Below are 69,749 nucleotides of genomic sequence, written 5' to 3' on the forward strand. Positions count from 1 at the left end.
TAGCTTTATCATAAAATCATGGGACCACGTTGCAATGAGGCCGGGGAGGGAGCGAGGGGCTCCCCAGTAAGGTCCACTGTGTTGCATTCCTTACCCCTCCAGGCAGGCAGGTTCCATAGGGTTCTGCGTCTGCAGGGACCTTCCTTTAGCAGTCCAATCTCCCACCCCCTATCCTACCCCACTAGGGAGCGGCCAGACCTTTGCCCGGATTCCACTCTCAACAGGCATGCAGGCAGCCCAGGAGCCGAACCACTTCCCACCCAGGGTGCGAAGGCAGCAGCTTCCCCAGCCGGCCGCTGTCCCCTTGGTGGCCCGGACACTGCCCGCCGAGAGCTCCTTGCCAGGAGACTTCCTGGTAAAGACGGTGTGCGATGGGCAGGACACCGCTCACACAGCGCTGGTCCCGGAAGCGGCTCCCGTGGCCTCTTACCTGCTGCGGTCCAGTGCTCGCCTACATACGCGCCACTGCCATGGCCTCTCTGCTCTCCTGGACACGGCCTTCCTTGTGTCAGTGTTTGCCTGACATCACGCAGCCCGATCCAGCAGTAAATCAAGTGTGTTGTTGCTGTCTCCCCGGTCGGCTGCGGCTCCACTTTTTTCCTCTCCAAAATTCCACCAATCGCCACCGGGAGGCGCTCCTGAGCTTCTGCCAGATGTGCCCCTCTGTGTCAGAGAGGAGCTGGCAGCATGCTGAGGTTTGGGGTGCACAGGCTGAAGAATCCCCCGAAATCACAGCCATTCTTGGCCTTCTGGCTTGTTCCAGGGTTGGAGGAGCGGGTTTGCTGCTGATCTTTCTCGTTGCGTGTGGAAAATCCCAGGAGTAGGTCACAGCTGGGGGGACTGACAGGCTCCTGACCTGGAGCTCAGCGGTCCACGTGGTGATGCAGCAAATAAAGCATCCACCTATAGCGCCCGGATCCCATCTGTGCTCTGGTTCATGTCCTAGCTGCTCCATTTCCCATCCAGCTCCCTACCTACGGCCTGGGAAAGCAGTAGAGGATGGCCCACGTCCTTGTGACCCTGCCTCTCGAGACCCAGAGCAAGGTTCTGGTTCCTGGCTTCAAATCGGCTCAAATCAGCTGAGCGGCCATTGGGGAGTGAGAGTAAATGGGAGACCTTTATCTATCATTCTTCCTCACTTAGTAAAATCTGCCTTTCCAATAAAAATAAAATAAATCTTTTTTTTAAAAGTTTAAAATAAAGAAAGAAAGAATGGGCCAAGCTGGCATGTAGCCTAACGACTAAAGTCCTCACCTTCCATGTGCCAGGATCCTAAATGGGCACCGGTTCTAATCTTAGCAGCCCCACTTCCCATCCAGCTCCTTGCCTGTGGCCCGGGAAAACAGTCGAGGACGGCCAAAAGCTTTGGGACTCTGCACCCCTGTGGGAGACCCAGAAGAAGCTCCTGGCTCCTGGCTTCTGAATTGGCGCAGCTCCAGCTGTTGCAGTTGCTTGGAGAGTTAATCAGCAGACAGGTAATCTTCCTCTCTATATATCTGATTTTACAATAAAAATAAACAAATCTTAAAAAAAGAGAAGAATGGGGGGGGCTGCCTGCTCGATAGATGCCAAGATGCGTGGTGATTTGGGAGAAGTGTAAAGCCAGCTGACAGCCAGACAGAACCCAAGAGACAAAGGGCAAGGTGTAAATGATAATAACCATTGTGAAGTCGTGTCAGTCATCACTGACCTAGCAAAAAGCAAGGAGGGTGGGACAAGGCAGCTTCCCATTTCAACTTGGCTTCAGAAGACCCTGGGAGCAGGACCTGGGGGGGAGGGGGAAGGAGGGGCTGGAAAAGGAGGGTCAGAAGTGAGGGCCAGGCGGGTGCCAGTTCTAATCCCACTGCTCCACTTCCCTTCCAGCCTCCTGCCTGTGGCCTGAGAAAGCAGTTGAGGATGGCCCAAAGCCTTGGGACCCTGCACCTGCATGGGAGACCCAGAAGAGCTCCTGGCACCTGGCTTCGGATTGGCTCAGCTTCAGCCATTGTGGCTGTTTGGGGAGTGAATCATCAGACAGAAGATCTTCCTCTCTTTAAAAAAAAAAAAATGAAAGCATGTGAAGGCAAGAGCTGCAAGAACATTGAGGCCAGGGCCGCCAGTCAGACCCCCACGCCTTCCTGCTGCTTGGGGCAGGTGTTGTCTGCTACCCATGATCCTCAGCCAGGGAGAACACACAGTGAGAAGCCAGATATACAGAGAAGACAAAGATCCCGTCTGTTGATTCACTCCCCAAATGACTGCAATGGCCGGTGCCACGCCAATCCGAAGCCAGGAACTTCCTCTGGGTCTCCCAAGGGGGTGCAGGGCCCAAGGCTTTGGGCCGTCCTCGACTGCTTACCCAGGCCACAAGCAGGGAGCTGGAAGGGAAGCGGGGCTGCCAGGATACGAACCGGCGCCCGTATGGGATCTTGGTGTGCGCAAGGTAAGGATTTTACCACGCTGAGTCCAATGCCGGGATACTTATTAGAATCAAGAGCTCAGCCAAAATGCTCCAAGCAAGGCTGGGAATGCTAAAGGACACCCCAAGTCCAACAGAAAAGATGAGGCAACAGTTAAATCATAAAGCCATGAGGAGGGCCCCTGAGATGCCTACCAGGTGCTGGGAGTGACCCTCAACCTTTAACCTTAGGCAGGCAGGCGTCCTCACAGTAAGTGGCTCCAGGCCTCGGCCTCTGCAGCCTGGCTTGACACTCCTGCCTGGCACCACCTGCAGGGGATGTGGAGGACCCTGCCCGAGGGTTCCTGCTTCCTGCTGGTGCCCCAGACGGCTTCCTAGGCCCTCAGGCCCTGCTCTGCCTTCCCTGGGGACAGCTGTGTCCCTGGACACATGGCTCTGTCCTCACAACCTGGCTGGGCCTCCTTCCAGACCCCAGGGCCGCCACACAACCCTCTGCTCGGCCTCCCTAGAAATGGGTGTCTTACCTATCAAGGAAGAGTAATGGCCGAACTTGCTGTCCCAGTTACTGACCTCTCTTGCAAGAACTGGCCACCATCTCTACTGTCCCACCACCAGGCGCTCCCTGCAGTCTGCTGCATCCCCATTAGCCTAGTGCCCCAGGACAATGGGAGTCTTGCATCTTCTTGCAGGTGGGGGGTCTCTCCAGCTGGGGACCACTGCATCTCATGATCTCAGCAGGTGTTCAAGGGGCAACCAGATACCTTCAGAGAGCCACTTCCACACGCATCCACAAGGGGGAACCAAAGGGTCGGCATTGCGATTGTGGCACCTGCAAAGGACAAGGGTCTGGTCCAGGTGGTCTGGGTGTCCAGATAACGCAGCTTCCTCAGGACCAGCAATGGAGTTGTGCGTGTGTGCACACCCTGAGGGGCTGGCATCTTTCAGCCTGGCATGGGACCTGCGACCTTCCCTCAGCATTTCCCCTTCCAGCTCCTAGGCTGATGATGGTGGGCCCACTCACAGCAGAATGCACATCAGAACTGGGGGTGCACAGAGGCAGAAATCAGGAGCTGAGACCTCTCCTGGAGACATCTGGCCTTGGCCTTTGCCCCAGGGTGGGCTGGACCAAGCCTGGGTTCAATCCCATGGATAATGGGATTTGTCCACCTTGTCCAACATTAGGACACAGCTGTACAAACTACAAGGCTGGGTATCCTCCTTACCCAGTGGCACTCGGGGACTAAGGCCTTCAGGAGCCCCATGGCATTTCCCCCCCAATTCTATGTGAGTGTATATAACTGTGGGTTTTGCCAAGGGGCACACTTGGACCCCCCACCTGGAACCCTCAGGCCCACAGGCAGGTGCCAAGAAGCTATGGGAAGGAATGAGGCCATTCAGGGACCCTCTGTGGCAGGAATTGGACCTCTGACAGTCCAAAGATGGTGCTCCTCTCAGTCCGTATCCAGCCAACCTGGACTCTGCGTTGTCCCTGTGCATAACACTGCCCAGGGTGAGCCAGTGTGAACAGCCTCAGGACAGCCTGGGAATGCCCAGCAACCTGACCAGGGCAGGGCGTTGCCTGCCCATCACAGGGAGCTCTTAGAGGTTCTGCCCCTGGCAAACCCTCTATGGTGCCAACAGCCAGCCAGTTTTCTACATGGGTCATGCTGGCTCCATTGGGGTGGCGACTGTTGCCAACCACCACTTGAGAGCTTCAGACTATCTGTGGCTTCCCTAGCTACCTCCAGCCCACACTGCCACCATGGCAGAGGGAGGGCCGTCTTCTGCAGGCCCTCTGCTAGTCTTCAGGTGAGGCCTTTTTCTTGTTTTGATCTTCCATCTGCTGGTTCACTCTCCAGATGGCCATAACAGCCAGAGCTGAGCTGATAAGCAGCTTGCAGTTTCTTCTTGGTTTTCCATGCAACTGTAGGGTCCCAAGGACTTGGGCCATCCTGTCCCAGGGAGGGAGCTGGATCAGCCAGGACTTGAAGTGGGGCCCTGGTGCTGCATGCCACAGACCCTTTTATGGAGATCTTGAGCCAGGGTACCTTGAAGCCCAAAGGCATCCAGAGAACATCCTGTGGTGTGTGGTCTGTAAACTTGGGTGGGAAGAAACCTACATCTTTATTTTCATTGGCTGCAGACTCAGCAGAATGTCCCTTGCCCACCAGGGATCTGCCGGCACCAGCGGCCACAGGCAGCACTCCCAGGTGACCCTCTGGGATGTCTGTTGTAGGAGATATGATCCCACAAGCATCTGCCGATGCACAGGCAGTCCAGTCTTACACGATTCACTAAACCCACAAAACCTGTGCGTTCATCCACCTCTGCGCCCAGCACAACGGCCCATGCATGTCTCATGCCTGAAAGCATGTCATTGCCCTCTTATTCCAGGAACACCAGAAAGCCCCTTGGTACTGTGCCCAGAGGCCGTGTTACACAAAAGGAGCCAACGATGTGGGGCAAAGCAGTAGAGGATGGTCAAATCTTTTGGACCCTGCATCCATATGGCAGACCCAGGGCAGGTTGCTGGTTCCTGGCTTTGGACTGGCTCAGTTCTGGCCATTGTGGCCTTTTGGGCAGTGAACCAATAAATTGAATATGTGTCTCTCTTCTCTAAACACCACCCCCCCCACCCAAAAAAGTGGTAGTAGTGCAAAAACGTGGCATGAGGTAGACTGCAAAAGGAACTTTTCCATAAAGAGAAGAGCGAGCTGGGAGACGGGACAGGAGCCACTCTGGGAACTGCAGTTGGCCTAAGCTGGGCTGCACCATCATAGGATCAACCTCTCTGCTGTTCTTTGTGCCCACAAGTCAACACAAAAGTACTAGAGTATCCACTTTAAATTCACTCTTAAAAGACAAACTTGCAACTATAAGCTCCATGAATAGAACTGACACAAGACAGGCCTTGTGGTATAGCAAACTAAGCCACTGCCTGCAGAGTTGCCATCCCATGGAGCCAGTTTGAGTCCCAGCTGCTTCATTTCCCATCCTGCTGCCTGCTTATAGCCTAGGAAGACAGGAAAACATATTAAGTCTTTGGGCGTTGCACCCATCTGGGAGACCCAGAGGTTCCTGGCCTTGGCCTGGCTCAGTCTCAGATACAAGTCATTTGGGGAGCGAAATAGAAAGTGGAAAGATCTCAGAAAAAAGGAAACAAAGGGGCCCAATGGCATGGCCTAGTGGCTAAAGTCCTTACCTTGAACACTCCAGGATCCCATATGGGCACCAGTTGTAATCCCACCGCTCCACTAAAGCAGTCAAGGACAGCCCAAAGCCTTGGGACCCTGCACCTGTGTGGGAGACCAGGAGGAAGTTCCTGGATCCTGGCTTTGGACTGGCAGCATTGGCCATTGTGGTCACTTGGGGAGTGAATCATCAGATGGAAGATCTTCCTCTCTGTATCTGACTTTCCAATAAAATGAATAAATCTTTAAAAAAAATAAATAAAAGATACCCCTCACCTCCTTTACCTTCATCTAACTAAATAAATTAAATCTAGGGCCTGGTGCAATGGTCTAGCAGTCCTCACCTTGCATGTGCCAGGATCCCACATGGGTGGGTATGGGTTCTAATCCCTGTGGCCCTGCTTCCCATCCAGCTCCCTGCTTGTGGCCTGGGAAAGCAGTTGAGGACGGCCCAAAGCCTTGGGGCCCTAGACCTGCGTGGAAGCAGCTCCTGGCTTGACTGGCTCAGCTCCAACTGTTGTGGCCAATTGGGGGATGAATCATCGGACACAAGACCTTCCTCTCTGTATACCTGACTTTGCAATAAAAAAACTAATCGGATGCATAAGACTATCAAATCCAGATGTGAAGATATAATATAGCATTAATTTCTATTTCCAGATCAAAGATGGACTCCCAATGAATCCAATGACTGTTAATTGTATCTTGACAATAAAATGCTGGGCTGTCATTGTTCATGCCCACAATGATGGACACGACTATTTATGAAGTGTGCTATAATAATATAGGGGAACTCGGTAGGGGCCAAGGGAAATTCTAAGGCTTATGCAACTGTATTATAAAAACTTGCATTAAGCCAGGAACAGTACTCTAGTGCCTAAGTCCTCACCTTGAATGTGCTGGGATGCCATATGGGTGAGGATTCATGTCCAGTTGGTTCACTTCCCATCTAGCTTGGGGCCCAGATTTAGACAAGGAAAGCCAGAGGTATCTTCCATCCAGTGGCTCACTCTCCAAGAACTGAAGCCAGAAGCTTCTTCCCACGGCTTTGAGCCATCCTCAACTTGCTCTCCCAGGCTGCAAGTGGGTTACAAGATGGAATTAAAGCAGCCAGAACACAAACCAGCATCCAGAAAGGCTCCTGGCACTTCTAACATTGAGGACTTAACCAACCACTGAGCCATCATCCAGGGCCTGGCAGCCTGGCACATTGCCTAGCAGGCAGCAGCTAAACCCAGAGGCGAGGCTCTTGGCCTGAGCCTAGTTGCGTCCTCCGTGGCTGTTGTGGCAATCTTTGGGAAGACTCACAAGGATCTCACTGAGGTTGGTTCTGGGGAGCCCCACACAGGACTCCCTGCTTCTTGCAGGTCCAGTCTGCTGGGATCCCAAGTCTCCAGTCACTTGGGCTCAATCACACGTTACTGCAGGTGCTTTGGGCTGGTACGTTAGCCACTGGGTCACATGAATGCACCTTGGCCAGAGTTCCTCTCTATTGACTGGTAAGGTCTTCACCATCACCCCGCTTATGCAGCCATCCATGAAGTCTGCAGAGGCAGCAGGCTGAGAAATCAAGCCAGCAGGGGTGACTGAGCAGGAGAACAAACAGGACAGGGACACCTCTCCAGGTGGCTGTCACTATTTCCCACGCGCAGGAGTCAGATTCAAAGTGCTCGCTTGTCTGCAGTCAGAAGCCTTGCGCTGCCCTCCAAGCCCTGTTCAGATCTCTCTCTTTCTGGGTTTACTGCTGCCACCTGCTGGGACAATGTTGAAAGTGGGCACCACCATTTGCCAGAAGTGAAATCACTCCTAAAATGGCTGCACAGCCCCTGCCTAAGCTACCACACCAGCAACAGGGCAGGAGAATGAGCCTAGGAATTACCATTCTCCCACCCACAGGAGATAGCACACTTGGGCAGCAGGCACAGCTGGGCCACCACTTCCTTCCTCTCAGGGAAGGCAACCAGGCAGCTCGGAGCCTTCCTTTAGAGAACCAGTGTATGCTGGGAAGCCATTATCCCACTAACCAACCAGTGCAGTGACTGAAAGCATTTCCAGGAGCCGCATAGCACCCCAGCTTTCAGGCCTGATGGTTACAACTAGCAGTTTATACATGAAAGTGCCTTATCCCCATAGCTGAACACACACAACCAAAAAGGAAAATAAAACAGCTCTTGTGTTCTTTTAGCTGCCAAGATTCCTTTGGGCAGTTGCAGGAGTCCAACTGCAAGCCGACGCCTTGACCAGGTGTGCTGTGGCTGTGGCTGAGCTGAGGAAAGGCAGACTGCTTTATCGAGCCAACAGCACTGTGCCCAGGGCAAACAGAGCCGTCAGCCCACAGGGTTACCGCCACAAGCAGACGATGCCAGAGGGGCCTTCCAACAAGTCCCCATGGCACCTCCCTGGCCACACCTCACCCCAGCCGTGCCACCTGACCACAGCCCTGGACTCTGCAGTCATCAGGTGGAGCAGAGTGACACGGCTGGCTCTGCTGGGTCTTCAGTGCTACTTGATGAGGGACGCTCTTCTGAAGTGCAAACCTGCGGCCAGAGTTTAGGACTTTTAATCGGTCCTAAAGTCACTGAAGCAAAAATCATAAAACATTTTGTTTTCCTTTACAAGCCCCCAACAGAAAACAAAACTATTTGTAGGAAAAAAAAGTTTTGTACATGGGATGAAACAATATAAATTCAAAACTTACAGATACAGGTTAGCACTATCACTCAGCTCTTTTAAAAAGTTGATATGAACATCCAGTCAGAACCGACAGGGTATTGCCCTTGAAATGTTATCTATGTGCATTTGCAAGTAGACCATAGGCCTGCACAGGATCTCGGAATGTCCGCAGAAGGCTCTGCCACAGATCGGGTCAGAGTACAAACCCAGAGTCCTTTCTTTCAGATGCACGAGGGAGACGGGGAATGGACTACTCAAACTTTGTCTTCTTCCCTTGTGGCTTGTGGTCCCCACCGCCTCCTCTGCCGCCTCGGAAGCCTCCTCGCCCTGCAGAAGAAAGCAGGATATTCCAATGAACCCAGGGGGTCCAGTACCCTCAGAGCCCAAGTCACCCATTGCAGCACAAGGCAGCACCTCAGCCTTACCTCCAAAGCCGCCCCTGCCTCGGCCTCCAAATCCGCCGCGGCCGCCTCTGCCTCCACCTCGGCCTCCAAAGCCGCCTCTGCCGCCCCCGCGACCCCCGAAGCCGCCTTCGCCCTTAGGCTTGGCCCAGTCCAAGATCACTTTGTTCCCATCAATCTCCCCATCTTCCATCGCCTCCTTGGCGGCTTTAGCATCTTCCTCACTGTTGAAGTCTACAAAGCCAAACCTGAAATCCCAAAGAAAATAGCATAGTAAGTGCCACGTTAGCCTCCACAGCCGTGACGCCCCTGCCAGCAGCCTCAGGTATCAGCCAAGCCCCAAGCCACAGCTCCCTACCCAAGTGCTGAGGACGCCCAAGTGTCTCACAAAACAGCAAACATGTCTCTGCACGAAGACAGAGGTAAAATAATGCTAGTTCTGTGAATTTTCTGTCCTTCCCTTGCGAATCCATAAGCTGCCACGAATTGACAGACAGGAGCTCAACGAGAAGGTTCCTGGCAGCCCAGCCCTGCCCTCTACACTTACCCTTTCGAGGACCCGGTCTCCCGGTCAGTTACTATCCTCGCTCGAATAGAGCCATCGAACGATTCCTTTAGCGTCTCCTCTGTGGTCTCCTCAGACAGACCTTTGACAAACAAGGTCTTGGTTGGCTCTGTGGAAGAGAAAGTCAGCTTGTGACACACAGCACCTCACCCAAGGGGAAGTGCTGTTTAGTGGCCTCAACTCCACTTGTGCCCAGGAGCTATCCTCAGCCCCGCCGCACGGCCCAGATGCTGCCGCCTTCAAGGAGCCCAATGTGCTGCCCTGCATAACACAGCTGGATCAGAACTTGACTATCTAGAGGAATTTTCTTGAGATTTCCTCATCTTTTCTCAGAGCATCAGTCATCACATCCAGCTGTCATGCTCAGGAGCAGAGGCAGAACAGCTCCCAGCACACCTGCTTTGGCACTTACGGTTTCTGGCGTTGGTCGATCCCCGAGGTGCTTGTAACTCCAGCCTGATGGCCCGGCCCTCAATCTCCCTTTTATTACAGGAATTTAAAGCTTCTTTAGCATCTTCAAATGAAGCAAATTCTATAAAAGCATACCTGGGAATGAACAGCAGAGAATGAATCACCATGTGGACCAGGCCACAGGCGCAGGAAAGGCCCCTTCTTACAGCAAAACAATCGTACCTTTCAGAACTGTTGACAATTGTCCAGCCCACAGCTGACCCCACAAAGATACTCACCCTTTAGGTTTGCCATTTTGGTTCTGTGGCACCTTGATGAACGTGGCCTTCTCGAAGACCTCCTGCAAAGTCTCTTCTGTGGCACTGTAGGAGAGATTGCTCAACACCAGAGTTTTTGATTCACCTGGAAACAGAGATGCCACACAAACACTGAGGCACTAGCTCCTGCCCGGTCACCGTGTACTCACACACACCTATTAATAGCACCACTCTGATCATTTATGTCTAAGTAACTAATTTACATACAAAATTTGAGCATGGGCCCGGCGGCATAGCCTAGTGCCTAAAGTCCTCGCCTTGAACACGCCGGGATCCCATATGTGCTCCGGTTCTAATCCTGGCAGCTCTACTTCCCATCCACTCTCTGCTTGTGACCTGGGAAAGCAGTCAAGGATGGCCCAAAGCCTTGGGACCCTGCACCCATGTGGGATACCCGGAAGAAGTTCCTGGATCCTGGCTTCGGATCGATGTAGCATTGGCCATTGCACTCATTTGGGGAGTGAATCATCGAATGGAAGATCTTCCTCTCTATCTCTCCTCCCGTCTGTATATCTGACTTCGTAATAAAAATAAATAAATCTTAAAAAAAAACTAAGCATGCAAAAAGCTTCCCCTATCCTAGACCCCCTTCAACCAGCCCATACACCCTTACCACTCCAAGTGCTGTTCTTGCCCCCTCTGTGGTCCTGATTTTGACCTTTCTCTCCAGTGTAGCACAGGGAAACAGATCGCCCGTCAATCTCTGTGCCCTGCTTTTCTTCAAAGGTTTTCTCTGCATCTGCTTCTGTTTTAAATTCAATATAAGCAATCCTGCCACAAAGAGGAAAAAGCTTACACTCTGAACATTCCATCAGTGTACAGCCACAGTACCCGAGCATGCCAGCTCTTGGCAAGCACTGCTTTTGTTCATTTGAATGTATAAGTTCATCCTCTAAACATTACCTTGCGAATTAACAATGTCATTCCACGTACAAATTGGGAAATACAATCACAGGCTTAAGTTAAGCTACCAGGGATCACACATGTACAGAGTAAAGCATGAATGTTGACCAAAACACTCCTTATAAACTTACCCTTTGCTCTTCCCATCTTTGCTGACTAATCTGATTTCCACAGCATCTTCAAACACTTCCTTTAATTCTTCCTGAGTGACTTTGTAAGGGAGGTTTTTGGCTAGAAGTGTTCTTGCGTCTCGATCTAAATATAAAAACCAATAACCTTATAATCTTAAGAAGCAACAAGGAAAACCTGGCCACATGTGCACACCCACACCCAGTTCCTGCCAACAAAGTGAATCCTATGGTTCTTCAGACTGTCCAAGTAAATGCTGGATATTTACAGAAAAGCCCCATCTGTTAAACACGCACACAGTATCCAAATAAACAGTTCAAAGCAGAACAACTATACGGGCTGAATTCTGTTTTGGAATACCCAGGTGCAAGCTGGCTCCAGCCTCCTGGTATAGTATCCAGCAAGCAATGGGGCAGTGGTTAGGTCCCTGCTACCTAACACCAGACCTGAGGCTACAGCCATCACTGGCAGACATCCGATCTAGGGAAATGGGCAATATGGACAGATGAGCTGGGCCTTATCCCCAACTCCGACAACGAAACCCTGCAGGTCAGGGGGCACTTCTGATCCAAAGCATTCTTGGTGGAAAGTGCTAGCTCTTCCCTAGTGAAAGTTTTAGCCTGCGGTAGTAAGCAACATCAGGTCAATACATTTACACGAGCTAATTCTTTAAATCAGGAACCACGAGGTGGTCCACAATCATCCTGGCAGTCGACACAGCCATCATCGCCTCACTGCCATACCTACCCTTCTTGCTGTCTTTTCCTTTTGGTTTCTCCAGTTTAATTTCATTCCCAAAGACTTTCAAACCAGTGAGTTCCAAGGCTCTTTCTAGGTCTTCAGCAGATTCAAAATCCACATAGCCAAACTTCCTTTACGGGAAGGAGGAAAATTCATAGGTGGGAAAAGGGCCATAGAACATCCTCTAGGGACAAGCAGTGATTAAACACTCCACAAAGAATTACAGGACAAGATTTAATCACCAAGACGCAACATGCAAATTCGTAGCCAACATGCAGACAGGCTAAATTCTTAACACTTCAGAGTTGCACACCTGTGTGTAAGAACCATGACAAGAGTACCCAGTCTAGAGCCCGGCAGCACGGCCTAGCGGCTAAAGTCCTCTCCTTGAACACGCCGGGATCCCATATGGGCGCCGGTTCTAAACCCAGCACCTCTAATTCCCATCCAGCTCCCTGCTTGTGGCCTGGGAAAGCAGTCGAGGACAGCCCAAAGCTTTGGATCCCTGCACCAGCGTGGGAGACCTAGAAGAGGTTCCTGGTTCCTGGCTCTGGATCGGAACAGCATCGGCCGTTGCGCTCACATGGGGAGTGAATCATCGGACGGAAGATCTTCCTCTCTGTCTCTCCTCCTCTCTGTATATCTGACTTTCCAATAAATAAATGAATTTTAAAAAAAGACAAAAGAGTACCAGTCTAGCAAAAAGTACCTGCACAGGTGACAGAAACAGTACTTCTGGCCTGGCATGAAGGCCCAAGAGCACATTAATCTCACATACATAATGCATGCCATCCCCCACTGCAGTGCCAATCACAGCCCTGTCTGCTCCATTTAGAATCCAGCTCCCTGCTAACTAGCCTGGAAGCCTATGTACCCACAGATGAAATGCCAGGCTCTTGGCTTCTGTCTGCCCAGTCCCATGTGATCCGTGAAGAGAACCATGTCCCACTGACACTGTAAAATAAACCTGCAGAGCCTGGCACGATGGTCCAGTGGCTAAATCCTCATGTTGCAAGCCCAGGATTCCACAGGGATGTCAGTTTGTATCCCGGATGCTTCGCTTCCCATCCAGCTCCCTGTTGGCCTGGGGAAGCGGTAGATAAATGGCCAAGGCTTCGGAAACCCTGCACCTACATGGGAGACCCACAAGAAGCTCTTGGCTTCAGATTGGCTCAGTTCTGCCCATTTTGGCCACTTGGGGAGTGAACCAGCAGATGGCAGACCTTTCTGTCCTTTTCTTTATAAACCTGCCTAATTAAAACAAATCTTAAAAAATAAAAGAAAAACTTAAACCATTTCTAAAAGAATTCCACATTGAACCATTTCTAACCATGTTCTAAAATAGATCCAAATGTTTTGTACAATGCAACTAAAGTTTATTAGGGGAAGCTGAAGTTCCACATCCTATCAACAATTTAACCCACACAAGAACTCACTCACATATTCATGCTTTTGGAAACCGGACAGTGAGTGGGAGAGGCCACGAGATGCACAGAGCAACACAGTAAGAGCACCTACCTGTTCGTGCCAATTCTGACATCAACAACTGCAAGATCATTTTTAGCGAAAGCATCACTGATACCAGTCTTCAATTCAGGAGCAGATTTGTTAGAATTCAGGTTTCCAACAAACAAATTGAAAGATGTGGTTGGCTCTGTGCCTGTAAAAAACAAACCCATCAGTTCCTGAAAACATGGCCTCAGCAACTTCCAGCTTCAAAGGCTCCCCTGGGCAGCACATCAGCACATTGCGTGGATCAGCAGGTGTCAGTATTAAGTCCCTGTGTCACTCATCATTCGTGCTCTTGTAAGGCACATCCCTAGCACCCGCGTACCCCCACGTTACCTTCCACCTTCTGTTTCTTGGCTTCCGGAGCTGCTTTCTGCTTGCCCATCTCCTTCTTCCTCTTCCCAGGGGCTGCCTTGACAGGTTCTGCACGAGATGCACACCGTGAGGAGCAGCCGCACGCGAGGCTACTTCCACACAGACAGGAAAGCATTCCAGAATTCAATGAGATTACCTTCCTCCTCCTCCTCTTCCTCCTCGTCTTCATCTTCTTCTTCCTCATCTTCCTCATCCTCCTCCTCGTCGTCGTCATCCTCGTCATCTTCGTCGTCATCATCTTCCTCTTCGTCGTCATCCTCAGCCACGGTCTTGGCTTTCACAGGCACAGCTTTTGCAGGGGTCTTCTTTCCCTTTGCCGGGGTGACTTCCATAGCCTCTTCTTCTTCAGAGTCTGCAAGAGACACTTGCCGCTCCAGCAGCCAGCCCCTGCTTCACCAGCCCCACCCGGCAGGACCAGCAGAGCAGTGCCGCCCTGAATCGGCAGCCCTGAGACTTCCAGGATTCCAACCTAACCCCAGGCTGCTGGAAGCAAGAGGCGCTTCTCAGAACCTTACAAAAAATACTAAAAATTCCTTACCATCTTCCTCATCCTCCTCATCATCTTCATCATCATCTTCGTCGTCATCCTCATCCTCTGAGGCAGGAGCAGGGGCCTTCGCTGCTGCTTTCACCACTGTCGATTCAAACTCGTCTTCATCCTCATCTTCATCCTCCTCGTCTTCGTCCTCATCGTCGTCCTCGCTATCATCCTCATCCTCATCTTCCTCACTGTCTTCTTTCTTTGCATTCTTTCCGTTCTTCGCCCCCTTGGCTGGGATGACCACCCCCTTCTTTCCTGGCACTGCTGCCAGTGCTTTGCCTGGCGTGGCTCCCTTCTTGCCAGGTGTCACCACTGCTTTGGTGGCTGGAGCTGCTTTCTTGGCTGGTGTGGCAGCTCCCTTTTTACCTGGGGTGACAACAGCTTTTTTGGCTGGAGTGGGGACTGCAACCTTCTTGGCTGGAGAAGCCACCGCCTTCTTTCCTGCAACGGCAGCAGCCTTCTTTCCTTTCTTCTGAGGGACGACTATCTATACAAGCAGAAACAGCTGTTCTGTGCCTGGGGTAGTCACGGTCCCAGGGACCACCAAAGGTGCCCCTCCCCACACCACTACCCCAAACTGCCTTTCCACCCCATATGTAAGGAAGAAAGTAGCCATGCCAGCTTCTGGCCCTGCGTGTGGTTCAAGTGCCCCCATAGCGGATACCTACTCACACGTTAAATGCAAGGGACAAAGTCCATGTACTTCTGCTTCCCTTAAAAGCCTCAAAAGCCAACTTTCCCATGAAAATGATGACATCAACACCTCATGTAGAATTAAAATGTGGACTGTAAAGTGTCTAACAACTGCCATTAAATCAGCTCTGGGGTGGTCAGACAGTGCATAGTGGTACGGAACTCACACATACAACTCAAGCTCTTAACTAAAAAAAAAAAATCAACATTAGGTCAGCCAAGTAATCCTGACAAAACTACTACACAAGCACTTAGCTGGATGGCAAACATTTACTTACACTTAAAAATGCGACTAAAAACTACCTTCCAATAATTACTAGTTTTCAGAGCTAATTCTTACTAAAGTAAAACTTCTGCTAGATTCTACAAGTCAACTGTCTCTGTGGCATGCTTAGAAAAAGACATGATAGCCTTCAACTGACCCCAAAGACATCTTGGCAGTTACTGAAGCCTCAAGGGGTGCCGGAGCCCCCCACTGCCGGGCGCAGGTCAGGGATTCTGCAGACCAAAGGCAAGGCCGCTACCGATCGGCCCCAGCTTCACCAGGTGCGGCCAAGCTGAAGCTGCAGTCCGCAGACACGTGCACACAGGGCTTCCGGTCTCAGGCCCCACGTGGACGTGGCAAGGCCCACTACTCCTGCTCATCTCACAGCGTGCAAACCTTTACAGCACATTCAGGACCCAGACACACAGGTGAGCCCCCGTTTCTCCAATTTCAGGCCAAGCTGCCATTAGACCCATCACAGTTACCTCCTCCCCGCTGCTTTCCTCGTCCTCGTCCTCCGACATCTCCTCATCGTCGCTGTCCTCTTCGACCTCCTTCGGCGGGGGAGCCATCTTCTTAGGTTCTTGGTTTTTACCAGCCTATAGGCACACCGCGAGGGCCTGAGCACTCCTACCTTTAGCAGTACAAAACCAACCACCCATCTTGGACGTAAAAACCTCCCAAAAATGCAACATGTCGCCACACAGTGATTGGACCCAAAATAAAAACCACTCTTTCAGCTTCAGGACTGAGGGTCCGCTGACCATTTTTGGAGGAGCACTTCCACAGAATTCTACCACCACAGACGCCAGTGGGCACCTTTAAAACACGTGCGGGCCTGCCTTCGCCCGGGGGTCCCGGACTGCTTCCCCCCACACACACACCTGTCGGGGCCGCGTGGAGGGGCTGCCTGGGGCGCCACCATGTGCGCGCCGGGCGCGTGTCGGGCCCCCGCCGGGCTCCGGTGCCCATGCGGCGCGGCCCCACGTGGCGGGCGGCGAGCCGGCGCACGTGCGCCCGGGAGGCGGGGCCCGGCCGTGCGCGGCGCCCGAGCCCGGCTCGTCCCTCCCGCCGCGCGCCCCGGAGCCCCGACCACCCGCGCCCGCCCCACGCGCCCAGGGCCGCAGCCTCTCCCGCCGCGCCGCCACCTGCCCCGGCTCTTCACCTCCCCGCCAGGCTGCCCAAGGCCGCGAGATCTGCCCGCCAGTCGCGCGAGACTTCCCCCCCAGCATGGCGCCCTGGAACGCGCCCGGGCCCTTCTCCCAGCAGGCCGCGCCACGCGTGCTCGCGCGCTCACCTTAGCCAGCTTCACCATGGCGGCGGCTGACGACGGAACAGAGCGCGTGGGCGCGAGTTGAGTTCAGAGGAATCCCTCGCGGCGTCGATGGCGGCCGCGGGCCCTGAGGATGCCGGAGCGCGTACGGCGCGCAGCTCGCAGACGCTAGAGACTGAGGCGAAAGACTGGGCCTGCCCAGTAAGCGCCTCTGGAAAGCCGACCACGGCGCCCTCGTGACCCCCGATCCGCCAACCAGAGCGCGCGTCCGCCGCAGGAGCCAATCGCGAGCCGCTCACGGAGGACGGCGTGGGGGCGGGGCTTGGCCTCGAGGGGGCGGGCCAGGCGGCCTGCGAGGGGAAGGGGTCTTGAGGGCGGGAGTTGCTTTGTGCAAGGCGGGCGCTCATTGGTTCGTCCGGCAGGCGCGCGGTCGCTCAAGGTTCCTCCGGGTCGGTGGTCCCGCCGCATGCGCCCTAAGGCCGGCTCCTTTGGCGCTGGTGTCTGAGGAGCCGGGCGGCTGGTTCCGGTGGGAACTGCAGCGTGCTTTGGGGTACGCGGTCTCCAAGAAGTAGCCAGGGCCCATAAACTTGTCTTTCATAGGTACCCCCGTGCCCTGAGCGCCCTTGCAGCGCTGATTTTTCTGAGGATGAACCCGGTGGCCCCGGAAGTGGGTGGCCGCCGAGTTCAAGGAGGCCAACTTTTGGGGAGCCCCAAGCCTGCCGCGGTCCCAGGACGCTGTGGCTGCTGCTGGCGCCCTTCGGGCTGTACACCTGGAATGCTTCCTCGGGGGCTTTTGTTAAAAAGTGCGAGCGGGGAGCCGAGCGCCTCACCTTGCGCGTCAGGCACGTCTGCTCACGGGTGAGAAGCTTGGAGAGACGAGCCTGGCAGGGCTGTGCTGGTGGTGCGGACGATGAACGACCACGCAGCTTCCCCGTGGTTTGGGACCCGTAAACGGTGGCGGCCCCGCACGCCGGTCACCACGTGGTCCAGACACGTGTGGAGGGAAGGTGTGCTTGGTGGCCCAAGGGACCCAGAGGAAGGTTGTGTTCTACCAGCATCCACGTGGGTATTTTTCTCAGGGACCAAACTTAACAGACACAGCCTGCCAGGGACATAACAACTGTCAGACCAGAATTGGATCCCGGAATAGTTAGGTTTGAAAGATAGTGTGGGGCCCAGCGCGATAGTCGAGCAGATAAAGTCCTCACCTTGACTGCGCCAGGATCCCATATGGGTTCCGGTTCTAATCCCAGCAGCCCCACTTCCCATTCAGCTCCCTGCTTGTGGCCTGAGAAAGCATTCAAGTGTTGCAGGATTTTTGACTCCGAGTATGGCAGCAACCTCAAATTCTTGTCTCACAGGAAAGAAGAATTTTCATGCGGACACAGTTTAGTTTTAAAGCAGGATTTATTAGAAAGGCTGAGAAAAGAAGACTCCCGTCCTAGCGATGGGAGGGGGTTTTGAGATAGAAAGGACCCTTACCCCTGCCATAGTGGCAGGAGGAAAAGGACCCCAGTGCTCTGCCATAGTGGCAGGAAAAATAAGAACCCTAGTCCTCTGCCATAGTGGCAGGAGGACAAGAAGCAAAACCCTCTGCCATAGTGGCAGGAAGAGAAGAAGAACCCAAAACCCGAATGAATGGTGGGGAATGCACCTTTTAAAGGTTTCCCTCAAAGATGTTTCTCCATGAACAAAGAAAATTCCTGGTTTCCATGGTACCTGGCCTTGGGACAAAAGGCCACAGAGGTGCCAGACATAGGACATTCCAGGCCTTGGGCAGATGTGTATTACTTCTTCCTGCTCTCCTTTTAATGATAAAGAGATCGGCCTGAGGCCTTCCCACAGTGGCCGGAGGTAATGGCCGATACTTCAGGTGGGGAATTGATATGCTAATAGCACCCCATCCCTTGGAAGAGATGTGCTCTGGTGAGTTCAAGACATGGTGGGGAAATTCTCTTTTACTCTGGGACCCAGAATACCCTAACTGCCTACTACCCACTCTAACTCCTCTCTCACAAGGACGGCCCAAAGCCCTTGGACCCTGCACCTGCTTGGGAGACCAGGAAGAAGCTCCTGGCTCCTGGCTTCAGAGTGGCTCAACTCCAGTCATACGGCGGCCACCCAGGGAGTGAGTCAGTGGACACAAAATCTTTCTGTCTCTCCTCTTCTCTGTATATCTGCCTTTCCAATACAAATAAATAAATCTTAGAGGTGAAAAATGCAACAGAGCCCTGTGCCTCGGGTTTACCCCCCAAATTTCCAGCAAAGCTCAGAGCCCCACCCAGGCCTCCCTCGTGGGTGACTGCCACCCTCCTGGATGCAATGGCAGGACACTGAATCATGAGTGGGAGTAGGACTGCGTCCCTGGTGCTGTGTCGTGGGGTGAGGGTGTCCCTCACGGCAGCTCAGCGTGCTGTGCCACAGTGTGCTGGGGTCCGTGTGATGGGTGTGGAAGACAGGAAAGTGTGAAGAGTATCGTTCCTTTGCAGGCAAGGCCGCAAGGAACTTCCCGCTGTGTAGCAAGGCCCGGTGGATGTCTCTACAACACCTGAATGCAGCTCTGCCTCCCTTTGCATGGACACTGGACAACCCCACTGAGAATTCTGTAATCTATTTAGGCATTGTCTGCCTCTGCGGAGTTACTGTTAAATATCAATGGGAGCTTAGAAGCTGATGCTGCTGTTGCCGTTTTTTAGCCAAAAAGCTGTTATTGCTGTTCCGGCTGCATCCTGTGGCAATATGCTAATCAAGGGTGCTAACTCCCCTTTTGATCCTATGCTAATCAAGGGTGTTCTGTCTTCAGGTGTAGTGGGAATCTATTCTTTCTCTCTTTCTTTGATCTTTTAGGGCCCTTCCTTCCTTGACTGTCTCAAGACCAAGCTGTAAAGTAATTGTGGTAGGAATGTGTTAGTGACTGATATGCACCATCTATTGAGAACTTTTTCCTAGCCAGGCGCCAGGTGCCAGGCACCAGGTGGTTAACATCCTAGCCTTAGGCGAAACAAATGGCAGAGTTATCTTTGGAAACACCCACTTGAGCATGACGTAAAAAGTCTGAGCCAGAGTTTGACTGATTTTGTATAAATAAAGCAGACAGCTTTTGTGTGTGGTCCATTATGATGATCAAGAGTTCCTAGTGGTCCGTCTCTTTCTTTCTTTGCGCCTTATCCACACACCCTTCGCAAGTTCCGAACTCAGCTGGAGCTGGACTCCGGCAACAATGCCCACTGCGGGCTCTTCATGAAGGAATCTTGGGCAGGGCAGTGGCTTTGCAGTTCTTCCCAGCACACTCCCGAGACCGAAGGGATGGGAAACTCACGGTGACTCACTGGGGTGCTCAGACCAGTAGAGCAGACTGGGACCAGCTCTGGGGTCTGCACCCTTTCCTCCATGAGCAGTGTGGAGAGCCTGAGGAGGCCGATGCCGTGACGCGTGTGGGTCGGGAAGGAGAGCCTAGACGCTGTGGAGTAAGACTGGGTTTCCAAGCAGAGTGAAGGAGAGGGACAGTGGGCGTGATGAAGGGTGGATTCTAGTAAGATCTGCCCAATGGAGAGGTGTCTAGCCTACCAACTGAGTCTCTTGTGTCTTAGAGAAGCTGCTAGTTTTCCTGGACTCCGGCTTTCGGCCTGCATAGACTGGGGTGGGCGAGGGGCAGCAGCGAGGGCTTAGCAGTGGGGTTCCTTCCACGTGCGGAAAGCCTGGATTGAGTTCCCAGCTTCAACACAGCCCAGTTCCGTCTGTTATGTGCTTATGGATGCCTCTGTCTGCCTCTCCAATAAATAAAATATGTTACTGGCTCCTTGTCAGCCAGTCAGATCTCAGTGTATGTCACCTCCTGAACGCCTGCCCTGACCATCACTGCAGGCAGTGTGTCTGGACTCAGCATCGCACTGTCCTCCTGCAGCGCCCTCGCAGGGACCTGCCCCGGTGTCCTCACTATGTATGGTGAGTCTATTGCTGCCTCCCCAGTCTTGGTTCTGCACTGTAGCCTGGTGCCAGAAACATTGCCTGGCGCACCATAGGAGGGGACTTGAGAAAAAGGTCACGGAGGAGTTAAGCTGCCACCAGCAGTGTGTCAGCATCCCATAGAGACCCCAGTTTGAGTCACAGCTGCTCCACTTCCAACCCAGTACCTGGGAGAAACACTCCAGGTGCTTGGGCCCCTCTGCCCCTAGGGGCCTTTGGCCTAACCCTAACCTTTGTGGTCATTTGGGGACTGAACCAGAAGTGAGCTCAAAGGTAAAAGTGGGGGGCCTGGCGGCGTGGCCTAGCGGCTAAAGTCCTCACCTTGAACATGCCAGGATCCCATATGGGCGCCGGTTCTAATCCCAGCAGCTCCACTTCCCATCCAGCTCCCTGCTTGTTGTGGCCTGGGAAAGCAGTGGAGGACAGCCCAAAGCCTTTGGACCCTGCACCCGTGTGGGAGACCTGGAAAAAGTTCCTGGATTCTGGCTTTGGATTTATTTATTTCAAATAAATAAATCTTTTTTTAAAGAGATTTATTTATTTTTATTACAAAGTCAGATATACAGAGAGGAGGAGAGACAGAGGAAGATTCACTCCCCAAGTGAGCGCAACGGCCAATGCTATGCCGATCCAAAGCCAGGAGCCAGGAGCTTCTTCCTGGTCTCCCAAGCGGGTGCAGGGTCCCAGGGCTTTGAGCTGTCCTAGACTGCTTTCCCAGGCCACAAGCAGGGAGCTGGATGGGAAGTGGAGTTGTCGGGATTAGAACTGGCGCCCATATGGGATCCTGGCGCATTCAGGGTGAGGACTTTAGCCGCTAGGCCATGCCGCCGGGCCCGAAATGTGTGTTAATTATATCAGTGTGCCAGCATAACTGCCTAGTCCATCTTTTTTTTTTTTTTTAAGATAAGTGGAGAAGGCAAGAATTCGTCATCTTGGCCCCCAAATGGGAGGGCTGCTGATTGCCCTGGGAAGGGGGCCTGGGACTAACAGTGGGCTGGGCCACTACACCGCAGATAAGAGAAGGCAATCAAACCAAATGGTTTAGAGGGGGGAAATCATAGGGCACGCGCCCAGTGGGAGACTTGGGTTGGGCTAAATGGCATTACCGGCTGCCTGCTGGTACACACAAAACCTGGGCTTCAACACCCAGCAGAAATGTGACAGCACTGCATCTGGAAGCAGATTCTATAGGGGCTTGTGGGCTTGCCTCTGTGGGACTATAGCACCCGCTGGTTTGTGCAAAGAGCTAGGGGTGTTGACAGGCTGAGCCAAGTGGGACCCCGGAACTCACCTGATACTTCTGATCGGCACAGCTCCAGCCATTGCGGCCACTTGGGAATGAACCAGCAGACGGAAGATCCTTCTCTGTATCTCCTTCTCTCTGTATATCTGCCTCTCCAATAAAAATCAATAAATCTTAAACAAACAAACAAAAAACTGGCCTTGCAGGGCTTCTGCTTCTGGCTCAGTCACCAACAAAGCATGTGTCCCTAGCCCAGACGGTGCTGGGAAGGAAGGCCCACCGAAGTGGGGAGACAGGCCGGGAAAGGGTGTGAGTGCACATCTCGTTCCTTCTACAAGTCTGGTTTTTTTGTTTTTGTTTTGTTTTAGTTATTTATCCAAGAGAGAGAGATCCTCTGTCTGCTGGTTTACTCCCCACACGCCCTCAACAGCTGGGCCTGGTCCCAGGCGCAGGCCAGGAGCCCAGAGCTCCATCCAGGAGTCCCAGATGGATGCAGCCCACCTTTGCGGCCAGTGAGGCTGCCCTGGTGACATCAAGCATCAAGATGTCCTTGGGCCACTGCCCCACCCTCCAGGAGTGGGTATCGGGCAGGATGTCTGAATGGGAGGTGGACACCAAGAGAAAAATGGGACCACCTAGAGAATGGAGAAGACTGGCAAGAGGCCACCAGACAGCCGCTGCAGTCAGGAAACTCCAATCCTTAGTTCTTGATCCTTTCTAAGATAGATGTGAGTATCTACTCCCTCCTTCAAAGAGATGACAGTGCAGGGCAGTTCCTGAGTGTGCCACCATCATCCACTGTGACCTTGGGCAGCGTGACCCCCACGTGTGAAGGCAGGAAGCAGCAGAGGCCCTGAGGTGACCAGCAGATGGCAGTGCCAGGCAGTGGGGCCAGCGCAGAGGCTGACCTCTTGCAGCCACCCTGGAAGGAGTGGCTCCATGCTGCTCCGCAGGCATAGGTGGGCCGAAGAATGAGGGTCTTGGGAGGGGATATGGGGGTGCCGGGATGTGGCAGGGACTGGCCGGTGGCCCTGTGGGGAGCCTGCCTGGAGGGTGGTGGGAGTGCACAGGGCAGCACCCTCTGCTTCCTCAGAAGCTGGTTGCGGGGAGAGGTAAGTAATGCTCCCCTCTCTGCTGCAGGCCCCAGATTTATTCTCAAGTTCAGTTGCAGGGCTTTCCAAATGACCGAGATTCACCATGGCTCTGCCATGATGCTGGACTCCACGGGTCTCCAGGCACCAACAGCTCCTGCGACTCCATTCCCTGCCGCGGTCCCGAGAGACCCCTTTCCAGTGGGGAGCATCGCCAGGGTGCCCCTCCACCTCCAGCTCCTCTGCCCCAACCGGTTACAGAAGCCGCTCGCCGCCCCCTGGTGGCTTCTCACTGCACTGCCGCTGTCCATGCACCGGCCACATGCGCGGTCTCGTGGGGACTGTCAGGCCTGTGGCCGGGAGCTGGCCTCTGGCCGCTTGTCCAGCCGTGAAAACCTCCAATGAAATCAGACCCCCACCTACAGTCCTCAGCACTGGTAGACGCCTGCCTTTCACCACGGATGACATCCCAGGCTGCTCTTGGCACGCCAGAGGCCAGATGCTATGGCACAATTGTCCAATGTTTATTGATGGTTTCCATGATGCTGTTGGATGAAAAAGCAAACTGCAAAAGCACATCTACCACTGACTTGATAAAGAAGATATGGGGGCCTTAAAAAAAAAGATATTTCTGTCTGAGAAATGTGCACACATAGAAAGACCTAGGGATAACGGGGATAAGCCAGGAGCCCTTAGGGGAGATCTAGTTGGGAAGGATGGAGGAGGGCAGGGCGGGGGGAGGTGTGGGGCAGGAGGGGCAGTAACTGTATAGCTTCTTTCTGAAAGAGGGAGACTGTGACGGACCAGCTCGGCCGGGAGCAATCAGTCCGACGGGAACAGGACCCCGGGAACGGTGGGCAAGGATTCGGCGAGTGACAGACAGACACAATAGCTCAAGGCAGTTGTATCTGAGTGCATTTTGCAAAAGCAAGGCATCAGCTTATACGCAATAGATGATTGCAAAGGGACATTTTCTTTGTTTATTCATGTGGTTACATTTCTACAAACAATTATTCCAGGGAGGTAAGCGGTTCTGTTGAGAAAAGATTGTTCTCTAACAGCCTGGTGACAGCCTGCAGTTGCTATTTCTTGGGGATGCGTTTTGGCACCAGCTGCAGTTTTAATCGTAAGTGCTTAGCTCTCATTGTGTTTTGTGCCTTATATTGGCTTTAATATTAACCTATCTATTTTTCTTAGTTTTTCTTCCTGTATGGTTTTTTTTAAGATTTATTTTATTTTTATTGGAAAGGCGGATATACAGAGAGGAGAGACAGAGAAGAAGATCTTCCATACGATGATTCACTCCCCAAGTGAGCACAACGGCCGATGCTATGCAGATCCGAAGCCAGGAGCCTCTTCTGGGTCTCCCACGCGGGTGCAGGGTCCCAAAGCTTTGGGCCATCCTCGACTGCTTCTTCCGGGCCACAGGCAGGGAGCTGAAAGGGAAGCGGGGCTGCCGGGATTAGAACCAGCACCCATATGGGATCCGGGCATGCAAGGTGAGGACCTTAACCACTTGCGCCACCGCGCCGGGGCCGATACCCATGCCTTTGTATGCATTTCCTATTTATTCACTGAGAGATCCAAAAGCAAAGCCTCATACCAAAGAACTCATCCTGCCCCAAATCTAGGTTTTAAGGATTGCTCCTCCAGGCAAAAAAAAAAAAAGCACCAAAAATTCCTGAATGGTATTCAGGTGAAGTAAAAGTTGAACCTTAAAACTCCAATCTTCTGTGGAGCCTAAAAGCAAAGCCACTGATGAGTCATGGGATGTGTGGCCCCTGGACCATCCACCTGTAAGGCAGGTAAGAGGAAGAGAACCTGGCAGAGGCATTCGAGTCAGTTTGCAGGGGGGATGTTGAAGCTGTGTGGGGAGTGGTGGGCAGCGGTGTGGGATGGTAGGCAGCAGCATGGGGAGTGGTGGGCAGCGGTGTGGGGAGTGGTGAGCAGTGGTGTGGGCAGTGGTAGGCAGCAGTGTGGGGAGTGGTAGGCAGCAGTGTGGAATGGCAGGCAGCAGCATGGGGAGTGGTGGGCAGCGGTGTGGGGAGTTGTGGACAGCAGTGTGGGGAGTGGTGAGCAGTGGTGTGGGCAGTGGTAGGCAGCAGTGTGGGGAGCATTTGGAGAGACTGTGCTTTAGGGATGCAGCTGAGGCAGGCACAATTAGGTTGGCCCACATGACATGGGACACAACGCAGAGCAGAGCAGGTTTGGAAAAGGAAGGACCAATGGGAGAGAGAGTTTCGGGTTTCGGGGTGGAGATGCTGAGGCGGAAGGACCAGAGAGGGAGGAGTTCAGGCCATAGCTGCACAGGCCAGGACTTGGGGCTCCAGTGCCCAGGGAAGGAACCTGAGAAAGAGGGAAGACCTGCCAGCCCCAGGCCTTATAGGGGCTCATACCAGCTGTGCCAAGGGCAGTCATTGGCCCCCAGCTGCCTATGCTTGGGCATACACAGGGACTGAAGGCAGAGCCCAGGCCTCCCCTTGCTGAGCCAGAAGCCTCAGGCAGGGGCCTGACACTGGGCAGGCCCCTGAGCCCAGCTAATGTGCCCTTCCTTAACCGCTGTCTGTGGGCCCTGGTTCCCACCACTGTTTAGTACTCTGGATCTGTAGTTTCCGGGAACAGCGCAGGCTGGTACTGTCACCCTCTTGGCCTCTTGTGACTCTCCCCACTGTATACTCCTCATGGGTCTCACCATGCTCGCCCAGCTGGGTTTGCCAGCTGGGCTCATTTCACCCAGGCTCCCAGTACTCTGCCAGACTCACCAGCTCTCCATCCCAACCCTGGAGCATCGGACACCATCTGCACAGCTTCAGCCACTGTGGCCATTTGAGGAGTGAACCAGCGGACGGAAGATCGCTCTCCCTCTGTCCTCTCTGTCCTGTCCTCTCTCCCCATATCTGTAACTCTGCATTTCACAAGAAATACAAGTACAGCTGAAAAAACTAAACAACAAAGTTAGCAGTCCCAGGGGCCAATATTACAGCAGATGAAGCCAAGATGTGTTGTGCCAGGATCCAGTTCAAATTCCAATCGTTTCCTTCTGATCCAGCTCCCTGATGATGCACGTGGGAGGTAGCAGAGGATGGCCCAAGTACTTGGCTGCCTGCCACCCATGTGGGAGACCCGGAAGGAGTTCTGGGGTCCTGGCTGTGGAGTGGATGGAAGCTCACCCTCTGTGCTTTCCTTCTTACATTAATAAATCTTCTATTTTTAAATGTGTACTCCCTGCACAATTTTCTTATAGTTCCCAAAGGTTCTACCTGGTGCGTGGAGGACCTGGCACTTGGACATCCGGTTTCCATGCCAGGGTGGCTGAGTCTGAGGTCATGGAGGAAAGTTACCTTTTGCTCCCAGGCCGTCTCCCTGGGGAAGTGCTCCAAGGCTACCCCGAATACACAGGGACACCCTGTTCTGCACCTCCTTGGGGCATGCTGGATGCCAGGGGACACCCATGCCTGCCCAGAGCAGCGAATGCTCCTGGGCCACCCACGCTGACCATGAAAAGCCAAAATGGAAACACCACCACCAAAAAGAAGAGCCAGAGGCCAGTGGTGGCCAGTGGTGGCCAGTGGTGGCCAGTGGTGGCTGTCCAGACACAGGAGACAGTTACCTCCTTTCCTTTTTTTCTTTCTTTTTTTTTTTCCCCTCTAGATTTGTTTATTTTACTTGAAAGTCAGAATTATGGGGCCTGACTCAATGACTCAGTGGCTAAATCCTCGCCTTCCAAGTGCTAGATCCTGTATGGGTGCTGCTTCGTGTGCCTAGCTGTTCCATTTTTCACCCAGCTCCTTGCTTATGGAAAGCAAAAGAGAATGACCCAAAGCCTTGGGATCCTGCACGCATGTTGGGAGACCCAGGGGAGACTTTTGGTTCCTGGCTTCAGAGCGGCTCAGCTCTGGCCATTGCAGCCACTTGGGGGATGAGCCAGCAGATGGAAGATCTTACTCTCTTTCCTTCTCACTGGAAATCTGCCTTTCCAGTAAAAATAAATAAGTGTTTAAAAAAAAGAAAAGGAAAGGAAAGGAAAGAAAAAAGAAAGTCAGAATTACAGAGAGAGGAGTAGAGACACAAAGAGAGATCTTTCATCCTCTGGTTCAATCCCCGAATGACCGCAACAGTCAGAGTGGAGCTGATCTGAAAGCGAGACCAGAAGCTCCGTTTGGGTCTCCCACCTGTGTGCAGGGCCCCAAGGACTAGAGTGGTTCTCCGCTGCTTCCTTAGGCCATTTACAGAGAGCTGGTTGGGAAGTGGAGTCACCAGGACTACAACTGGTGCCCTTATAGGATGATGGCCACCATAGGCAGAGGCTTAACCATGCCAGCTCCTGGGGATATATATTGTCTTAAAGATTATTTTTTATTTTTTTATTCCAAAAGCCAGAGAGGAGGAGAGACAGAGAGGAAGATCTTCCGGTCTGCTGATCCACTCCCCAAGTGGCTCCAAAGGCTGGAGCTTAGCTGCTAGGCTACCGCCCTGCGGGAGGATGTTTATTTTTATAATCGAAAACAGCTACTCACAAATGTAGTACTCCCACACACTGGCAGCATCTTGGTGCAACAGTTTGGATATTTAAGGTAATCACTCCTTCCCAATATCCTTAAACTTGACTCTCAGTGTGGTGTCAGTCTGCAGCTCTTTGCATGTGATTAACCCCAACCAAGAAAGGTGAACTGTTTGAAATCAGAGTGTCTTTTTTGGGGAGATTCAGTCTCCAAATCTTTAATTTGGGGGATTTGGTCCAGGTTACTGCTTTCCTTTTCAGTAGGTAATCTTCGGTGCAGGGAAGTGGGCCAGACTCCACCTCTGTGAAGTGAGTTTCCCAAAGAAATGAGTCTGCAAGGAATGAGCAGAATGAATGCTGCCACTGGGGAGAAAACCCAAGTGTTTTGAAGGCATTTGTGACATCAGCTAAAGGTTGCTGCTGGGCTCTCAGGCCGAGTGGGCCTGTACACTGTGTCCCTAATTCAGGGGACGAAGCAGGTCTCCCACCGTGGGAACACGCCAAGCTCAGGATGCAAATCACTCGGTTTGAACACAGCCCATTTTTCACTTTTTGGCACAAACTGATCCCTGGAGAACAAGGTCACGCACTGGCTTAGCTCGGCATGTTTGCAAAGCTCTGCCAGCTTAGAGTTTTGTATTGTAACAAGCGGTTGATCACCAGTCACTGCAGATCTGCCATCTGCACCAATGTTTAATAAGTTTGACCAGTCCATGTTTTTAAGGTTTTTCTCAATGCATAGAAATAAGTCATCTCAGGGCTCAGCACGATGGCTCAATTGGCTAGTCCTCTTCTTGCAAGCACTGACATCCCATTTGGGTGCCCCTTTGTGTCTCGGCTGTTCCATTTCCAATTCAGCTCCCTGTCTGTGGCCTGGGAAAGCAGTCGAGGACGGCCCAAAGCCTTGGGACCCTGCACCTGCATGGGAGACCAGGTAGAGCTCCTAACTTCCTGGCTTCAGATTGGCTCAGCTTTAAATGTTTTGGACCTTTCCAGCAAAAATAAATCAATCTTAAAAAAAAAAAAGTGAACTTCTAATGCTGTTCCTGTCGTATGAGATGCAGCTTTCAGTCACTCTGAAAGCTGCATCAATGCCAGGAGTAATCACAGCTCTGCGGAGCTATCACTGTTGGCTCCCGGGTGCTGGGACAGAGAATGCCGCAGTTGCAGTGTTTCCCCCCCTCTTTTAAGTTGCTAATTTTATTTATTTGTTTGTTTGTTTATTATTTACTTCTTTTATTGGAAAGGCAGATTTCGACAGAGAAGGAGAGACAGAAAGATCTTCTGTCCACTGGTTCATTCCCTAAATGGCCACAAGGGTCAGAGCTGAGCCAATCTGAACCCAGGAGCCAGGAGCTTTTTCTGGGTCTCCCACACAGGTGCAGGGTGCCAAAATTGAGAAACTGAGCCATCCTCCACTGCTTTCCCAGACTACAAGCAAGGAGTTGGATGGGAAGCGGAACAGTTGGGACGTGACCCGATGCCCATTTGAGATTCTGGCATGTGCAAGGTGAGGATTCAGCTGAGTGGCAGTTTTCTCATTTCATATCCACACGCATATCAGAGCAGCCTCATTTCTCCTGTTCACGTTCAGAAGTAAGTCCTATTGAAATTCCAGTCTTGTCAGTTCCTGAAGTTTCTTCCCAGGCATCTTTTGAGGTCGCCTCATGTGGTCCCAATATAAAATAATTTTATATCCATGCATTTTTTTCCCAAAGCAGATATTTTCCATAAACATTTTGAAGACTCCCCTTCCATACTACTTTGTAAGAGCAAACAATTAACCCTATCATCAAACAATGCTGTTCACACCAACCGAGTGTGGGAGGCTCTGGACACAAGCGGTACTGGATGCCACCAAAAATTAACAGCCACATCTTCCCTCTACCACAACTGACATGTGAGGGTGGAGCCCAGGCAAAGCCAGACTCACTGATGTCTCCCAAGAAGTTGAAAATCGGGGCTTTGTGGGGCTGGAGTGATGATTCAAGTGGCTATTTCTTTGTCAGCAAATGCCGGCATCCTATATGGGCACCAGTTCAAGTACCAACTTTTCCACTTGTGATTTAGCTCCCTGCTCATGGCCTGGCAAAGCAGGAGATGATGGTCCAGAGCCTTGGGAGCCTGCACCTGAGTGGGAGACCCCAAGGAAGCTCCTGTTTCTGGCTTCCAGTGGGTTTCTGGAGAAAGAAAAACAAAACAAAAAAAAAACACACACCAATGGAAGTTTTCTCTTTTATAACATTTTCAAAAATAAGTAAGTTTTTTTTTTTTTTAAAGAAAAGGCTTCCTTCCTGTGTGTGCTCACTGATGGCCTTTGGCATCAGCAAGCCACAGGTGACTCCATGTTCCTGGAGCCTCAAAGGTAGGAGGATTTCAGAGCTCAGGGACTAGAACCTGTGGGTATGCATGCCGTGGCCTAGAGGTGTATCACCCACTTCCGTCCCCTACAAGCCAGGCAGACTGGTTCCTGAGCCTCCTAGATCCTGCAGAAAGATACGCCCACCTACTCCAGTGAACCAAGTGAAGATTTCAGTTTCCACCCCAAGGGGCAATTAGATCCCATCAACTTCCTCAAAATAATGGGAATGTATGAGGGATGCAAACATGCTGGTTGGGAATTCTACAGCCTATGAAATAGACCCATTTGATAAAATAGAGAGAGATTTCCCAACCCAGGATGAACCAGGCTCACATCCCTACTCAGCAGGAAGTAAACGCAGAAGAGGAGAGGAATCTGCATCCTTCAGCAACCCTCCAAGTCAGACACCCCCGAGGGCAAGGTGAAGCTAGCTGAGCTGGAAGTCACACTCTCTCAAGTAACCCCTTCTATCTAGGAGTCAAACAAATGACCCCTTTCCCAGGGAACACTCTGTCCCCCTTGGAGTGGGCGGGGCACTTGAGCTGGCCACAGGGAGGGGCGCTCTCTAGCTGGCCCATCAGACCAGTTTATCCACAGCCCCAGATCCTGTTCCACCAGTCCACATCAAAGGGGAGCCCAACAGCTCTTAGCTCTGCAAGAACAGCTGCCCTAACCTAGGCCTGGGAAAAGTGGTGGAGATGGCTCAGATGTGTGGTCTCCGTGGAGATCCGGATAGAGGGCCTGGCCCATCCTGAGCTGGGGGAAGATCTCTCTCTCTCTCTCTCTCTGTCTCTCTTTCTCTCCACCTTTCTGTAACTTTATATATTTTTTTAAAGATTTATTTATTTTTATTGGAAAGTCAGATATACAGAGAGGAAGAGAGATATGAAGATCTTCCATCCGATAGGTCACTTCCCAAGTGGCCGCAACAGCTGGAGCTGAGCCAATCCAAAGCTAGGAGCCAGGAGCTTCTTCCGGGTCTCCTATGTGGGTGCAGATCCCAAAACTTTGGGCCATCCTCCACTGCTTTCCCAGGCCACAAGCAGGAAGCTAGGTGGGAAGCGGGGCCGCCGGGACTAGAACAGGTGCCCATATGGGATCCCGGTGCTTTCAAGGCAATGACTTTAGCCACTATGCTATCGTGCTGGGCCCCATAACGTTATTTTTAAAGGAGCTTGTCCAACAGAATCCTAGAGGGCACCCTGAGCTCAAAGCCTGGGCTTCAAATGCCACCTTCTTGTGCCAGCATCCAGGTGACAGTCAACCACTACGATCCACACCAGCTGCAGGGAGGCTCTGACACTTCGGTGTTGACACCTGGCAGGCCACTGGGGCTGGCCCCTTCCCCCTCCAGGTGCCCTGCTTTCCAGCCCTCGTTTCCCAGCTCTGGCTTGCATCTTGGCACAGTTCGGGTTTACGGCAAGCCCAGCAGTCTCTGCCCACTGCTTCTCTCCGCAAGGACTGAGATCTGGATTCATTACAGGCGATTGGGCACGTGTGGGCTGCGGGGTCGGTGCGGGAAGGGAGACAGTGGGGCCAAGAGCTGAGTTCTCAGTCATGTCTCTGTCTCCTGGCCTTTGTCAGCCCTGGGTTTTAACTCATATTGTCCACACGAGGATCCACGAGGAGGGGAAGGAAAGAGTAGCGTTCCTTCTACTGACTGTTCCCTCAGGCCACCCCATCTCTAGCCTTACAGGCAGCATGTTGGACACCAAAGTGAACACATATGGTCACTGGTTTGAGTGAGGTTTAATTTGTAGATCATAAAATCGATGCAGCTAAAGCTTATCATAGTTCTTACTGCGTGCAGAATAACACAACCTTCTCTATTATATGATTTTAGAGCACCTTTACCTGTCCCCATACACCACTCAACAGCAGTCACTCATTGCCTAACCTGCTCGCATTCCCAGCCTGAGGCTTACAGATTTGCCTATTCTGGGCATTTCACAAACATAAAACATGTCATGCTTTTAGCTAATGGACACAGAGTGGGGGATTAGCCAGCCCCAGGACTTGCACTCTAGCCAACTAAGACACACCTGCTCCCTTGCGCCATCTAGGATGTCATGGTCGCCGATTTCACAGTGAACTGATTTTTCATAAAGCCTTTTCTATTGGACTGTTCTGTAGAGATGGAGGCACAGCAGGCTGCCTCCTCCACCACGCGCACCACTAGGAGCTGGGCACTGATCCTTCCAGATTTCCCGCAGTTGACACAGCCAGCCAGGTCCATGTGCAGAGTTCAACATATGCTTTTTTTTTTTAAGATTTATTTTATTTTTATTGGAAAGGCGGATATACAGAGAGGAGAGACAGAGAGGAAGATCTTCCATACAACGATTCACTCCCCAAGTGAGCGCAACGGCTGGTGCTATGCCGATCCGAAGCCAGGAGCCTCTTCCGGGTCTCCCATGCAGGTGCAGGGTCCCAAAGGTTTGGGCCATCCTCAACTGCTTTCCCGGGCCACAGGCAGGGAGCTGGATGGAAAGCAGGGCTGCCGGGATTAGAACCGGCGCCCATATGGGATCCCGGGCGTGCAAGGCGAGGACCTTAACCACTGCACCACCGCGCCGGGCCCAACATATGCTTTTTAAATCTGAGAGACTCTTCTTTTGAAGGTTTTTATGAAAATAAAACATTTACTCATTTATTTATTTCCTTGAAAGGTGGCATTACAGTGAGAGGCAGAAACAACAGAGAGAAATCTTCCATCTGTTGCTTTATTCCCAAGATGGCTGCAAGCCAGAGCTGGGTCTTCACGAAGCTAGGAACTTCTTCTAGGTTTCCCACATGGGTACTTGAGCCATCCTCTGCTACTTTCCCAGGCACATTGGCAGGAAGCTGGATCGAAGGAAGTCCAGCAGTTGGTACTCAAACTGATGGCAGCTTTACCTGTTATGCCACAGTGCCAAGCCCTGATTTATTTGAAAGGCAAAGTGGTAGAGACAGGGAAAGATCTTCAGTTTGCGGATTCATTAACCAGCTTGGCCAGGCTGGTAGCATTGAGCCCAGGGCTCCGTCCAGGTCTCCAATGGGAGTGGAGGGGCCCTAGCACTTGCCCCATCTTCTGTTGCTTTCCCATGTGCATTGGCAGGGAGCTGGATTGGAAATGGAGCAGTAGAAACTAAAAGCAGTGCTAGGATATAGGATACCAGCACTGCAGATGCTGTTGGGCTTCACACTTCCAATTTTATTTTATTTTATAAAAAAAAAAAAAAAGATTTACCGGGCCTAGCACGGTGGCTTAATGGCTTAAATCCTCGGCTTGAATGTGCCAGAATCCCATATAAGCACCGGGTCTAATCCTGGCAGCTGCATATCCAGCTCTCTGCCTGTGGCCTGGGAAAACAGTCAAGGATGGCCCAAAACCTTGGGACCCTGCACCCGTGCGGGAGACCTGGAGGAAGTTCCTGGCTCCAGGCTTTGGATTAGCACAGAACCAGCTGTTGTGGTCACTTGGGGAGCGAACCATCAGATGGATGGTTCGTTACCTCTCTATCTCTCCTCCTCTCTGTATGTCTTACTTGGCAATAAAAATAAATAGATCTTTAATTTTTTTTACTTATTTATTTTGGGAAGGCAGATCCGATTTACAAAGAGGAGACACAGAAAGAAAGAACTTTCATCTGCTTATTCACTCCCCAAGAGGCCGCAATGGCCAGAGCTGAGCTAGCCTGAAGCCTGAAGCCTGAACCAAGAGCTTCTACCTGGTCTCTCACGCGGGTGCAGGGTCCCAAGGCGTTGGGCTGTCCTTTCTTGCTTTCCCAGGCCACAAGCAGGGAGCTGGAAGGGAAGTGGAGCTGCCGGGACACAAACCAGCATTCATATGGGATCCCAGCGGCTGCAAGGCAAATATTTACTCATTAAACCATCGAGCTGGACCCCACTCTTAATTTTCATCTGAGGACCCAGAATGGCAGCCTAGTGGCTAAAGTCCTGGCCTTGAACACACTGGGATCCAATATGGGCCCCGGTTCTAATCCCGGCAGCTCCACTTCCCATCCGGCTCCCTGCCTGTGGCCTGGGAAAGCAGTCGAGAACGGCCCAAAGCCTTGGGACCCTGCACCCGGATGGGAGACCTGGAGGAGGATCCTGGCTCCTGGCTTTGGATTAGCTCAACTCTGACCATTGCAGTCACTTGGGGAGCGAATCATCGGACGGAATATCTTCCTCTCTCCTCCTCCTCTCCGTACATCTGACTTTGTAATAAAAATCAATAAATCTGAAATGTTGGGCCACTCCTCAAAAAAGAAAATAAAGAGAAATAAAAATGAAAGTCACAACTAAAATAAGGAGGTTGAAGCTAGAACTGTCAGCCTGTATAGCTTACCCCTAACGGGTTGTGCTCCTGAGGGCGCCCCTGGGGTAGGGCCAGGAGGGGAGATGCACTCGCGGGTCCGGGGCCACAGCCGTTCTGGAACTTCTCCCCGCAGACGCCGCGAGACCTGGCGAGGTGGGGGACGATCGCCTGCTAGGCCGTGCATCCGCCTCAGCCAACCAGAGTCCGTGACGCCGCCTCTGAACCAATCCGAACCTATGGTGGGCGGACCCAAGCCTGTGGGTGGAGTCGCGACGGCGCTGGGAGCTCGTGCTGCGCATGCGTAATGAGGTGCGTTCAGGCGCCTGCTGACGTGGGGAGGGGACCTCGGTTCCCTGACCTGGCCCGCGCGGGCGGTGTGTCCCCACCAGGTCCGTCAGGTGGACGTGCGGGTCCTGCGGAACCGGGGAACCTGTGGGGCGGTCGTCAGGGCTTGTCACTGAGGGCTTGTTTGCCTCTTTCAGGCTTCCCTTGCCCATCCTCTCTGAGAGGCGTCACTGTTGAGGGGAGACATGGTGGACCACGGAGTTTCTCAAGCCCCAGACTGAAGTGTTAGGTATAATTTTCCTTTTACCTTTGAGGAAATGGGCTCATCAATACTGGCATCCTGGTTTTTATTTCCTATTTGAAAGACGCAGAGAGGGTTTACACCTGCTGGTTCACTTTCCAGGGAGCTACAGCAACCACGGGCGGACCAGGCAGGAGCCAAGAACCAGGAGCCCCAGCCGGCTGTCCCCCGTGAGTGTCCGGGACTTGGCCAGTGGGGTCCCGTGAGTGTCTGGTATTTGGGCAGTCATCCACTGCTCCCAGAGTCACAGGAGGCCGAGGCCGCATCAGGAATGCTGATGGGTGGCGTTAGACCCCCACGCACTTGCTGTCATCCTGGCCTGTCACCTGTTATAGGTCCAGATCCTACGAATTAATCTCCACCTTAGGACAGCTGTGGAACAGGTATATGTTTTAGGAGTGAGAAGGAGTGAGGTTAAGAAAGTGAGGGACCCTGGCTTGATTCTGGCTTCAGAGATAGTCATGTGGGAAAGCAGAACAGGAAGGAAAATGTGCCTATGTATTTTTAGATTGTTTCTGAACACTTTGGCCAAACCTTACAGAGCGAGGCCCGGGTGCCTGCGTTGTGTCCTAGTGGGTTAGGGCTGCTAGCATGCCATCATCTCATCTCGGCATCACTTCAAATCTTGGCTGCTCTGCCTCCCAGAACCAGCATTTGGAAGACTTTCCCTCTCTTCCCCTCTCTCCCACCCCTCTCTCTCAGATGGGAAATAACAGCCCATTGCACAAAGATGTGAGAGTCAGATAAATACTAGCACATTGAACATTTGATGAAAGAACATTGAGAAAGGTAGAATTTTCCCCTGGAGCCCAAGGAATGTCTCAAAGTACGATCTGTCCGTTAAAGTAGCAGACTAAAGGAATAAAAATGATGTATCCGTTTTTTTAAAAAGATTTATTTTGTTTTTATTTGGAAAGGCAGATATACAAAGAGGAGGAAAGACTGAGAGGAAAGCCTTCCGTCCGATGATTCACTCCCCTAGTGGCCACAACAGCTGGAGCTAAGCCAATCTGAAGCCAGGAGCTTGGAAACCTCTTCCGGGTCTCCCAGATGGGTGCAAGGTCCCAAGGCTTTTTTGGGGGGCCATCCTCGACTGCCTTCCCAGGCCACAAGCAGGGAGCTGGATGGGAAGCAGAGTTGCCGGGATTAGAACCAGCGCCTATATGGGATCCCAGCAAGGCAAGGACTTTAGCCGCTAGGCTACCGTGCCAGGCCCACTGTATCCGTTTTTAAGAAAGATTCATTTACTTGCAAGTCAAAATTACATACAGAGAGAGAGAGCGCACACTAGAGAGAGAGAGAGAGAGCTCTTCTATGTGCTGGTTCACTCCCTGGATGGCCACAACGGCTGGAGCTGACCTGGTTAGGAAGCCCACAGCCCACATCAGAGTGCCTGGCTCCAGTCCTGCCTTCCAGGGCAGCACCCTGCTCACGTTCCTGGGAGGCAGCCGATGATGCCCCAGTGTCTGGGTTCCTGCTACGCGCGGGGAGGCCTGGATTGAGTCCCTGGCTCTTGGCTTTGGGCTGGTCTAAAGTTGTTGCCATGTTGTTGTGGAGTGAATCATTGATGGAAGCAGGTAGAACTGTCTGTCTCTCCCTTTCTGTCAGTCTGCCTCTCAAACCTTCTTTGAAATAGCAAAGAGATATAAATCACTAAAGATGAAAGAGAAATGAGCACATGAGGTCATGAAAATCAGATTTTCAGAAGAAATGAAGTAGCTAATGTAAGAAGAGGGGCTTGAGTATAGAAGCACCAGAGAAACACGGGTTAGCACAGTAAGTATTATTTGTGAGATTTTGACAGCAGTTTAAACTTCAGGTGTTTGGGATTTGTGGGGAAACTGCCAAAAGGCAAACTGCGGCCTGAGCAAGTGGCGGCTTAGCCCTCAGAGCCACAGCACTGGCTTTTTTCAGGCTTCCCCAAGCCTGCCATTCACTCCTCCTTCTCCCATGGGCTTATCATGCTGTAGTATCTTGCCTGTATTCACTTTTTGTCATTATTGTTTTGTTTCAGAAACATCTTTTTCTGTTGATTGGTTTGAATTAGGATGATATTTGATATGTCTTAAATCTTGGGGGCGGTTTCTTTTAAAGATTTATTGATTGATTTGGACATTGCAGAAAGGGAGAGAGAAAAAGATGTATTCACTGGTTTACCTCCCAAATGGCCTCAAAAGGCAGGACTGGACTAGGCTGAAGCTGCGTGGGTAGCAGGGACCAGACATTTGGGTCATCCTCCACTGCCTTCCCAGGTGCACTAGCAGGGAGCTGCATTGGAAGCAGAGAAACTAGCTAAAACTAGCACTCCAGTATGGGGTGATGGTGTTGTCATTGGTGGCTTTAATCCTTGTTCCATAATGTGTACCCTTCATAAATTTTTATTTTTTCTCTCTTTTTAAATTTTTTAATTATTTTTTTAAAGAATTATTTATTTTTATTACAACATCAGATATACAGAGAGGGAGGAGAGATAGAGAGGAAGATCTTCTGTCCGATGATTCACTCCCCAAGTGAGCGCAACAGCCGGTGCTGCACTGATCCGAAGCCAGGAGTCAGGAACTTCCTCCAGGTCTCCCACATGGGTGCAGGGTCCCAAGGCTTTGGGCTGTCCTTGACTGCTTTCCCAGGTCACAAGCAGGGAGCAGGGCTCCCTGGGAAGCAGGGCTGCCAGGATTAGAACTGGCGCCCATATGGGATCCCGGGCACGTTCAAGGCAAGGACCTTAGCCACTAGACCACACTGCCGGGCCCATCTCTCTTTTTTTAAAATGACTTATTGTTTGAGTGCATGATTTCTAAAAAGTATGTTTATGTACTGATTAATGCTGTATCTGTCATCTGCTCGTTTACTCCCAGCAGCCAGGGTTGGGTCACAGCTGGGAGCCAGGAGTAGGCTTCCCGTGTGAGTGGCAGGAGTGCTGCCTCCCAGGATCTGTCAGAACGGGTAGCTGGAGCTGGCATTGAACCCAGGCACTGCCCTGTGAAACAACTGTCCTAAGCAGGGCTTTAGCTGCGAGGTCAACCATCAACCCTTCTGGAGTCCTTCTGAAGATATACCAGGGGCCCAGGGTGTGCGTTCTGTAGAACTTGCTTATATTCTGGATTTGGCCCAGGACCGCTTCCACATGGCAGGGTGAGCAGGTGAGGAAATGGCCCTGAAATCAACCACTCCTTCCTGTGACTAATCCAATCTCAGGAATGAACTCTGCCATAGACTAAGAGCTTGACTCCTGGGAAAGAATTACCTCTTAAACACCCCATCTCTCACCCTGTCACGCTGTCATATGGCTACCACATTTTCTTTCTTTCTTTCTTTCTTTCTTTCTTTCTTTCTTTCTTTCTTTCTTTCTTTCTTTCTTTCTTTCTTTCTTTTTTTTTAAGGCAGGGTGACAGAAGGAGAGAGGAAGGGAAAAAGAGAGAGAGAGAGAGACAGAGATCTTCCAACTGCATGTTTAATTCCCAAATGGCCACAGCAGCCAGGGTTGGGCCAGGCTGGAGCCAGGAACTTGGAGCTGCATCTAGGTCTCCCACGTGTCTGCCAGGGCCCCAGCACTTGGGATATCTTTTGCTGCTTCCCCAGGAGCATTAGCAGAGAAGCTGGGTCAGAAGTGGAGCAGCTGGGACACAGAGGGGCACTCTGAAATGGGCAGCCAGCGCTGTGGGCAGCCAGCGCTGTAGGCAGCAGCCCCAGCCATATTTCGTGGGTTTGGAGAAGATGAGCCATCAGACCCACAACCACTTGGAAACAGTCTGCTCATTTCTAAGTGCAAAATGGCGGTCATCGACAACCAAAATTCCACAGTGGTCCATCTGGGTGTCGGGAACACAAATAATTCTCTCTAGTGTTTGTGCTTTTCATCCTACCCCCACCCTATCCTCAGATTTCCTAAATTGAAAACAGAAGAAATCTTGCCTATTCAGATCTCACAGGAAGGGAGATTGGCTGGAGGAAAGGTTCTGGACCCTAACTCCAGCAGGACGGCCAAGGGCTTGCAGGGCAGCAGCTGTGTGCATGGCCCACAGCAGGATTTGCTGGTGACTTTTCCTGCCCAGCGTCCAGTCCCCCTCCTGTAGCCCCCTCCCTCAAGGGGTCCCCTCTTCCCTGGATTCCTTCTTATTGTTACAGACACCCTGGGCTGCTCCAGCTAGAGCCCTTGCTGTGGACTTCATGAGCCCTACGGGGCCTTGCTGTGTCATTGTGTTGATGTGTCCCTACCCCCTGCCCAGCATGGTGCCCACCACGTGGTCAGTGTGCAGCAGAGGCTAGCTCAACCATGCCTATGTGTCCTGCTGCCCATGAAGGGACTTAGTGTTGGACTTAAAAGGCCCGGGATCCTCTCAAAGATGCTCCATGTTAACGTGGCTGCAGCTCCCACAGGTACTGTCACCCAGCAGGTGCAGCCTTCCTTACTTCCCCACTGCTCCACAGGGCCTCAGCTTCTATCCTTGCCCAGCCCTGTGCAAAAGCTTAGAAGAGAGTGAGGCTGGGAATTGCTTTAAAGAGGCCAAATAAAGGCACATTTGCCTTAGATGTCGAGGCTGGACCTCATGGGCTCAGACACCCAGACACTGTGGAGACTGCAGCTGAGCCCTCCAGGGTTGGCCTCTGGTCTCCTATGTGCAGGGGGATTGCACGTATTTCCTTCAGAAGAGCCAAGACTGGGGTCTACATTGCAGGGAAGTGGTCAAGCCGCCACCTGTTACACCAGCACCCCATAATCCTGGCTGTTCCACTTCCATTCCAGCTTCTGGCTAATGTGCCTGGGAAAGCAGCAGAGGTTTGTCCAGGCAGTTTGGCCCTGGCATCCACATGCATGACCCTGGCCACAGTACCAGGCTCCCAGCTTTGACCTGGTTCAGCTCTGGCATTTGCAGCCTTCTGAGAGATGAGCCAGTGGATGGAAGATCTCCCTGTCTGTTGCTTCCTCTCTCTGGGCAAGTCTTTCAAATAAATGCATCTTTGAAAGAAAGACAGTGGGGGAATGAGGCAGGAAAAGAAAGGTCAACATCTGTCAGGTCTGCCTTTGGGCTGAGGTTGCTGTAGGGCGATTAGTCTGCCCTGCAGCTGAGTCCCTGCTGGGCAGCCTCAGCCAGACTCCCTGCGTGGCACCTGCCGCTGGAAAGCACGGGAAGCACCCTGGGGTTCTTTTCTTCTGTCCCAGAGTTAAACTCTTCCAAAAAAAGAGTGTGTAGGATCAAATTTATTAAACCTGTCCTCATTTTTCCTGCCTCTTAAAAAAACGTTTTCCTGCCATTTAAAAAGGAAGAGAGGGCCCGGCGCGGTGGCGCAAGTGGTTAAAGGTCCTCGCCTTGCACGCCCGGGATCCCATATGGGCGCCGGTTCTAATCCCGGCAGCCCCGCTTCCCTTCCAGCTCCCTGCCTGTGGCCTGGGAAAGCAGTCGAGGACGGCCCAAAGCTTTGGGAACCTGCACCCGCGTGGGAGACCCGGAAGAGGCTCCTGGCTTCGGATCGGCATAGTATCGACCCGTTGCGCTCACTTGGGGAGTGAATCATCGGATGGAAGATCTTCCTCTCTGTCTCTCCTCTCTGTACATCCGCCTTTCCAATAACAAAATAATAAAAATAAATCTTTAAAAAAAAAAAAAAGGAAGAGAGAAGAGAATGGGACTGATTGTGAAGTATTACAGACTGTAAGTGAGACTTTTTTTTTAAAGATTTATTTAATTTTAATTAGAAAGTCAGATAGACAGGAGGAGAAACAGAGAGGAAGATCTTCAGTTTACTGATTCACTGTCCAAGCAGACGCAAGGACCAGAGCTAAGCTGATCTGAAGCCAGGAGTCCGGAGCCTCTTCTGGGTCTCGCACGCAGGTACAGGGATCCAAGGCTTTGGACTGTCCTTGACTGCTTTTCCAGGCCATAAGCAGGAAGCTGGATGGGAAGTGGAGCGCCCAGGACACCAGCTGGCGCCCATATGGGATCCCAGCGGATGTAAGGCGAGAATTTAGCCATTAATTCAATGTGCCAGGCCTAGAAAAGGAGTTTCTTCAAAGGAGAGCTCTGGGTCACTCCAAACAGGGAGCCCAGAAGAGGTGACTGAGACAAAGGCAGAAAAAGCACTGCCCTGGCCATGCACAGCCCATGTGTCTTAATGTCACTCACTCCAGATGCAGGCTCTGTGTGGGCAAAGCCCAGGGCATGTGCCATGGGGGACATGGAGCCTAGGGACGCAGGAAGCCTCTGTTCCGTTCCAGGATGGGAACAGGACTGGGCAGACCCTGAGAGGCATGCCACGAGTGATGGGGTAGGCCACCAGCCACACAGAGAGCAGAGGTGGAACACGTCACGTGTCCCTGAGCACACGCATGGCCGAAGGCAGACAGCAGATACAGCTCTGTGGGTGGTGAGGCTCACTCCTGAACTTCCCAGGAAATACAGACTTTTCCCAGGGCCCATGCAGGCGCACCCGTGGCTGAGTGCCCCTCCCCAGTCCCGTATTGGAGGCTAGGTTTATTGAACAGCTGGTGAGGCCAGGTGGGAAGTCTGTGGGGCAAGAGGGCTAATGAGTTATTCTGGAACCCCACTCCCTGTCTTACTGCATGATGTCTCCCTCTCACATATGTGCCCACTGTGAGGTGAGACAAGCCCCCCAACTCCCCAGACCATGAGCTCCAGGAACCTCATGTCTTCATGCTTTGCCCAGAATTGGACACTTTGTTAAGTGTCCATGATTTCACAGTCTCCAGAGCCCCCCACCCCAGCCTCTGCAGGTAAGCTGGGCCTTCCTGAACTAGGCCCTGGGGACCCCCACTCCCACCTCATTGTGGTGTATATGAGTCCCAGGGCTAGCCAAGGCCCATCAGAGTGGACTCCGTGAGGTAAATACTAGCCACCTTGAACTTGGATAAAACACAGGACATGTGCTGGGACAAAGATGAGAAACGGACTTGTGAGAAGGACCACGGGCACAAATCCTTGTGGGAAGAGAACACGCCAAGTACACGTAGCAGTGAGTCCTGGGCACCCTGCTCATCCAACAGCATCGGTCAGTGTTGGAACAAACAGTGACTTACAGACACACAGGCGGGGAGACTGCTGCTGCAGGCACAAGGGATGGCTGGTGCCAGGGGTGGGGTGGGAGGCTTCATTTGCAGCTGAGGCCCAGAAACGTGGGGGAAGTACAGTTTACTTGATGCAAATGGGGCTGGGATTGGAACCTGGTTTCTAGGCTGAAAAGGGAGGTTTTCCAGCTCCCCTCTCCCACCCCTGGCAGGGGGAAGCTACTTCTAGGTGCACTCTGGCCAGGTCAGTCTCCTGCTGCTTCTCCAGACCCTCGCCTCCGGCCAGGGGGACCCTGCCAGCTGGGCAGCCCAGATCGTACAGGGTGCTGCCCATAGTCCCTCGGCTGAAGCTGCGGGAGCCACGCTGTCGTTGGTGGCGGGAGCACCAGGCCCCCAGGCCCAGGGCTTCTCGAAAGGCCTCCCGGAAGCGGCTGGACATGATGCTGTAGAGCACAGGGTTGGCAGCTGAGCCAAGGTAGAAGAAGATGCCGGAGATGACATGTAAGTACTGGAAGGCCAGGAGCAGTTCCTCTGTCCACTGGGCCACGAAGCTCCACATGAGCCGGTCAGCATGGAATGGGGCCCAACACACGCCGAACACCATGACCAGCACAACTGCAGGGGCAAAGAGGGCAGAGCTGGGCACTGAGCCTCCTCCTTGCCTCCCATGGAGTTCATTTGACCCATCCTTATGGCCTCCCATCTCACGGGCCATCTGCATCCTGCACCAACTGGAAGTTTCCAGAAGTTTCCTTGTCCCAGCTACATGTTTCAGAAAGAGTCCTCTTATGCCCTGTCATCAGCTTCACTGAAAGTTACACACCCCTGCCCTGACTACAGCCAACTGGAGCGGACATGGACACCTGAGCCCTGCTGGTCCAATCAGATTCTCTGCCAGAGAATCTGGAATGATGGGGTGGGAGGGTAGGGCCCACTTTGGAGGTCGTGCCTGTTGCTGTGTATATATAGAAAAGTTGAGGAATGGGGCAAGTGTTCAAAACAACAGACGGGGAGACACACACACACACCACTCTCCATACACTACCCTGCCTAGGCTTGGTCCCCAGCTCCAACCTCAATTCTTAAGGCCCAGCTGAGCAGCCAGAGACAGGCTAGGCTGGCTGGTCAAGCCCTCCTCCCGGATTCTCTCCTACCTACTGGGGTCTCCACAAGCCAGCTCTCCCTGAGTCTCTGCCCCTAAAAGCCGATTAGTCCCTGCTGTTTGTGTCCTGCCTTCGCCTCTCCCCTGCAGCGTCCTCCTCCTCCCCACCTAGCGAGGTTTGGCTCACAGCCCTGGATGCAAGCAGGATGTGGCTTTACAAGTGTCCCCAGCCAGCCAGCCCCTGCCTCCTCAGTCCTTTCCTGCCGCTCGTTTGGAGACCCGCCCCCTTTAGATTCCCCTGGGGACTCCCTCAAGCATGCTGCCACTCTGGCCTGGGTAGAGTCAGGACCTCAGCCCCACTCCTACCCCCATCCCACCCTGCTGGCTTGCAGCACTTCTCTGGGACTTTCCAGTGACCTTGGCGGGGCCAGGCCTGTTTCCCAGGACAGTGGATGCAGTGCCAGTGGCCAATGCACGGTAGGTCACCGTGGGAAGAATAGGGCCAGGTCCTGTTTAGAGATGCAGAGACAGGGCTGGAGGGTTTGGGCTCTGGCTCTGTCCACCTCAGCCCAGCTCCTTGCCCTTCTCATCACTGGCTTCCCCCAGCTGGGTGGTCACAAGCTTGGAAGGGGCCCCAGCTTGCTTTAACACATTGCTGCTGCTGCTGTCTTCACTCTGATTTCTGAATAAAGGACCCTGAGTCTTCATTTTGCAATTGAGCCACCCTTATCTTTAGTAAAAAGCTGCTGACTGGGAAATCTAAGATGCCAACCCCCACACATGGGAGCACAAACACGACAGGAGGTGGGGGTGGGGAGCAGAGTTCCTCCAAACCCCATAACCCCAGACCCGAGCCCCCCCCCATACCCAAGCTTTTTTCAGCCGCCTCCTCCCCACAGTAACACTTACACAGCATCTTGATCACCTGTCTCCGGCCCCGGTTCTGCAGCTGGAGCCTTCGGGTGTTACTGGCCCTGGACATGGCAGTGGTGCCTGGCCTGGTGGATGGCAGCAGCCTCTCCCGGCGCAGCTGCAGCCCGATGAGCAGGTAAAGTACACTGATGATGGTCATGGGCAGGCAAAAGAAGAGCAGGGCAGTGGTCTGCACCACCACGTTGTAGAGGGCCCGGGGGCGCACCAGCACACACATGGCTGAATCGGGCACAGGGCCCCTGCAGGGCACCTGTAACTGCCGGACGCCATGCAGGCTGGTGTTGGGCAGGGAGCAGAGAACGGCCAGGCTCCAGAGACCCCCAAGCACACGGCGCACGTGAACACGTGTCACTGCAGACCTGGCCCGGAGCGGGTGCACCACGGCCACATAGCGTTCTACGCTCAGGGCTGTGACATTGAGCACGGAGGCCAGGCAGACCGTCTCGAAGAGCAGCGTGCGAAAGTAGCAGCCACTGGTGCCCAGCAGGAAGGGGTAGTTGCACCACATCTCATAGAGCTCCAGGGGCAGGCCTACCAGCAGCACCAGCAGGTCCGACACAGCCAGGCTGAAGAGGTAGCAGTTGGTGGGCGTGCGCATGGCCGCCTGGCGCAGGATGACCAGGCAGGTCAGCCCGTTGCCCACAGCCCCCACTGCGAAGATCAGCAGGTACATGGCACAGATGGGCACAAACAGCTCCGAATGCTGTGGCCCCAGATACTTGAGTCTCAGCTCTTCATCGGTCAGGTTCAAGTCCTCAGGGACCACCTGGCCGTCACTGTCATTGCAGAGCATAGGGGGCTTTGGACACCCCCTTGGGGACAGGTGCACAGGGAGGGTGGAGTGATGCAGGCAGAGCTGATGCTGTGGGAGGAAGGGGAGAGAGGAGACCAGGAGTCACTTTTGTGGGACCCTGGCCTGCAGGTGAGAGGCAAGCAACCAGCTCCATCTCAGGGGTGTGATCACATGTGAGCCCTTCATTTTAAATATCAGCATCTGCTGAGACCTTCAGATAGGTGACATATCCTCTCCAGTTCTGGGACTAGCTACCCACAGTGTCCCCTTCAGGTCATACCCTCATTGTGGCCATCTGCACCTACCTTGTAGGATCACAGGGGTGGTGGGGAGAGGCAGCAGAATGGCCAGGAACAGCACAGCACCATCTGGAAGTCTGCGTGTGGTCTCTGTCTTAGGGGACTGGCTGGTTCAAATCTAAATACCCCAGGCGATTCCCCCACTTCTGCCAGGCTCCTCCTCTGGCTCCTCCCACCCACCCACCCCAGCCTCCAGCAGGTCTGAGAGCCACGCCACACGCCACAGTGGCGCCCTTCACCAACCACAGAGAGCAAGGACCGCTCTGTCAGAACCTGCAGACTGACAACAGAGCCCCAAACCCACAAGTTGCCCTGGGACCCTGCTGTCCCCTGGGTCAGCCCTGCGAGCTGGTGGCTGGCGCTGTCCCTTAGCCCCAACCCAATAGCACCTGCCAAGCCTGCACGGGGTGGTGTTGTGCAGGACCAGGACTCCACTGACCCCCGAAGCCCGTCCCCACACTCCTGGTGGCCGGCTGACTCTGCTCCCAGCTGCAACTTTATCTCACTGTCACCCATCCTGCCGAGAGAAAACACCTAACAGGAAAAAGTCAAAGGGACTGTGCTCTTCAGCCTGCTGCCTTCAGCCCAAGTTCTGGTCACTATGTCCCCGCAGCCTGCATGCTACCTGCTCAGTATTTCAGCTACAGGTCCGCAGGCACCCTAGGAACCCTGGCAGGCCACGGGGCCAGAGGGGACACGCTGCTTTCCCATCCCAGTTCCCCAGCTGGCCACCTTTCTGTGGTCTCCCACTACTCAGGGTCTCCTTCTCTTCCTCGGTCCCCAGCAATGCTGTGGCCTGGAAACCTTTCTGTGGGGCCCTGGCTGCTTCCCAACAATGGTCTTTGGAACTCTCCTCTCCCAAGCACTCATTCAAACACTCTACCTGCTCCTCGCCCCACTAAGGGGGCTTATAGGCAGAAGTCAGAGTGATCCAAGGGGGAGCCAAGAATGTCTGCCCAGTTCCCTTCCTCCCCCCACCCCCGCCCAGCCCCCAAGCTGCAGTCAATATCAGAGGGAGCGCTCACCACAGCTAGCATGCTGGCTCCAGACCTCCGATGCCTTAGTCTGAAGGTGGCTTGGGATCGCTTCTGTTAACTGTCAAGGAGTTCCTGCCCCAGACATACACACATGCTATACAAACCCAGGGCCCAGAGAGGCTGCTGGCAGCCGCATGGTTCTGCCACCCAGCTGCCTTTCCCACTGCTCCTGCAGTGGCAGGGGCGGCAGGAGTGCCCACAGTCAGCTCCAGGAGTGGTAAATGGCCAAGACACGCTGGGTGGATTGTTACCATGCATGGACACCTGCAGTGCCTCCCTTCAGCTCCTCCCTCTGCCCCAGGACCCCGTGACTTACAGTCTGACTTTGGCGTCTGGGCGTCAGGGCTTGAGGAGTTGGACCGGGCAGGCCTTCTCAGGAACTGCACATGTAAACACAGGCGTGGGAAGTGCAGGAGTGCCTGGTCCACAGGGGCTGCAGCGCCCTGGGAGTTCAGAGTCCCAGATGAGTTCACCCAATGAGGAACCTTCCAGAATGGGGCTGCTACCCAGTGGCAGGAGTGGGGGAAGGGGATAAGCACCATCAGACCTGGAACCCGCAGAGGGCCCTTTGTTGGTGCTCAGCATCCTGGCAAGAGGGATCAGCCCTTCCAGAGGCACGTGGCTCTGGGTTGCAGGAATTCTGATAGCTGGCTTCATCACACAGCAGTGATCGTAATCCAGGACCATTCTGGGCTAAGGGCAGGCCCCAGAAGAGTAGGCCCAGAGACCCCCCAGGCTGCAGCCCCTACCCCTGCATGGTACAGAGGACCCTGAGGCCCTGGCCGCTGAGCCACAGCTTGAGACCTCCATGGCAGGGTAGCCCATTGACCACTTGCTGCCCGCCCCCCACCCTGTCCCCAGATGGCTTCGCCAGTTTTTTTTCTAAGATTTGTTATTTACTTTTTAGTAGAAAAAGCATATTTACAAAGAGAGGGGGAGACAGAGAGAGAAAGAGAGATTTCATCTGCTGTTTTACTCTCTCAATGGCCACAATGGTTAGAGCTGAGCTGATCAGGAGCCAGGAGTTTCTTCTGGGTCTTCTGCATAGGTACAGGGACCCAAAGCTTTGGGCCAGCCTTCACTGCTTTCTCAGGCTGCAGGCAGGGAGTTGGATGGAAAGTGGAGCAGTTGGAGATACTTACTGGTATCACTATGGAATGCTAGCACTTGCAGGTAGATTAGCCAGTTGGCATCACACTGGCTGGGGCTTCCCTGGGTTTTCCAGGTGTATGCGTCTGACTCCCAGGCTTAGCAGGTGGGCTCAGTGCGGGTGGGGGATGCCAAGGACCCAGTGCTGTATAATGGCAGATATGTCACACAGCTAGGATTTCCTGAAGCCAATCAGGGGACCACCTAGGTCCTGAGACCTGGGCAAGTCCCCAAGGCCGCTCCCTCTCTGCTGCCTCCTTAATAGCCATGGCTAATAGCTGCCCTAGGCCAGGTCAAGACCAGGCCTGCCTCAGCTAGGGTTGACCAGATGCATCCCCCTGCTCCGCACTTTATACTGCTTTCTTATCTGTCTGGAAGTGTGAGCCAAGGGAGGAGAGGCAGGATGAGCTTGTGGATCTTGAGCCACTGGACAGGAAAAAGGGCATGGGCAGCTGGGAACAGCTAGCACCATGGGCAGTGGAGTCTCTGGGCTACCCCAAAGCCCCTCCCCAGGTCAGGCTCCTCTACCTGGCTCTGCTTCACTGGCGCGAAGGAGAGAGCCTGCAGGCCTGCAGCTGAGCACGGGCTGTGGGTCAAACAGCACGTAATCTAGAGACAGCCTGGGTTTCTCTTTGTCCTAGGGTTGGGGTTCACAGTCCTGGGTGCCTGTGGGGGTGCTCCTACCACAAGCTGGCCCAGGCAGCAGAGGCCCCCATCGTATCCCCGCAGGCCCTGTCACACAGCACAGCATAGTTCGGTGTGGATGTTGCCACCCTCAGGGCTGGATTTGAGACCTTTCAGCAGCCACGTCTGGTGTGACATTGTTGTCTTCCCTTGGAACTTGCTGCATTGATCCAGACCAACAGAGAACATAGCACCAAGAACTGTTCTTGGGCCTGGCACAGTAGCATAGCAGCTAAAGTACTTGCCTTGCATACACAGAATCCCACATGGGCACTGGTTCTAATGCCGGCAGCTCTACTTCCCATCCAGCTCCCTGCTTGTGGTCTGGGAAAGCAGTCGAGGATGACCCAAAGCCTTGGGACCCTGTACCCACGCAGGAGACTCAGAAGAAAATTTTGGCTCCTTGCCTCAGGTCGGCTCAGTTCCAGCCGTTGTGGCCACTTGGGGAGTGAATTAGTGGATGGAAGATCTTCCTCTCTGTATCTGACTTTCCAATAAATCTTAAAACAAAAAAAAAAAAAAAAAAGAAAGAAAAGAAAGAAAGAAAAAGAACTGTTTTCGCCGCTCACTCAGATACTCCGGGTATGATGATGTTGTGTCACCATGGTGCTCACAACCTGCTCCGTGTGTGTGTGTGTGTGTGTGTGTGTGTGTGTGTGTGCACACGTGTGCATGTATTCTGAGAGTCATTGCAGGCATGAGAGACCATGCTGGCCCAGTTTCAAAGTGTTCTGTGGATATGGATCACCGCACCTGTGGGACAGCCAGCACTGTGCCAAGGGGCGAGTGCTAGGCAGGAAGCACTGTATAGACACCAACTGAGCAAGGCCGGCCTGAAATGACGACACAGGGAGGCTGTGTGGCTAGTCCAATACCTGCTTTCTAATTCTTCCCATGACAACCTGTTCCTAAGGCAGGCTATCTCCATGGCCAATCGATACAACTATCACCAGATAGAAGGATGTTTAGAATCACATGGGGGGGGGGGCGATGCTGGAATGCTGCTACGTCGGAACAAATGAAGCAAGTGGTGGTGGTGGTGGGATTGTGGCTGTGTGTGTGGGACAGGAGTCTAGTTAGGGCTACAGCCTTCTTAGGAACAAACAAGGTCAGCTGAGCTTGACACAGGGATTAATGGACAATAAATGGGGGCATCATGGAGCTGGAAGGCATGCTGGGTCACATATAGGATCCCAAGCAGAGGGCAGCATGTCCTGGTCAAGCCAGCCATTTTGCACACAGGTGCTATGGAGAAGAGGAGAGCACAGACTGTTAGGTTCTGCAAGGCCCATTCCCAGTGTTGTTCACACAGCCAGGGAACTGGGAGTCTACCCCCTTCCTGGCCCACGTGGACCCACAGGATTCACAAGGCACATGGCGAGCAGCCGGCTCTTGGGTGGGGGTGTCTGTCACCCCTCCTGGCCCCGGAGCAGAAGAAAGCAGAAAGCCTTCAAGATTCATCTCTCGTCCGAGGCCCAACAGCTAGCAAGGGCTGAAGCCAATCCGAAGCTAGAACTCTTGCAAATATTTAGCTGACCCTCAAGGTCACATCTTGGGACGAGCACAGTGGCATCATCTTCATCAGTTTAGTCATTTCCACCCAGATCCCTGCTAATGAACCTAGGAAAGCAGCAGAGGATGGCCTGAGTGGGTCACCTGGCATGGGCTAGCCTGGAACCTTCCAGCTTTGGGCAGCTGCTCTCTGCTGGGACCAGGAAGCCACTCACTCCCCAGGGAGGGGTGCTCTGGAATTGGGTCCAAAGGGAAATTCCATAGTTCCCTGCTTGGAGCTTGATGCAGGGGTGAGGAGGATCAGGTGGCAACTCAGAGAGGAACTCCTGGGGCAGGAGGTACCTGCTGGTGGCAAGCAAGCTGCAAAGATTTTCTTTCTCCTGTCTAAAAAATGGGATGCTATCCAGCGCAGGTATATACAGCTGAACACACCGGCTTCCTGGGGGGGAAGGGAAGCTCAATGGGCTCCAGGACCACCCCATCCTGGAGGATAGTTTTTTTTTTTTTACCTGCACAGGTCCCTATAGCTGGGCCGCATGCCTCCCCCAGGAAGGGCCTGGGCAGCCTGGGTGCCAAAGGCACAGGTAGAAGACCCTTGGACCTCCCAGCGACATACCCGCATGGTTGTGGGCTAAGGAGTTGATTAGATGAGCAGTAACAGAAAATGGGCCTGAGGCTAAAAGCACCTGGTCTAATGTGACTCATTGGCATCCTATTGTTTGGTTAAAGGTCTTGAGGGGAAGAGTATATAAGGAGTAATAAAGGGAGGCTTCAGAGAGACTTCCACCATCACTGGTCTGCTGTCTGTGCTTCATCCCCAGACCCTCGTAGTGTCCACGTTACTGGCTCTGCTGGCTGGAGCAAATGGCGTCTAACGTGGGGCATGGCACGAGGGACAATCTGAGGGACCCCTGGACCTACGAAGGTAAGTTTAGAATTTAGGAATTTTGCAGGGGCATAACTGATTTCATCCCCAGACCCTCTCCCTGTCCTAGGGCACGAGGGACAATCTGAGGGACCCCCTGGAACTCTGGAGGGGCATAACTGATTTCATCTCGACATTCTCCCCATCCTGGGGCACAAGGGACAATCTGAGGGACCCCGGAAATCCGGAGGCAAGTTTAGAATTTAAAAACTCTGGAGGGGCATAATTAATTTCATCCCCAGACCTTCTCCCCATCCTGGGGCACTAGGGACAATCTGAGGGACCCAGGAAATTTAGAGGCAAGTTTAAAAATTTTGCAGGGGCATAAGTAAAATTTATCATGGAGCAAGAACTCGCTAAAGTGCAGATTATTAAGGGAATCCAAGATCTGTCCACTCACAAGGCACCGACACTAAGCTTAAGGCCTTGCAGAAGTTTGTTGAAACTGTCTGCGACATATGGTTTGCTCTCCTTGTAGCCACCTTTTTCCTCTGGCGCTTGGTAAATATTGCTTTGTCATCCCGTCAAGCGGTGATGCAACCCTTCCTTGAAAAATTATCTGTAAGAAAGGGGAGGGAGCCACAAACCAGTGTAAGAAGACAGAAGGAACCTTGAACCAGAGTAAGAAAACAGAAGCGACCTCGAACCAGAGTAAGAAGACAGAAGGGACCCCAAACCAGGGTAAAAGGGAGAAGAAACCGCAGAACAAAGTCTGGAGCAACTGCGCTAAGCAGATTCAGAGTCCTCTTCTGAGGAGGAGGAAGGGGAAGAGGATGGAAGTGAGCCTTCTGAGGATCCCCCACCCATTGGAAGCTTGACTGAATGCTTTGCTCTGATATTAGTTCTTGGGATGCTGATTTTGTTAGGCCTTCTTTTGCTGACAGCTGGCCACTTTTTGATTAATCCAGACCTCCATTACCTGATCCTAAGTTTTCTGTTGCCTGGTTGTCCACATTTTAAATATCTTTATAATATGATCAGAAAGAAAAGGTCAAGGAAAAAACAATTTTACAGAACTTGTCCTCTAGACTTGCAAATTGTACTTTAGAAGGTCTTTTGTTGTGACAGACATTTAGCAAGCTAACTTCATCTGCATATCCATGGCAACTTTTGGGAATTTAGAATTCAAAGAAATACAGGTAATACAAGACAAATCTCTTGTAATTCTTAAGGGTTCATTTGTGATATTTTAAAAAATGTGAAATTTTATTGCAAATAATTTGTTATAGAAGTAAACTCTAACACTATTAAATTATTTCAAGGTATAAGTTAAATTAATGTAGTATTCATTGTATACAAAGCATTTTTTAAAGATTTATTTTATTTTTATTGGAAAGTCAGATATACAGAGAGGAGGAGAGACAGAGAGGAAGATCTTCCGTCCAATGATTCATTCCCCAAGTGAGCCGCAACAGCCGGTGCTATGTTGATCCAAAGCCAGGATCCAGGAACTTCCTCCAGGTCTCCCACGCGGGTGCAGGGTCCCAAGGCCTTGGGCTGTCCTTGACTGCTTTCCCAGGCCACAAGCAGGGAGCTGGATGGGAAGTGAAGCCGCTGGGATTAGAACTGGTGCCCACATGAAATCCCAGTATTTGCAAGGCGAGGACTCTAGCTACGAGGCTACCACGCGAGGCCCTAGAGCATTGTGATTTACAGGGGGATGATGGGATCACACAGGTGGTAGTAAGAGTTGACCTGTGGTTTTTATTCCCAGATTAAGAATTGTAGCTGAGGAACTTCCATAGATAAGTCCACAACATGTGCGTGTATGTAGGAGACTGACAGCAAATGGTTTGGAGAGAACAAGAGTGAGAGAAGCGGGTCTGATAGCAGAATGTGGGGGCAATGTGGGCTCACCCCTGTGGAGCTGCAATGTCTGCTGGCTCCCCCAAGACCCGCGGATGGAGTCGGGCCTCGCTGGGGAGCTAAGAGGGGAGAATAAGAGCATGACTGAGGGCAGCAGGTGTGGCTGTACATGGCTACAGGCTGCACTGGCGTGGGTGTGCACTGGGACTGTGCAGCGACAGGTTGGGCTTGACTTCAGTCTCCCCTGGTGCTCGTGAGAGCCAGGCTGGGTGTAGAATAGGCCAGACTATGTCTTGACTCCCACTGAACTATGTGAAACTTGTGTCTGGGCGTGAACCAGGTAGCAGTAGGCTACAACACCTAACAACAAGAACCAACATGGATGTGGCCAGCTGAGCAAGGCCACTGTTCTTATCAGGACAGAAGGTAGACCTGCGACAATGACCCACTGGTGTACTTGAGAACTGACACTGGGGAGGAGACTTGTGGGGAGCCGTGCAGTTGGGTCGGATGGCATGGGTGTGTGATGAGCACCACTCCTCAGTTAGCAAGGCTGCGAGGAGTTTCTGGCTGCGTGGCAAGGCCCGGCAGAATGTCTCTGGTCACTTCATTGCTGCCTCACCCATTGTACGGAACTCAATCACCTCTCTGATGTTTCATAGAATTCTTCTGAGGGTGTTGTTGTCGTTGTTTTTCTGCTAATGTGAAATGATTCCTGTAACTGGTATGACAACTCAAATTGATCTATCATGTTATGATAAAAACACCTATAGTAACGTAAGGCTATGACACACAGTTAAAAGTATACAATAGTACAATTGAGCCCACTATGTTTCCAAACATCCTGTTATGTGCCCACTTTTGTCCTGAAATTCGCCCTAGTATAAGTAATGCTTTCCTTAAGAAATGGCTTGATAATATCCTGGAATAGATGGCAATCATGGAGGTACAAAGAGTTTGTTTAACACTGTTACAACACATGATATGACGCATTTTAGTTTCTTATCACAAGAAAGCAAAATATGTGGGGCATCTTCTAAAAGGAAACAAAACCAAACCCCCTCAAAATGGCTTAAATCTCAATCTTATACTGGCATTTATATTTAGGGAAAGAAAACAATTTACAAAAATTTCTATCTTATATTGGCATTTATATTTAGGGAAAGAAAACAATTTATAAAAATTTCTATCTTATATTGGCATTTATATTTAGGGAAAGAAAACAGTTTATATAAATGAAAGGAAGTTTCTTGTAGAGGCCCTCTGTTTGTAGATTAGCTGAATTGCCTTGATCCCTTTCACTGCCCTTTAACAAAAGAATAAAAAACAATTGAATCAGCACTAGGTGAAGGTGACCGTAATTAATGCATAATTTGATAAGATTTAGCAAAGAATCTATGTTATGTGCTTTTATAAAATCCTTTCATTTATGATCTTTTAATTCTGTATTAATATTTTAATCAATATTAGTTTGTGTTTAGTAAAAATTGATTTTGAGTATAAGTAAACTACTTGTCACTGGCTTCAGCCAGGTGATTGCAGGTTTCAATCAGTAATGGTTTGTTAAGAATGTTCTCTTTGAGGCCCGGCGCGGTGGCACAGTGGTTAAGGTCCTCACCTTGCACACCCGGGATCCCATATGGGCGCTGGTTCTAATCCCGGCGGCCCCTCTTCCCATCCAGCTCCCCGCTTGTGGCCTGGGAAAGCAGTCGAGGACGGCCTGCACCCGTGTGGGAGACCCGGAAGAGGCTCCCGGCTTTGAATGGATCGGCATAGCACCAGCCGTTGCACTCACTTGGGGAATGAATCATTGGATGGAAGATCTTCCTCTCTGTATATCCGCCTTTCCAATAAAAATAAAATAAATCTTTAAAAAAAAAGAATGTTTTCTTTGAAATAGAAAAATATTTTTTAGGATTGCTTTTTGCATTTTCATAACCAAGATGTAATGAAAAATGAAACAATTGGATGTTGTGCAAAATTTGTGATGATTTATGTATAAATAAAGAAGGCAACTTTGCTGAGTTGTCCATTATGAGCATCAAGCCATAGTGGTCCGTGTTTTATCTCTTCCTATCATCTCGCCGAATCACGCATCCTTTGCAAGCTCTCAGTCAGCTGGTCTCCGGCAGAGACTCGATGAAGGAGCTTGGGAAACTCCTTCATTGGGACGCAGCTCCTGCAGATGAGAGCAAGGGGCAAGGCAAGGAACAGCCCAGACATAGCCAGGTTACAGTGCCCGCTGGCATACATGTGAGTCTGGTCTGGGAATAGACCAGTCTGGGCCAGCACATTACACCCACTGGTGGATCTGAGAACCAGGGCAGGGGGCAGGAGGAGCCAGATCGGGCCGCAACAACAGGCAGTTCACATTAGGACTGGGACAGCAATCAGGCTGGGCTGGGATAGTCTGCAGCACCCACCAGCAGCAGCTGGAACAGGGGGCAGGCTGGACTCGATCAGGCTGAGCAATAAGACTGTGGAAGCTGAAGTGAGGTGAGTCATACTAACCTGGGCCAGTGAGGGCTGGGTATGTAAGTCCCAGGGACGGGGGATCTGACAGGGCTTGGGTAGTCTGGCTCAGATCGTGGGGTTCACCTGTGTGGTGGAGGCTGGGTCCCTGAATCCTGGGGACAGAGCAACCGGTGGGGTTTGGGTCACTTGGCCCAGATCCTGGGTTCCACCTTCTAGGTGGGTATTGATTTTGTGAACCCTTGGGTGGGGGTTCTGGCGGGGCTCAGGTTACCTGGCCTAGGACCTGGGACTCACCCACTAGGTGAGTGTCAGATTTGTGAACCCCCAGGGTATGGGATCCAGCAGGCCTTGGGTTGCCTGACCTGGGTCCTGGGACCCACCTACCAGGTGGGCACCAGGTTTGTGAGCCCCAGGGGTAGGGGATCTGGCAACTGTTGGATACCTGACTCAGCTACTTGGACTCGCCTGCAAGAACACGTCCTACTTAATGAAAAAGATAGCAATGGACACAGGCCCTGTTGTAAAAGGAAAATATGGCAGCACATTTGGTGCTGTAGCAGAAGGAGAACAGAACAAACTGGACAACTACCCCAAACAAACTATGATAGCAAAATATCTCAGTGAATGGAGCCAACGGACATTGGGAGGGTGACATCATCCTTGGATCAGTGAAATCAGCAGCATTTCAGAACTATCCAAACCACTTGGACAGAACCCTTGGAATAAGTACACACTGAGCCTCTGGGTTGATATGAGGTGGCAGTTCCTCATCCCTGGGTACTGGGATATGTGGAAAATCATGAGTGGTTTCCCCCTTTGTCTCCCCCCTTCCTCCAGGAACAACAAAAAGCAATAGCAAATTTGGAAGTAATGAGTTCACCCAATTTTCCCTAAACCTTGATTCTTCCCACCCTGATCAACCATGCAATCATCATAAAAAATAAATGTATTTTTAAAAAAAGGGATGCTAGGGGCCCAGCGCGGTGGTGCAGTGGTTAAGGTCCTCGCCTTGCACACCCAGGATCCCATATGGGTGCCAGTTCTAATCCCAGCAGCTCCGCTTCCCATCCAGCTCCCTACCTGTGGCCAAGGGAAAGCAGTCGAGGATGGCCCAAAGCTTTGGGGCCCTGCACCCGCGTGGGAGACCTGGAAGAAGCTCCTGGCTTCGGATCGGCATAGCACCAGCCGTTGCGCTCACTTGGGGAGTGAATCATCGGACGCAAGATCTTCCTCTCTGTCTCTCCTCCTCTGTGTATATCTGCCTTTCCAATAAAAAAAATAAAATAAAATAAATCTTTTTTTTAAGATTTTATTTTTATTATTTTTTTATTGGAAAGGCGGATATACAGAGAGGAGAGACAGAGAGGAAGATCTTCCGTCCGATGATTCACTCCCCAAGTGAGCGCAATGGGCCGATACTATGCCGATCCGAAGCCAGGAGCCTCTTCCGGGTCTCCCACGCGGGTGCAGGTTCCCAAAGCTTTGGGCTGTCCTCGACTGCTTTCCCGGGCCACGGGCAGGGAGCTGGATGGGAAGCAGGGCTGCCAGGATTAGAACCGGTGCCCATATGGGATCCCGGGCGTGCAGGGTGAGGACCTTTAACCACTTGCGCCACCGCGCCGGGCCCTAAAATAAATCTTAAAAAAAAAAAGGGGATGTTAACAGAACCCATTCCCCAAGGTTTTTTGTTTTTGTTTCCTAAGATCTATTTTTTTTTTTATTGGAAAGATAGATCAAATTTACAGAGAGGAGAGACAGAAAGAAAGATTTTCCATCTGCAAGTTTACTTCCCAAATGGCCACAATGGCCAGAGCTGAGCCTATCTGAAGCCAGGAGCCAGGAACTTCTGGGTTTCCCACATGGGTGCAGGGTTTCAAGGTTTTGGGCTATCCTCTGCTGCTTTCCTAGCCCATAAGTAGGGAGTTGGATTGGAAGTAGAGCCAGGATACCAACTGGCAAAATATGGGATCCAGCAAGGTGAGGATTTAACCACTGAGCCATTGCGCTGGGCCCAGCTCCCCAAGGTTATGAAGAGGATCTAGCAAGGCCCAGAAAGTGGCCCTTGGCACTCCCCTGGCTGTGTTCCAAACAAGTGAAGGAGATCCACAGCTCAATGGGTTCATGCATTTCTGGAACAAAAAATGATGTGGTTTGTACTATTTTTTCATCTGAGGTTGCAGGAGAAGATGACACAGGGATTGTTCTCCCAATGCCCTGGAGTGCATGCGCAGTGCAGGGTTGGGGTACAAATGGGAGCTCGGGGCTCGCACACAGCAGCTGCTGCCCTCGGCCCACGAGGCCTCCCTCCAGCCACACTTGGCCTACAGAGAGCTCTCAAGTATGTTTGTGCAGAGACGCCACAAACAAGGAGGCAGGAGACGTCAGTCTCTGGCAAGCCAGCGCTGGGGTGCAACGGCTTGCCAGCAGGCCCACGCCAAGCTGCCAGCTTCACACGGGCCAGGCAGGCCCCCGGCTCTGCCCCACAGTGGGAGGGGAGCAGGGCACAGAAGAGGCTGGGGCCCAGGCCGCCCTCAGCCCCTCCTGTTCAGCTCCCACACCCACGCACTGGAGACCCCCATGTACCCCTGCAGAGCTTGGCACAGGGACTGGTTGCAGCTGGTTCAGAGGCTGATCCATGGCCAAGGTCCTGGCTGTAGGGCTGTGGCCGGAGGGCTGTCCTCAGGGCTGGGGCTGGGGTGTGTTCTCAGGGCTGTGGCCGGGGGACTGTCCTCAGGGCTGGGGCTGGGGTGTGTTCTCAGGGCTGTGGCCGGGGGACTGTCCTCAGAGCTGTGGCCAGGGTGCCCTTGGCCTGGTAGCCCTGTGGGAGCTGCTGAGACAGTTTTTGGGAGTCTGATTGTTGTATTCCTGAATTTCTTTTTCCACTTTATTTGAAGGGGAGATAAAGAGCCTGAGAGATGTCTCCCACTGCTTATTTACTCACCAAATGCTGCCAAGTCTCAGAGCCACCAACCCTGCCATCCCTGTTGTCTCTGCAGCTCTGTTTTTCAAACAAAAAAAAAAAAAGAGAGAGAGAATCCTTTTTTCAAAAAAAAATTTTTTTTTAATTTTTATCTGAAAGATTCACAGAAAGGAGAGACAGAAAGATCTTCCATCCCTGATTCACTCCCCAAGCAGCCACAACGGCTGGTGCTATGCCAATCCGAAGCCAGGAGCCTCTTTCAGGTCTCCCATGCGGATGCAGGGTCCCAAAGCTTTGGGCCGTCCACAACTGCTTTCCCAGGCCACAAGCAAGGAGCTGGATGGGAAGTGGAGCTGCCGGGATTAGAAACGGCATCCATATGGGATCCTGGCGCGTGCAATGTGAGGACTTTAACCATTAGGCTACCACACTGGGCCCAAAATAGAGACTATTTTAAATAAATATTTAAGTAAATATTTTAAGTAAAAAAAAATTAAAAGGCAGCTTATTAAAAAGTGACCAAAGTGCTTGAATTTCTCCAAAGAAGATACACATATGACCAGAAAGAAGCACATTTAAAAAAATTTCTCACCATCATTAGTCTTTAGGGAAATGTGAATCAAAATCAAGGATGGTTATAAACAAAGGAAAACAAGTGCTGGTGAGAGGACCCGGCAGCGTGGCCTAGCGGCTAAAGTCCTCACCTTGAACAGATACTCCCTAACACTGCATGTGTGCCGCAGCCCATGGAGGAGAGGGTGGGGGACAGGCGGCAGTGCTGCCGTCAAACACACAGTCTCACCTGAAGACCTAACAGTTCAGTCCTGGAGCAGCCTCCAGGGAGATGGGCAGCTCGTCCGTGGAAGCTTCCGGCAGTGTTTGCAGGAGCCGAAAGTGGGAATGACACAGGTGGATGCGTGAGAGTGTCTGTGAGGGGGGTCAGCGTGGGCCGGAGGCAGGGGGACTCCTCGCACACCTGTTGCATGTGCATGAGGTGCGGTCCCACGCACACACAGGACTCATACCTGCAGGTCCCACGTACACACAGCACTCACACCTGCAGGTCCCACGCACACACAGGACTCACACCTGCAGGTCCCACGCACACACAGGACTAACACCTGCAGGTCCCACACACGCACTGCAAGGAGGGACTCAACCAGGGCCCTCATCCCACCATTCTGAACTCAATGCTACCCCTGCACTACTACCATAAATCCCCTAGGTCTCAGCCCCCTCAAGGCCCACTTGCCTAACCTAGCACTACCGTAAATCCCCTAAAGTATCAGCCCACTTAAGGCCTGCTTGCCTAAGTAAGCATAGTGAACTTCAGGCTTAAACACTGCGCTTTTGCCGTCCGGACCCGCACTCCCATACCCACCTCAAGCCTCAGGGTTATAAAGGAGCCTTTCCCTCTGCCCTGCGGCTACCTTCCCCGCCAAAATAAAGGACTTCTCGAGTGGTTCACTTGCTGTGTCTGGCATCTTGGAGTTGTGGGGAAAAAAGCTGACATGCATGGACTGGCACCTGCTGTTCACACGAGGTGTGGTCCCCCTCACACACAGAGAAAGTTAGTGTTGCTTCCAGCGAGGGAGGAAGGGGGAGAGAGGCGACAGGTTTTCGGTTATTTATTTATTTAGATTTTTGCAACGATGAAAACTTTCATGGTCGACTGTGGTCATGGCCATGTGTATCTGCAAATGCTAAAATCCACCAGGGCAGAGGCTGGCCATGGGTTCATTGCATGCTATGTGAATTAACTTGTTGTGAAACTGCATTTCAACACAGACAAGCACTGCGCCACTGCCCCACGTTCCCTGGCAGGTCAACCAGAGCACAGCCTGGACAGCCTCCGAGAGGGTGCCCCATGGCGTGAGCCCGGACTCTTCCCTCTCCTCCTTGCCTCACTGCAACCAGCCCACCACATTGGCAGGCCTGCCTCCGCCTTTGCTCAGGATGTATGCTGTGTGCACGCGCGCGCACACACACACACACACACACTGTCGGATGGGTTGGGGGCAGTGGTGGGGCCTGACAAGCAACAGAGCCCTGCCTTAGTTCCCCTTTGGCTTAGTTCGCTGCATGAGAGGGCCAGGCCTCCTCTGACCACACAAACCGCAATGCAGAAACAGACCAGGTCATGGAATGGGTGGGACCGACCCAGAGGCCTGTGGGAAAGGTCAGGCCCCTTGAGTGTGATTAAGAGATGGAGGGAGACAGTGAGAAAGGAGAGGAGCCAGGATGTCCCTCAGGCCCTCAGAGGAGGACTACATTTGCCCTTGAGGCTGCGCCAGGGGCTGTCCACAGGCAGGTGCTGTAGACACTGGGGAAGCCAAGCTGGGAGCCCTCTCCCACTGTCCCCTTCTCGGAAGGATGCTGGACTCAGGGCACTGGAGGCCACCCGTCTTCTCTTTTCACCTTCACTGTGTGTGTCATGGACCCATCCTGGGTGACATCCTGGGCCCAGCTCCCCCAGCCCCACCCCAGAGGCCAGCCCCTCCACATGGCCCTGGAGAGGACAGGTTAGTTTCCAGCAGGGAGGGAGGAGGGAGGCAGAGCGAGCAAGTGTGGACCTCAGGTCTCGGCCTCAGCCCCATGCCAGTCTGCAGGTGCCCGCTCACTGGGGCAGCAGGAGGAAGCCTCAGGTGACAAGCAGTGAAAGGCCTTGGGTGGTATTTCAGCTTAGGGGTGTGGGACTGACACTGGGTTTTACACATCCGCTGGGCTGGGCTCCAGACCTTGGTCATCGACTCAGACCTGGTCTAGGGACGGTTGTAAAGCCACAGAAAGGCAAATTTCTTGGTTTTAATATTCATTTTTTAAAAGATTTATTTATTTGAAGGCAGAGTTACACAGAGAGAAGGAGAGACAAAGGTGAAATCTGCCATCTATTGGTTTACTCCCCAAATGGTCACAATGTCCAGAACTGGGCTGATCCAAAGCCAGGAGCCTCTTCTGAGTCTTCCATATGGATTCAAGGTCCCAAGGCTTTGGGCCAACCTCCACAGCTTTCCCAGGCCACAGGCAGGGAGCTGGATGGGAAGTGGAGCAGCCAGGATCAAATTGGTGCCCGTCTGGGATCCTGGTGCATGCAAGAAGATGATTTAGCCACTAGGCTATCGTACCAGACCCAATTTTTTTTTTTTTTAAGCAGGTACACATACTGCCTTAAAATTAAAGTATGAAGAAACTAAGGGCCAGGGTTGTAGTGTAGTAGATTAAATTGATGCCTACGACCACAGTATCCCAGCTGGGCGCCAGCTCAGTTTGTGCTATTCCATTTCCCACCCAGCTCCCTGCCAGCGCTAATGCCATGGGAGGATGGCCTTGCAGCCATGTGGGAAACCCAGAAGAAGCTCCTGGCTCCTGTCTTTAGATTGGCTGATGGGACGGACCATTTGGGGAGTGAATCAGCAGACAGAAGATCTCCCTCTCTCTCTCTTCCCTTCTCTCTCAGTAACTCTTTCAAATAAACCAATCTTAAAAAAAAATAAAAATAAAGGGTTAGTGTTGTGGTCCAGCACGGTATGCTGATGCTTGTAACACCAGCACTCCATATCTGCACTGGTTCGAGTCCTGGCTGCTCTGCTCTTGGCCCAACTCCCTGCTAAGGCCTGGGAAGGCAGCACAAGATGGCCCAAGGTGGGACAATCCCTGGGGCCTCCCATCTGACCTGGGTGTCCTACCTGTTGCCCCACTGCCCCCACCCCAAACTCTCTAACCCCTGGTTCTCCCCTTTTAGTCTCCCCTTTCTCTTCCTCTGGCCTCAGATTCTCCAAAGCTACGCAATTCCCTCCTGCAGACCAGGGACCCCAATTCCTGTGAGGCCTAAGGGTGCCAGTCCTTGCCCAGGGCACCCACCACTTGTATACTGGTGGTAATGGCACAAGGGCTGGACCCTGGAGCTAGGAGGAGCAGGGGTAGCAGGCAGACAGGGCACCCCTCAGCCAGGGGTGGGAGTGAGGGTGGCACAGGGCTCCAGTACTGTCCTGGTTTTACAAGGAGAGTGTGGCAGGCTGGCTGGTAGGCCAGCTGTCAATCTGTATCTAAAGCTTGTGCTGGTCTTGGTTGCCCAGTTGCTGGCTATGACCCACATCTGCGGGCTCAGCCCCACAGTTTTGGAGGCAGTCATGCCAGAGGCATGCCCGAGAACAGGCATTTCTGAAGGCTCCCAGTGATGCCGGGACTGCGGGTGAGGATATCTACCAGTGAGCCCTGATGATGGAGTTGTTTGTCCCCTGCCCTGGCAGGGTCCGGTAAGCCAGGTTCTGATCCCACATCCGCTCCCTGCTAGCCAGTCCTCAGCCTGCACCTCATCTGTCTTTATTTTTTATTAATTTATGTTTATTCGAAAGGTAGTGTTACAGAAACAGAAGAGACAGATGGTTCACCCTAAATATCCACAATGTCCAGAGCTGAGCCCATCCAAAGCCAGCATCCAGGAGCTTCTTCTAAGTCTCCCGTGTGGGCTCAGGGCCCAAAGACTTGGGCAGTCCTCTGTTGCCTTCCCAGGCCACGAGCAGGAAGCTGGATTGGAAGCGGAGCAGCTGGCATTCAAACCAGCACCCATGTGGGCTGCAGGTGCGGCATATGGAGGCTTAGCTGGCTGCACCACTGTGCTGGCCCCCTGGTTTCCTCTGCTTCTTAAATAAAAACAAGATCAAATAAGTAAATAACTTTGAGTAATGATCTATGATTATGTTTGCTTGTTACACTTGTGAACACGTATCGTGTTCATATGTGTCAATTACAAACAAGCTTGGGGGCCCCGTAAGTGTTGTGTCCTACTTGTTTGAGCCTCTCCTGGGGACAGTCCCGTCGCCAGGCTGGAGATTTGCTTCTGCCTCTGATGCACCCGGGGAGGCAGCGGGTGATGCCCAAGTGCTTGTGCCTGGCGCCCATGTGCATGACCAGAAGGGAGTTCCTGGCTATCGGCTTGGTCCAGCTCAGCTCTGGCTGATGTGGCCATCTGGGGAATGAACCAGCAGAGAAGCTCTTTCTCTGTGCGTCTCTGTCTCTCTCTCTCTCTCTCTCTCTCTCTCTCTCTCACTGTATGTGGTATGAATGTCCCCCCCCACACACACACATACTGCTCTGCCTTTCAAATAAATAAATTTTGAAGAAAAGCCAAGAAAACCAGAAGTGCGATAGGGTCTTGACTTTGTAAATTAAAATACATTCTGCGTGTATGTGGAAGTATAGTGGTTTGGATGGTAATTTTTTTTCCCCCAGAAATGGGGACTGTTAACAGCGGTGAGCTCAAGGGGTGGAACCAAGCAGGGTGACTTTGTCTACACCCTCTGGTACTGCTGGTGCCCGGGCTCTGCCTTTATGGTTCAGAAGGTTGGTCATGCCGTGCAGGGGTGTTTAAAAGAACCAACAGGTAAGCAAAGGCTGCCCACTTCGGAGAGCCAGACTGGATGCCAAGCCCCTAACTCCAGCTTCCTGCTAATCCAGGCCCTGGGAGACAGGAGGGGAGGGCTCAAGTCCGTGGGTGCTTGGCACTTACAGGGAGCCCTGGATGAAATTCCCAACTCCCATCTCTCGCTCGACCCAGCCGTGGCCGTGTTGGCCTTGGGTTGCTCTCTGTTTGTCTGCTCTCAATTGTTAAAAACTCCGGAAAGAATCAAGATTTTTTTTTTAAGAGACCCACTAGTTGATGACAGTGTGAAGAAGGAGACAGCCCGAGGACAGTGGGGACCAGGGACCCAGCGCCTGCTACTGGGACAGAACAGGCTCCACCCCATTCTAGACTCATAGACAGGCCAGCAGCTTCTAGGGGGCTCTGAATACATATGACTCAAAAAAAAAAAAATTAACTGGCTCCAAATACAAAAGCCAAATATGATACCAACATCTTCAGATGCTGAAATGACTAGAAACGAAGCCTTGAGTGGAGAAGTTCCACAGCAGCATGCGGGCTTGATGGGGACGGTGTAGTGTGGGGCGCTGAGAAAGTCTACAGGCTAGAAGTTGTGTTGTTCCTACAGCATTCTGAATTACCCATTTTCAATGACTAAACCGGAAATTTTACATTAATATACGTTTGACCACCAAAAAAGCACCCAAAACCCAGAACCAAAACCCTCAGTAGCAATGCAAGTCAATTTGCCTACAATCACACGAATCTCACTCGCTGGTCGTGAAAATATTGAAATGAAATTACCGCAGAAGAGGCCGTGCGAGCAGATGCTCCGTGTCCCTCCCCGGCTCAGGACATCTCGTGGGGGATGATGAGTGGGGGCGAAAGTAAACAGGAGCGAGGGCAAAGCCCCGCTCGCCCTGGGCTGGAGGCGGGGGGCTCAGACCCCGAGGCCTGACCAGGTTCAGCCGTGCCCCCAACCCTACCCACCAGAAACTGCGCTCTCCTGCGAGGCCACAGACCCAGCACTGGGGGGCAGCAGAGAGCTGGGCCGAGCTGGGGGAGGGGCTGGACGCTTCACTGCTGCCCTCTGCCCGCTCTGCCCTCACCCGCCACTCCTCTCTCGGCAGCTCTGCAGGGAACTGCGTCCAGCGGGGTGTCCACGAGCTCGGGGAGATCGGCTGGTACCTGTTGAACCCACTTCATCGTGCTAACTTTAAGAAGTAGGAAGAGGCCCGACAGGGTAGCCTAGCGGCTGAAGTCCTCACCTTGCACGATCCCATATGGCCGCTGGTTCTAATCCCAAGGGCTCCTCTTCCCAGAATGGCCCAAAGCGTTAGGACCCTGCACTCACGTGGGAGACCTGAACGAAGCTACTGGCTTTGGATCCGCGCAGCTCCAGCCTATGCAGCTGCTTGGGGAGTGAATTAACTGACTGAAGATCTTCCTCTGTCTCTCCTCCTCTCTGTATATCTGACTTTCCAATAAAAATAAATAAATCTTTTTAAAAAGTTTTTAAAGATAAAATCATTTATAAGTTTCTCTTTTTAAAATATTTATTTATTTTTATTTTATTTATTTTATTTATTTTATTTTATTTAGTTATTTTACAGATCGGTGCTGTACCGATCTGAAGCTAGGAGCCAGGAACTTCCTCCAGGTCTCCCACATGGGTGCAGGGTCCCAAGGCTTTGGGCCGTCCTCAGCTGCTTTCCCAGGCCACAAGCAGGGAGCTGGATGGGAAGTGGAGCTGCCAGGATTAGAACTAGTGCCCATATGGGATCCCAGTGCATTCAAGGGGAGGACTTTAGCCACTAGGCCATGCCGCCAGGTCCGTTTTTTTGGTTTTTTTTTTGTTTGTTTTTTTTTTCTTAAGAAGCTAGGGAGGGACTGGCACAATGGTCCACAGGGTAATCCTTTGCCTAAGGCACTGGCACCAGCCACCCTATTTGGGCACCAGTTGGAGTCCTAGCAGCTCCACCTTTTTCTTTTTTAAGATTTATTTTTTTATTGGAAAGTTAAATCTACATAGAGAAGGAGAGACAAAGATCATCCATGTGCTGATTCACTCCCCAAGTGGCCACAGCAGCCGCAGCTGAGCCGATCTGAAGCCAGGAGCCAGGAGCTTCCTCCAGGTCTGCCATGTGGGTGCAGGGTCCCAAGGTTTTGGGTCTGTTGCATCTATTTGATCACTAAGACAGAATGTTGCATTCACATTTTTATTACAGTGAGATGTAAGGTAACCAATCAACCGACAGGGACCGACACCCCTTAACAGAGTGTAGCCCCAAGCTGCACACTTACAGGGTTTTTATGGGGGCAGTTTACAGTAGCTTGTTGTGGCTGGACAGCCTCTGTCCGTCTCCTCTCTGTCCAGCAGTTAAGATAAGCGGACTCCAGCCTCGGAGCCACCTGTGAGATAACCAGACTGGGGTCGTGATTCCTGGGAACTGAGAACTCTGTGCTGAAGATCCTGTAGACGGCTCGGCCTGAGAGCTCACAGTCTCACACAGTTTCATAGCCAAGCAAGCAAAGCAGAAGTTACAAAAGCAAAAAGTATTACAGTAAGCAGTGAGTCATGTCAACTCCATTTTGTTTTCAACTCCACAGGTCATCCTCTATTACTTTCCCACCCACAAACAGGGAGCTGGAAGGGAAGTGGAACAGCTGGGATATGAACCGGTGCCCATATGGGATTCTGGTGCATGCAAGGCAAGGGCTTTAGCCACTAGGCTACCACAAGGTCCCCTGCTCCACTTCTGATCCACCTCCTTGCTAATGGCTTGGGAAAGCAGCAGAGGATGGGCCATGGGCCCCTGAACTCACACGGTGGGTTGGGCTGGTAGGAACATGTTGGGCAGTGTTAACCTCATTGCCATGTAGGTCAGTCTTCTTCAGTTAGCAGCTGGACTCCTCCAGGGTCAAAAGGGACCAAGCTACAAGGCACAGCTGCTGTTTATGCTTCTGCTCCTGTCTTGTCCTGTCCACTATTGTCCTCTTAACCCAAGCAAGTCACAAGGGCAAGCCCTGAATCAGGGAGTGGAGAAAACGGATGTCATCTTTGGAGAAAAACAAGCAGTAAAATGTCCTGAGCTTTAAAACTGTAGCTAGGAGCATTTTTGTTTGTTTGTCTGCTCAGATTTATTTTATGTTTGTTGGAAAATCAGATATACAGAGAGGAGGAGAGACAGACAGGAAGATCTCCCTTTCACTAATTCACTCCGCAGTGGCTGCAACAGCCAGAGCTGAGCCAATCTGAAGCCAGGAGCCAGGAACTTCTTCCGAGTCTCCCACATGGATGCAGGGTTCCAAGGCTTTGGGTTGTCCTCAACTGCTTTCCCAGGTCACAAGCAGGGAGCTGAATGGGAAGCAGGGCCACTGGGACATGAACCGGTGGCCATATGGGATCCCGGCGTGCAAGGTAAGGACTTTAGCTGCTAGGCTACTGTGCTGGGCCCTAGGAGTGGTGTTTGACCTAGTGGTTAAGCCTGCATCCCGTATCAGAGGGCCCAGACCGGCTCCAGCTCCCTGTACCAGCTTCTTGCTAGAGCAGACACTAGGAAGTAGCAGACAAAAGTTCTAGTAACTGTTTCCTGCCATTTATTTGGAGGACTCGGATGGAGTTCTGGGCTGCTGGTTCTGCCTGGCCCAGTGTCAGAGACTGTGCGTATCTGGGGCGTGATGTGGTGGATGGGAGCTCTCCGTGTTTCTTTCTCTGTGTATGCCCCCTAGGCAGTATTTAGTGTGTGTCCTCTCCTCTTCTGTCTGCCACGGACGACCTCACGCAGGTAGGCTTGGCTGACAAGCGCGTGCCAGAGAACACGGCCCCCTCATAGTGCTGGGGCCACGCTTATTTCCCGGTCCAATGCTGTGGCATAGCAGGTAAAGCCACTGCCTGCAATGCTGACATCCCCTGTGAGTGCTGGTTCTTGTCCTGACTGCTCCACTTCCAATCCAGGTCCCTGATACGTCTGAGAAAAGCAGCAGAAGATGACCCAAATGTTAGGGCCTGCTTAGCCACTGGGAAGCAAGGACGGGGCTCCCAGCTTCGGCCTGGCTCGTGATCAGCCACTGTGGCCAACTGGGGAGTGAAGTGGTAAATGGAAGACCTCTCTCTCTGTAATTCTGACTTTCAAATGAAATGAAGAAATATTTTTAAAAAGTGTGCATTTCCCCAGGTATGTGGAGTCCCCAGGCCATCACCCTAAAACACAGCATCCTGGCAGTTGATTATTTTGAAAAGAAGGCACTTGGTAGCAAATGCCAGAAGAGGTTTCCTTCTCTCACTTCTTTATCCGCCCAAGTCTGATCTCTCAAGTAAGAAAGCATTGTGCCCTCTCCACTCCCCAAGTTTTCAAGAACTGAATTCATATCACAGGAAGAAAGAGTGACATGTGTCAACACGCAGGACAGACTTCTATCCCTCACCTGTCGTATGTCTTGGTCCCATGGAGGATCTTGTCCATCCACTGTCCCTTTTACAGGGACTTTTTCCTGCGCCGCTGTACAGTCTCCAAGTTCACTGAGTTTCCCAAGAGTTATCTCCCATCCTCTCAAACTCTGCATTCGCCATTCTCCCTGCTGCGGGCCTTGAACCTGGGAGAGCTAAGCTTCTATATCATCGTCTGTGGCATAGGCTGGTCATCCACAGCCGAGAATGTTCTGTCACCTGAGGTTTATTCTCTTGCACATTAGTAAAGTTGTGCATGCTTCCTCCTCCTTGGTCTCTCATGTCTCTCTGTGTCCGGCAGCCCTTCTGAGATGGCAGTGGAGACGTCTGTGGGGGAACAGCAGTACCATGAAGCAAGGTGCTGTGGGCCGAAGTCTCTCCCCCGCAGAATTCACACTCTGGGACCCAGTGCAAATGGCTCACCCCTGCATGCGCTGGCATCCTCCGTGGGTACCAATTCATGTCCTGATTGCCCTGCTTCTAATTCACCTCCCTGCTTGTGGCCTGGGAAAGCAGTGGAGGATGGCCCAAAGCCTTGGGACCCTGCACCTGCACCGGAGACCAGAAAGAAGCTCCCGGCTTCAGATCTGCTCAGCTCCAACTGTTGTGCTCATTTGGGAAGTGAACCAGCAGGTTCTCCCTGTCTTTCTTCTCCATAAATCTGCCTTTCCAATAAAAATAAATCTTAACAAAAAATTTGCACTCTGACACCTTAACTCTCTATATGACTGTCTTTGGAGACAGGGTCTTACAGAGGTAATTAAGATGGAATGCGACTGTGCAGGTGGGGCCCTTACTTACCAGGACTGGTGTCCTGAGAGCAGAAGCCTTGGACATGGACATGCATGAGCAAAGGCCTCACAGAGTAGGCCACGGCACCTGCAAGCCAGGGAGGCCACCCGGAACCCAACGCTGCAGCACCTGAGTCAGGAGAACATAAGCCTATGCTAGGTGAGCCATAAGGCCTGTGAAGGCAGCCCAGGCTGCCCAGTGCCCAGGGACCCTCGGGTGAATAAATTTGGGAAATGCTGCAGCTAACCTTCTCCTCTGGGGGCGCTCCATCAAGTGCTTTAGCCAGACAAAGGCTTGGCAACGGTACTCAAGTCTAGCACAGTGCTTCCTGAACCAACCAGAACACAGGATTCCCCCTTGTGTACCTGCCAGCACTGCAGGAAGCCATAGCAAGACCCAGGGCTCACGTAACAAGCTACCACACACTTAATGGTTGGTCTACTGTGGTTCTGAGCTGAGAAGTTCAATGTGTTTACAACAGAGGAGACTCTGCCTTGTACCTCTCTCAGCTTCTGGTGGTTGTGGACAGCCTTGGCACTCCTCAGCTGGGAGCCACCCACTCCCACTGTCACCTCCATCTTCATGCGGCCTTCCCCACTGTGGTCCATTCCCAAGCCTCCTTTCCCTTCTTCTGAGAGGCATTCGGTCCCAGGGCCCCAGAGCTCACGCAGGGTGGCAGGACCCAAGCACTTGGGCTAGCTTCCATTGCTTTTTCCAAGTGCTTTAGCAGGGAGCTAGATCGCAAGCAGAGCAGCCAGGACTGGAACCAGCATCCGTATAGGATGCCAATGTCACGGGCAATGGTTTAACCCACTACAGCATAAGGCTGGCGCCAGGTCGCACTTGTCTTCCTCCAGGCCTCTCTCCAGTCCAGTGGCCTTCACGGTTGGTCTCCAGGGCTTGGCCAGCTGTTCCTGCAGGCCTGCAGCCTCCTGCTGGTGTAAGCTTCCTGGCCGGGATCTCATTGGTGCTACCCTCCCTTCCTCTGTCCATAGCCCCGTCTCCCTACCAGTCACCTAGCAGGTACATCCCAGAATGAAAAAGAGTCAGACACAGTTTCATTCTCAGAGGTTCAAGGACAGTTTTCTGGGGAGGGGCCTTGGTTTCCACTGTATCTACAAATTACTCCTTCCTGACCCATGGCAGGCTGGGCCCTACAGGTGTAAAATCATGCCCAGTGAATCACTCTCCCTCAGAGCAGTGAGCCAGGGGAGGCAGCACTGGTGTGTAAGTGAGCTGGGGCAAAGCAGGTGACAGCAGGGAGGTAACCCTCGCAGGCACAAACGAAGCAGTGGGTCAACCACTCCAAACTAGCCACTCTGGGCCCTGCGGTGTGGACACCTGGCCCCTGGCTGGCCATGTCTTGTCGATGCCCCAGTCCCTGGGAGCTTGCACACAGTTCGCCTGGCCTCCTGGGCTGTGCTGTCGAAAGGGGGCGACTCCAAGCCGAGGATGCCATATTTTGTTGTTGTTTTTGTTTTTAGCACAGACACCTGCTTGAGTAGTATTTGGGATACAGACTGAGGACCTGATCTGGTGCTGGTAGACTCCTTGGAGGAACAGGTGAGAAGAGAGAGGGCAGGACAGGACACAGTGGCCAGGGCCCTGGGGCAGCTCAGCAGGCTGGGTCAGTTGGGGCCAGAGATGGGGGTGGTGGGAAAGCTGAGCCTTGGGCTGGGGCAGGCAGGGGTGGATATGCAGCCTGGGGAGCACTGAAGTACCCTTTTGTTTAAAATCCTGAAGGTGGGAGTGAGGGGTTCTCTTAGCTCCTGCACTTGCCCACTAGGAGGGAGTTTGGGGGTGGGCCCAGGAATCCTATTTGCATAAGGAACAGAGGCTGGGAAAGAGGAAGGCGTTTAAACTTGCAAATCTATTCTAATAATTACAGTAATGTGGAAAGGGCAGATGCATGGCGTAAGTTCTGAGATGCACGGACTGTGGAAACCCACCCAGAGTCCCCAGGGCTGTGCAGCATCTATGGTGTCTGCTTTCACCTCACAGGAGCCTCTGTCCTCCTACTCCTTCCCATCTTTCTTACTTATTTGATTTTTC

The 69,749-nt window shown here is 52.4% G+C and overlaps 2 protein-coding genes and 3 non-coding genes across 5 annotated transcripts; all 5 read right to left on the bottom strand.

Moving 5' to 3' along the window:
• Window positions 1-8,133: 8,133 nt before the first annotated feature.
• Window positions 8,134-16,569, bottom strand: NCL (nucleolin). Its single transcript, XM_040972286.1, has 14 exons — window positions 16,410-16,569; window positions 15,598-15,711; window positions 14,152-14,641; window positions 13,750-13,965; window positions 13,575-13,661; window positions 13,248-13,389; window positions 11,736-11,860; window positions 10,991-11,114; window positions 10,570-10,727; window positions 9,918-10,041; window positions 9,641-9,774; window positions 9,211-9,337; window positions 8,688-8,911; window positions 8,134-8,589 (listed from the first exon to the last, which is right to left on the bottom strand). Exons 1-14 carry the CDS (start codon window positions 16,425-16,427, stop codon window positions 8,513-8,515), a joined length of 2,160 nt encoding a protein of 719 aa, XP_040828220.1. The 5' UTR covers window positions 16,428-16,569; the 3' UTR covers window positions 8,134-8,512.
• On the bottom strand, window positions 9,041-9,177 carry LOC121151237. The gene has a single exon (XR_005883138.1). It is a non-coding gene; the product is annotated as a small nucleolar RNA SNORA75 (small nucleolar RNA).
• LOC121151233 lies at window positions 9,503-9,581 on the bottom strand. The gene has a single exon (XR_005883134.1). It is a non-coding gene; the product is annotated as a small nucleolar RNA SNORD20 (small nucleolar RNA).
• Window positions 13,464-13,532, bottom strand: LOC121151238. The gene has a single exon (XR_005883139.1). It is a non-coding gene; the product is annotated as a small nucleolar RNA SNORD82 (small nucleolar RNA).
• Window positions 16,570-41,407: 24,838 nt separating the features above from the next.
• Window positions 41,408-44,696, bottom strand: NMUR1 (neuromedin U receptor 1). The gene is made up of 3 exons (XM_040972288.1): window positions 44,592-44,696; window positions 43,470-44,355; window positions 41,408-42,073 (listed from the first exon to the last, which is right to left on the bottom strand). Exons 2-3 carry the CDS (start codon window positions 44,284-44,286, stop codon window positions 41,622-41,624), a joined length of 1,269 nt encoding a protein of 422 aa, XP_040828222.1. The 5' UTR covers window positions 44,287-44,355; window positions 44,592-44,696; the 3' UTR covers window positions 41,408-41,621.
• Between the last annotated feature and the right edge of the window lie 25,053 nt (window positions 44,697-69,749).

Source organism: Ochotona curzoniae, unplaced genomic scaffold (assembly GCF_017591425.1).
Source record: "Ochotona curzoniae isolate NIBS_2020 unplaced genomic scaffold, NIBS_Ocur_1.0 contig_2294, whole genome shotgun sequence".
Lineage (NCBI taxonomy): Eukaryota > Metazoa > Chordata > Mammalia > Lagomorpha > Ochotonidae > Ochotona > Ochotona curzoniae.

Coding starts and splice junctions, on each gene's coding strand:
- NMUR1 (XM_040972288.1), bottom strand. CDS start 44,286: ATGCTCTGCAATGACAGTGACGGCCAGGTGGTCCCTGAGGACTTGAAC. Junction 42,074..43,469: donor ACAGGTGATCAAGATGCTGT/GTAAGTGTTACT, acceptor TTGCCCCTGCAG/TTGTGCTGGTCATGGTGTTC.
- NCL (XM_040972286.1), bottom strand. Junction 11,861..13,247: donor GTCAGAATTGGCACGAACAG/GTAGGTGCTCTT, acceptor CTTCCCGTAAAG/GAAGTTTGGCTATGTGGATT. Junction 9,775..9,917: donor CAAAATGGCAAACCTAAAGG/GTGAGTATCTTT, acceptor GTTCATTCCCAG/GTATGCTTTTATAGAATTTG.